Genomic DNA, 60,581 nt, shown 5'->3' on the forward strand with positions numbered 1-60,581 from the left:
ATGTTACCGATTCTACCAATGCCCACAGTCATGACACCGACTAATGCTTTCAACTTAAGCATGATATCTAAGACCTAATTGATGTCAAAAGGATAATTGACCCAAAAAATCAATTAAAAAAAAACCCACACTAGCCCAATGCATAACCAAAATTTCCACCTACACCAAGTCTCTACATGATCTGCATCACCCCAAATAACCCTAACATAATTATTGACTTTATCTAACCCATCCAAAAGCCCAATGAACCTATCCAACCCATCCAAAAGCCCAATGAACCTCAGTCTATAATGGTTGTTGGCATTTGTCATAATTCTAGCTATGATGAGGTTCCTTTAGATGTTTGGACCAATTTTGATGAAGAGGTAGTTGCATTACAACTAGATGGTTTAATTCCACTAGTTTCTGATTTTCAAGTTATTGGGATCTATAAAAACTAGATGGATTTAAAAGTGGCTACTATGAAGAAAGGGATGAAGTTTTTTCTTAGCACAGGCCTAGGAGAAAGTATAGAAGGTCTGGTAATTTTTCTTGAGATGAAGGGAAGGGGCAGATCATGAGTCATGGTTTGGGCTATGAGCCAACAGAAGAGGAAGAAGAGCCAAAGTCTCTTAAGTTCTTGAAAGAGGGGGCAATTACCTTGACATATGATTAGGGGTTATCACATATGAAAGAATTAGAGTAGAAAATCAACACCATTGATCTAAAGATTGCATAAAAGCCAAGAACCTAAAGTTACACTCCTAAGTTTGAGTTTGTCTTTTATAATGCTCACAGTAGTGATACTGATGTTTCCATTTCTGATGTACTTGATGAAGATTTCAAGGCAAAAATTACTAATATGACTAATCCTTTTGCTTACTTATTTAATGTTTATTCTAATAGGTCTATGCATGACATTCATAATCATTTAGAATCAATTTCTATTAATGCATCAAAATCGATCCCTATTAATTTGGGTACACCTATAATCCTAAAGACATTAAGTTAGCTGAAGATTTAACCCAAGAAGAAAGAGATAAATTTATAGCCTTGTTAACAAAGTACCAAGAAGCACATGCCTCGAGCTTAAAATCAGATGGCCGATTACCAAGCCACGCTGGTGTCCCCATAGGAAAATAGTGATCAAAAGTTTACTTAGCTAGTTATCCTAATGAGGAGTAAAATTTCATGCTATGAAGGATTAGTAGTAGCACTTGTGGACCTAGAGGGAGAAGGAAAATGGTATGAAGACATAAGGAGATCTCTGGAGGCAAGAGAATACTCACAATCAGCCAATAAAAGAGATAGAGTAACAATTCATAGATTAGCCACTCAACTTACTTTAGCTGGGGGGCAATTCTACAAACTCTTATGTGTGATAGAAAAATAGGCTGAGCAAATAATGAAAGAAGTACATGCAGGAATGTGTGGTCCCCATATGAATGGAAAGGTTCTAGTTGGGAAAAAAAATGTTCAAAATATATAAGGATTGGCCTGAAAAACTCCCTTATGTTCTTTAAGGTTACCGTAGTACTACAAGGACATCCACGAGGGCAACCCCATTCTCTTTAGTGTATGGGACTAAAAGCAATGCTATCCATTAAGTAAGAGGTCGGATCCTTAAGATTGATTCTAGAAGTTAAGATCCTAAAAAATTAGTGGGCTTAGAAGAGATATGAAGAACTAGCTTTGATTGATGAAAAAAGAATGTGAGCCTTGTATCATATACAGGCTTATTAGAGGGAGATAGCTAAGGCCTTTAATAAAGAGGTGAAGCCAAGAAAGATTAAAGAGGGAGACAAGGTTTTAAAACAAGCTCGGCCCATCTCTTTTGATCTAAGAGGAAAGTTTAAGCCAAACTGGGATGGTCCATACATAGTCAAAAAGATCTTGCCAGGAGGTGTTATAAGAATATCAGACCTGGATATGAATGAATTTCAAGAACCAATCAATTTAGACAGGCTCAAATAGTATTTTGTGTGAGATAGGCCTGCTAGGCTGAAAACCTATAAAAGGCGATCTAGGCAAAAGTAAGGGTCAAAGGAAAAAAAAAAAAAGAAAAGAAAAAAATGCTAGATTGAAAATATGCAAAAGGTGGCCTAGGCAAAAGAAGAGATGAGAGAAGGTCTGGATGGAAAACCTGAAAGGTCATTCAGCAGGTTATAAAGCTTATTTCTAGCTTTCGAAAGTTGAAAATTTGGTAAAACTAAATGTAAGAGGGAGTAATGGTATACCTGAATAAATAAAGAAGCTTTTATTGCATTAGCTAGGAATATGTTTTATTTAATTATGATTGTGAATGTTTATGTCTTAAGGGATACATCAAAAGATTAAGTAATTGAACTGCATTGTTTTGATTTAACCTATTGTCTTGTGAGCATGACAGAATAGGTGCTTGATATGAATGCCCTGGTGATTGTCTAATTAAAAAAAAAAAAGAGAAAAAGAAAAAGAAAAAGAAAAGAAAAAAAGAGAGCTCGCTAAGTGGAAAACCCGAAAGGGCTGCTTAGGCAAAAGTTAGAGCAAGCTCACTGAAATGAAAACTCAAAAGAGCATTTCAGGCAAAAGTTAGGGCACAAAGAATAGAGTTCATGGAAGAGAAATGAGTCAAGGCAGAAACCATAGGAGGAGAGAAGAAAAAGAAAAATCAGAAGGAAATTGTATTGTGACTTTAAGGAAGTCTTTTTTGGTGAACAATTCTTCTCAAAAATTTTGAGGTTATAAGAAAGTTTTTACAAAAAGAGGTCCCCCAGAGGACTAAGTTGTTTTTAGAATCTCTAGTAAAATCAGCATACCCATGATAGAAAGTAGCATACAAGAAGCACAAAAATCACAAAAAGAGTTTTGAAACCTAGTCATCTCAATTTTTTTAAATCATAAAATAGATATTTTTTTGATAAGTCCATAGACGTTGTTTAGGGCGCACGACATAGTTGTGTAAGGCATAGAATAACATGCATTAACATGTCACCTGTAAGTGTGTAAGGCATAGAAGAACATGCATCACCACAGTTTTAAGTGTCGAACTACGAGGGGGTCTGATTCTTCTTCAGGATAGCGAGGGGGATACGTATATAGTTTAGGACCGCTGTCTTAAATACGAACCTACAATATTTGATGACAGATTTTTTTGGTAAGTCCTTAGACGATGTTTAGGGCATATGGTATAATTGTGTAAGGCGTAGAAAAACACGCATCAACATGTCACCTGTAGGTATGTAAGGTGTAGAATAACATGCATCACCACAGTTTCAAGTGTCGAACTACAAGTGGGTCTAATTCTTCCTCAGGATAGCGAGGGGGATACGTAGGTAGTTTAGGTCAGCGGTCCTAAATACGAATCCACAACATTTCAAATCACGCAGTTGCCATTGTCATGAGACCCTAGCTAGTCTCATAACACAGGTGTATCGACAGAGCAAGATGCACTCGATTTTCACATGACACAGTTATCACGGTTATGAGACCGTAGCTAGTCTCATAATATAGAGTATGTTGACCAAGCAAGATGTACTCAATCCTTATAGCCAATGTTTCATAGTTATTAGAAGATTGAGTTTCACTTTGACAAAACTTGAGCAATACTTTCGCATTGATTTCAACTTTCGCCAAAGTGGAATGAAAACTGTAGACCATTATTTTTGTGATTTATTATGAGTATGTGCATTGAAGCCGTGAGAAATCCGATGATAACATTGAAGCCGTGAGAAATCCGATGATGAAAAAATTATGTGACTGTAAGATATAATTAGAGGCATAAAACAGAATTATTAATTCCGTGGCATGATCTTGAAAAAAAAATAATATATTTTTTTGGAAAATTAATTTAATTTAAATAAAATTTTGTTTTATTTAAATTTAATATGGGTAATTCTTAAATAGACCTAATTGAGTTTAATTGGGTCCCATGGGTCTAAGAAAGGCTAATTAGAAATTTTAAATAAGACCTATTTAATTTATTTTTTGAAAATTAAAATAAGAAAATATTTTTTTTTTCTATCCATCTCTTATCCAAACTCTTCTCCCCTTTTGGCTCCACCTCTTCCTCACTCCCTATTGGTGCCACCCCATTTTCCTCTCTTTCTATTGGTTAGAGCACCTCACCCATATCCCAGTCTCACTCAAATTCCTCAATCCTAGTTGTTTAAGTTATTTGAACTTTATCACTCTAGGACTCCAAACTCTATTACACCTCTCTCCCAAAACCCTATAAATACCCTACTGATGATAAAAAAAAAAAAAAGGAAAAAAGGAGGTGGAGGAGAAGACAAAAAAAAAATAAAAAAAGAAAAAAAATTAAAGAGAGGAATAGCCAAAATTCTTTTAGTTCTTCTTTCTTTCTAGCGATATTTCTTAAAGGTTAGTTCTTTTATTTTCTTTTCAAAATCTATGTCATGTAATATTTAATTCTATGTTCTTTGTTTTTAATTTATTTTATATGTTCATATAGATCATGTAATTATGTTTAATTTGAGGGGATACATAACTCTGCACATGTTCAGTTTTCTATCTCTCGTATTTTTATTAAACTCAACTCAACTCAACTAAGTCCTTATCCCAAAAATTTAGGGTCGGCTATATGGATTCGCTTTCTCCACTCTGAACGATTTTGGGTTAAATCCTCAGAAATGTGTAATGCTTCTAGGTCATGTTGTACTACTCTCCTCCAAGTCAATTTAGGTCTACCCCTTTTTTTCTTTCTATCCTCTAACCTAATGTGCTCTACTTGTCTAACTGGAGCCTTCTATGTCTACGCTTCACATGACCAAACCACTTCAATCTCCCTTCTCTCAACTTATCTTCAATTGGCACCACTCCTACCTTTTCTCTAATACTCTCATTACGGACTTTATCTAGTCTAGTATGGCCACTCATCCACCTTAACATTCTCATCTCTGCAACTCTTATCTTAGATGTATACGACTCTTTCAGTGCCCAACACTCACTACCATATAACATAGCCGGTCGTATGGCTATACGGTAAAATTTTCCTTTCAATTTATTGGGAATCTTACGATCACATAAAACTCCCGTAGCACGTCTCCACTTTCGTTATTTTTTGAATCTGTAAAAAAATTTGTAAAAATTATATTCATATTCTACACAAAATTCTATTAATTTTAGGCTCAAGAATCACTAAAAAAACTTTAATATTTTTCAAGTTATGGCTACTTGAAGTTAAGGTTCCTGTAAAATCTGATTTACAGGATACCTGAGTTGTGGAGCCCATATCTCTCTTGTTTCTTAATATTTTTGTGTAAATTTAGTGTCTAAAATTAAGTTTGAAATCTTGTGAATCTTTTCCAATTATTTTTGCATTCATATCTGTTATGGTTGGTGAGTTATGAATTTTACAAACAAGTAGTGCAATTCTTATGATTTGTGTAGACCATTCGGCTAGGGTTTTGTTTGATTTATAAATTTTATGATGTTATATGATGTTTTTGGCTATCTTTTGTAATTTTTTTATGATTTTTAGGCTTGTTTAACTATTTTTCAAAAATCAAATTTCTTGCTACTGTCAATCTGCCAGAATTTGGAAATTGTATGTTTTATGCATGTTCTTATATTTTCTTGGGTTCCAATTGATATTTGATCTATTTTTTTATACTTTTTTAATTCAAGAAGTGTTATGAATTATTTGGAATATGTTAGAAGATGTGGACCCTTAGGTAGTTATAACTAATTAGGAATCTTAACCCTTTAGGAGACTAGAGTTAGAATTAAATGTAAATTTTTATTAATATTTTCTTATTTTCTTTAGTTTCTTTATTTTTTTTATTACAAACAAAATTGGTAAGTAGCTCTAAGGTAAGTACCAAAGAGGGCATTTGCGTGGAGCTTACATGGAGCTAAACAGGAGTAAGCCAGGGATATCATTGCCATACTAAAAGAGAAGACTATTTTTTAAGGGTAGCTTACCTCAATGTCAACTGCAATTACTAATAAGTAAATAATCCTAAATTTCTAAAATAACTATTGACATAAAATTGTAGTAATAATAGGATTTTTATTTGGTAAATTAAAATTAATTTTGTTTTTAATTTAACTGATGTTTGTATGTAATTAATTTAAATAAAACCTTGTTTGTAAATTAAAATTAACCTTGTTTGTAAATTAAACTAACATTGGCATGTAAAATAAATTTAATTTAATAATTAGTAATTGTAAAATAAATTTGCATGTTAGAAATCTTTATTAGGTTGCGATTGTTTGGGCCTTATATGATATTAGAATAAATTACGCATGTACATAATTAACTTAGTTCAATTATCCTTAAGGTAACTTGGTGAAAATTAATTAATTAGGTTAAATAGAAACGTAGGGTTATTTGAAATTAAATTTGTTTGTAAATTAAATTCTCAATAATAAATTAATTTTAGTCATCTGGTAAATATCATTTAAATAATTAGCAACCCCACAGATAGGAATTACTTGTGCATGAAAATTATTTGTAAACAATAACCCTTTTGTGAATTACTTATGTGTATAGGATTAGAATTGCATTTTTTAGGATGAAGTTTAATAAAGGAATAATAAACAAGACTTTTAGAAACATTAGTAGAGGACTGGCACTCGAATTAACGAGGTTAGACCAGGCGTAAGGAGTACCTAGCACCTTCCCCTTACGTACCCACTATCTCAAACCTAGACATTGGGCTATGGTAATGACGGTTATGGAAACTCTGCAATGAGTAAATTGCCATCCATGACCCTTGGAAGAAACACTGAATACGTCCCGGGTATTACCCAGGTGGCGACTCCTGTCTATCTATGCCTTCGTGGCATAAATCCTTAGTACCGTGGTAGTGTTATGGGAAAACGGTACTTACCAGTGGTTTGATTCTATTAGGATTGTATGAAGTGCATGTCTAGAAAATATTGTCTAAGGATGTGGTACTTAAGTAAGACCATTGTGAGTCCATCATCTTTCCTGGACATTACCTAGTACATTTTATATAATTCTAATGGATGATATTTCACCTCATGCCCCCCTCCTACACCAGGCATGAAGCCAAATTGATTGGGTGAGATAGAAGTATCACGATGTAGTCGATGTTCCACAACTCTCTCCCACAACTTCATAGTATGGCTTATGAGTTTAATTCCTCTACAGTATGAGTAACTCTGTATGTCTTTCTTATTTTTAAAAATAGGTACTAAAATACTCATTCTTCATTCATCAAGCATTATCTTTGAATTTAGAATCTTATTAAATAATTTAGTTAACCATGCTACTCACATATCTCCCAAACACTTCCACACTTCAATTGGTATTCTATCAGGTCCAGAAACTTTACTCACTTTTATTCTCTTAAGTGCTTCATTTACTTCTAAAGGTCTAATCTTTCTAGTATAATTCACATTTTTTTCTATTGTTCTGTAGTCTATATTTATGCTATTATCATTTTGACTATTATTAAAGATATCATCAAAATAATTTCTCTATCTTTTTTTAATGTCCTCATCTTTCACTAACACTTTTCCTTCTTTATCCTTAATACACCTAATTTGATTGAGATCTTGATATTTCTTTTCTCTCCTCCTTTCTAATCTATAAATATCTTTCTCTCATTCTTTAGTTCCAAGTTTCTCATATAACTTTTCAAAGGGCTACGCTCTTGCATGACTAACTGCCTTTTTTGCTTCTTTCTTTGCTATCTTGTACTGTTTATATGCCTTATTATTATCACACTTAGGTAATTTCTTATACCATTATCTCTTTCTCTTCACTGCCTTTTGTACTTCCTCATTCCACCACCATCTCTTTTTTGAGGGTGGTCCATGTTCTTTAGACTCTCCAAGTACTTTTCTAGCTACTTTTCTAATCTTTGATGTCATCTGTATCCACATATCATTGGCCTCCATATCCAGCTTCCATGCTTCAGACTCGAAAAGCTCATTTTTAAACTTCACTTGCTTTACTCCTTTAAACTCTCACCACTTTGTTCGGGCTACACAATTTCTTTTAACCTTACTTGAATTGTTCCTAAACTTGACATCCAAGACCACTAATCGATGTTAACTTGTTAAAGCCTCTCCAAAAATGACCTTATAATCCTTGCATAAAGCTCTATTTGTCTTCCTAGTTAAAAGGAAGTCAATTTGGCTTCTATGTTGCTCACTTTTGAAAGTCACTAAATGTGACTATCTTTTTATGAAGTAGGTATTTGCTAGTATTAGGTTGTATGTCATAGCAAAGTCTAGAATGTTTTTTCCCTCCTCATTTCGGTTGCCAAATCCAAAACCTCCATGAACATTCTCATAGCCTTGCCTATCACTTCCTACATATCTATTCAAATCTCCACCGATGAAAATATTCTCTTCATTCGGTAAATTTTGCATTAGATCATCCATATCTTTCCAAAACCTTTATTTACTCTCACTATCTAGTCCTATTTGTGGGGCATAAACACTAACTACATTTATTGTTTTTCCTTCTAGTACTAGCTTTACTAGTATAATTCTATCTCTTACTCTTTTCACAGCTATTACAGCATCTTTCAACGTCCTGTCTATGATTATGCCACACCGTTCTTATTTCTCTCATTTCTGATAAATCACGGTTTGTACCCTGAATTACCCACTTTCTTACTTTTCTCTCCTACCCATTTAGTCTCCTTAATACAAGCAATATTCACCCTTCTCCTTTTTAAGGTATCCGCAAGCTCCATTAATTTTCTTGTAATTAATCCAATATTCCAAGTACCAACCCTGATTCTCCTCCTATCATGTTCCTTCCTAATTGATCTCCTTCTATGATATCTTTTATTGTTCTCTATGTCTATCTGGTGTTCTATTCTACTATCTGGTCTATTATCTATCTTATAGACTAACTTCTTTACCCACACCCATCCATGATGTGGGAACCCTTACTCATTTAACACCACACATAGGCATCGGCATTGCGCGTCGCTTTCGGTGAATGCCCTACACCCTTGCATATTTCTCTTTATACTCGGGCTCCGATGTAGAGCGTCGTAAGTAAAGGACACCCCAACGTTTATATCATTTGAATCCATTGCGACGAAATTTTTACGTTGATTGTTACGTATCGCAACCCTCCTCCTTTATCCAGACTTGGGGCTGGCTAAGCGCAAACTACTTAGGCGGAGTTGACATGTTATGACTCAATTTGTAAAAATTGTTTATTTAAGAAAATAACTGATTTATCATTATTATTATTATTATTATTATTATTATTATTATTATGGTTCTAAATTTCTATTTAATTACCAATTAGTCTATTTTGCAATGATGGGTCATTGACCAGAGGGTTCCGCTAAACAATTTGTAGTTAACTCTACAAATGTGCGTAAACCCTTGGTCTAGTAACATTTTAACTATAGTTGACTAAAATTGCTTCTCATTAACCACGGTTAAGCTTATCTGGTTAACGACTTTCCCTTGCTTTTAGAGCGGTCCACATTCATAGATACTCACATTAAAGTTCAGAAATTAAAAGAAAAAAGATTTTTTTTAATATTATTAAAAATAATTATTAAAATACTTTAAATTTAATTTTGATAATATTGAATTAATATATTTTAAAATATTTTTAATTAGTAAAATATATGGACAAGGAAACCAACAAAAACTTTATTATTATTATTATTATTATTATTATTACAACTTATCCATTTAAATATTCACAAAAGGAATTGATAAATCAATATTTTATAGGCGTGCGTGCATCATTCATCACATGAAAATAAATAATTACAATGGCTAATCTGGATTTGATGATCTACAGGGGAGAGTTTAATTTGTCTAATTAATTTATTTATTTATCAAAAAAGAGAAAAATAAAATGGAAAATTAGACAGCTGCCTTAAAGATCTTTGTTGTTATGCTGGCTTTCAAAGATACAGATAGCTTACTTCAGATCCGAAGAAAATGCTAAGAAATCAGGAAAAAAAAAAAAAAAAACGGATACACATGAATCAAAAAACTAGTACTATAGCCACTATAATTACTACTGCCACTACACCCCACCACCTATTTATCTTTTTCTTGGAGAGTTGGTTGTGTAGTGTTTATGTGAAAGCCTTTTCCTGTTGTTTCTGTGTGTGCTTTTTGGACTCTTGCATGATCCAAAAAGTTGCTCTCTTTCTTTATCTGTTGATAGTTTTTTATATCTGCTCCTTCTTTCTCAGCACTTTAACCATCTCGGACTCAGGGGCTCCTTTCTTTCATGTTGCTCTCTTTCTTTATTTGTTGATAGTCTTTTTATCTGCTCCTCTTTCTCAGCGCTTTAACCATCTCGGACGCAAAGGGTCCTTTCTTCCATCCTCTCTGATCTCTGTGATATTAAATATGGTTGTTATTTGGAGGAGAAAGTTAAATTTGGAATTGAAGTTAAAAGAAGAAACAAGATAAAAAGGAAAGAAGAATCAGAAAAAGATAGGAAAAGAAGAGCAGAAGAAGGAAGAGAGAAGAAGAGAGAGCAAGGAAGGATGGCTGAATTCTTTGGAGTTTCTCCAGCAAGAAAGCACACCAATAAGGGGAAAAAGAAGGATTTTAGTTTGGAATATAGGAAATTAGAGAAAGGAAGGGAAGAAGGAAATTAGGATCAAGAAAAGAAGATTTCTGCAGGGCAGCAGCTTTTTCATTTGTTCAGGTGGGTTTGGTAAGTTTTTCATTATTGATTTTTGGATGTGTTTAAGTTTTATATGTCTAAAATTTATGGCTAAAATTTGAGAATTTTTCAATTGCTGAATTTGGAGATATAAATATTGAATTTAGGCTGTCTGAATTGAAATTTTGAATTTTGGGCTGCTGAAATTTGAGGAAATTAAATAATTAGAATGCTTAAAAAATATATGAAATTTGGTAGAGATGATCATTACGATGTCCAGACTGTCGTATTAAAATTTGATGAATATTAGACTTATGTTTTATGAGATATAAATTGTTTTGTATGAGTTGTGTGTGAGTGAGAATTATTTCTGAAAAATTTAAAATTTGAAGGGGTGGATAGATATGTTGATATCTCATCATGTAGAGATAATTTGATGCTAAAATTTTTACCGATTTTGTATTTTGATGTTTTGAATATATGGATAAAATTTGGAATTTATTTGACAATTGAAATGTGATATATAAATTTAAATGGACAAATTGTTAGATTTGGTATTAAGGATTGAGTTAAGTTAAATAAGCTATTTTAATGGAATTAAAATTATTTTGGGATAGCATATGGTGTTTATTGAATTTTTAAGTGATTGTGGAATATTTTGAAAAATAAATATTAATGTTTAGTTTAATTTTTGGTGATATGGATATATTGTATAATATTTTAATTGAGATTTAAGTATGAAATGTTAGAATTAATATTTGTATGAATATATAAATTGAAAATTTGTGTAAATTAATATAATTGTTAAGTTGTGGATTGAGTTTTGTGGCAGAGAGTTTAGTCTAATTTTAAGAGGAGATGTTGTTAAATTTTTATTAGATATTAATATGGAATTGAAGTTTATGGCTGAACCTGATTATAATTATATCTTGATATTTTTAGGAGGAGCTTTTGTAGTATAGTTTGTATGGAAGAAAAAATGGTATTTGTGAGTTGGAATCTTACAATAACAGGTGAGTGGATAAACATATAACACTGATATTTTATTAATGTAAATTATTTACATTATTCCTAATTACGTAAATAGGAAGAGAGAATGGCAGTTTTATACTTTATTATTAAATAAAATGAGATTTATAATTATAGTTGAATAAATGGCCGAATACACTCAATACATACACCGAATAGATAGCACATCAATGATAGGTGATTTATTTTCAGCTCGGTTTATATTTATAATATCTTTGGGACAACGCTTAATATATACAATCTTTAAGGTGTATATCAGGTGATCAACCTTTAAGAATAACTTAGCACATGTATATAACCAGCATTTTTATTGCTTTTGAGCCGGTAGAATCATCATAGAGCCTAAGATGCCAGCATTGCTCTCAAGCTGCCAGAGTTTATTTTATGCGTATGAAATGAAAGCACTATCTATAGGAAATATATTGCAAATGTATGCAGATATTTTAGATTTTATGATATTTTAACATATATATATATATATATATATATATATATATATTTCAATAATATTTTTACAGCATGAATTTTATTGTAGTTCTGATTTGATTTAATGGTATGTATTCAGCATGAATTTTATTTTAGTTCTGATTTGATTTAATGATATGTATTCAGCCGACTTATTCTAGATAGCATATTGTTATTGTTAAATATCAAAATCTTGTCTGTTCTCTCTTCGTTATTTATTTATTCGCTCACTAAGTTTGTACTAACTCTTCTCAACTTACTAGTTTTGCAGGTGATATAAAGTGATTATTGATATCAGTTGATAGTTTTAGAGCTCAGATTGACTAAACTCCATGACCCTGGGAAGCAAAGGAAGGATGATTATAAGTAGGGATAAAGATGTTACACTCTGAATCTTTCTCACTGATAAACGACTGGATAGCAAGAAAAAGGAAAAATCACAGAAACAAGAGTAAAGGATTGAAGGTGTTTGTGGTAATTCTTCTTTCGAATTTGTTCCTTACCTCATAGTGGGAAAATTCCTTTCAGCCTTGAACTCATTGAGAAGCTCTTGATCCCCCATGGTAGCGTTTCCTGTTGAATTGTTTTTGGGTGCCCCTACCGCATAACCACAACAATAGAAAGTCAATCTTCAGACAATAAGGTAAACCCCCTGGACATTTCTATTTATTATGTTGAGAATAAACTCTCTCATCTATGAACTTGTGGCTTGAATAGCTTTGAGTGGATACCTGGGTATTCAATTCATTCACATGTGAGACATTGGATTTTCAAGGGATTAAAAGCTTAGTTGGGTAGGTGGAGAATGGTGTCTAAATTGGGGGAGTGTTTTCTGCTGTTGTGATTGGGATAAGTGGTCTTGGTGTTTATGAAGTGATTTGTGACCAAGGAAGATACAAAGATGATGTTATCTGTCTTAGTGGGATTGAACAGTCTCTTTTTTGTGTTGGAAATCGTGGTTTCAGTCATTAAATTTGACGATTTGTTTTTGTAGAAGAAAAAAGAAATTATCTTTCTTGTGTGCTGCTTGTCTTTAACTATTTGGCTTTTTGCAGTTGTTAGAATGATGATGGAGAGATGGAAATTAAGAGTAATCAAAGTTATGGGATTTGAAATGTTTCAAGTTTTGTGGATTTGAATTATAATTTGTTTGTATCATCCAATTCCCTCAATACGTGCGACACAACGATTCTTTAGTCGATATCTTCTGTCTTCAACATATATGTGCTATATAAGGTAACAATTCAATGGAACTCTGCTACTTTCATTTTTCTGAAATTGATTGGTTGGTGTATGTTTATGGAAACTATGCCTAATTGGTTTGATCTATCTGGTTTTTACAGGACAAATCATCAGAGACAATAAAGTAGATTTTTTTTTGCTAAAGTGAAATGATTACATTTATGGAAGCCAAAGAGAGGGTGAAGGAGGTGGAGAAGTGCTTAGACTCTCAGCTATGGCATGCCTGCGCTGGTGGAATGATCCAAATGCCTATGGTGAACTCCAAGGTCTTCTACTTCCCTCAAGGCCACTGTGAGCATGCCTCTGGTCCTATGGATTTCAGGAACTTCCCTCGCGTCCCTTCATATATCCTTTGTAGGGTTTTGGCTGTTAAATTCATGGCTGATCCTGAAACCGATGAGGTTTATGCCAACATGAAGTTGGCTCCAATTACTAGCAGCGAGCCTGGTTTGGAGGAAGAAGAGGAACGTGTAATTAATGGGGGAGAAGGGCAAGAGAATAAGCCAGCTTCCTTTGCTAAGACATTGACCCAATCGGATGCTAACAATGGTGGAGGTTTCTCCGTGCCAAGGTATTGTGCAGAGACCATTTTTCCACGGCTGGATTACTCAGCGGATCCGCCTGTGCAGACCATTCTTGCTAAGGATGTTCATGGAGATACATGGAAATTTAGGCATATTTATAGAGGGACACCAAGGAGACATCTTTTAACTACTGGCTGGAGCACATTTGTGAATCATAAAAAGCTGGTTGCAGGGGATTCCATAGTGTTTTTGAGGGCAGAGAATGGAGATCTTTGTGTTGGGATTCGAAGAGCTAAGAGGGGAATTGGAGGAGGTCCTGAGTCTTCTTGGAATCCTGCAGGTGGGAACTGTGTTATGCCTTATGGAGGATTCAGTGCTTTTTTTAGAGAGGAAGAAAATAAGCTATTAAGAAATGGAAATGGGAATAGTAATGGGAATGGAAATGGTTCCAGAGTGAATGGGGTTTTGATGGGGAAGGGGAAAGTGAGGCCTGAATCAGTTACTGAAGCAGCTACTCTCGCTGCAAATGGACAACCCTTTGAAGTCTTTTACTACCCTCGAGCTAGTACTCCTGAGTTCTGTGTGAAGGCTTCTTTGGTAAAAACAGCTTTGCAAATTCGGTGGTGTTCTGGGATGAGGTTCAAGATGGCCTTTGAAACTGAAGATTCTTCCAGGATTAGTTGGTTCATGGGGACTATTTCTTCTGCTCAAGTTGCTGATCCTCTTCGTTGGCCGGATTCACCATGGAGGCTCCTCCAGGTACTGCGATCTCACTTGATCTGAATGCTTCTCAACACAGTATATGCTTCTTGCATTTGTAATATATATAAAAAAAATAGCAGTGTTTTATTTGTCTGAGCATACGAGTTTCGAAAATCATTATACTTCAGAAGTTGCCTTTTTTGCACATTTTGGAAGCATTAGCATACCGTTTCCTATTCTGTTCATTGAGATAAACTGATTCTAATGCTTAATGGGATTGTTTGGCTCTTTAATTTTAGTATATGATCTGTTGTCATACAAAGAAGTTAGTATGCTTTCTTGCTGTTATGGATAGGTATACATGGATAGTTGAATTTTCATTCTAAGAACCTGGATTTTATGATGCTAATGTGTAAAAGGGTTAAAACAACAACATTTAATTAGTTAATTTCTATTCCAATGGTGCCTTTCTTATTTGCCATAGTCATATGTTTCAGGTTACATGGGATGAACCTGATTTGCTTCAAAATGTGAAACGTGTTAGCCCATGGCTAGTGGAATTGGTATCAAACATGCCCGCCATCCATCTATCCCCTTTCTCACCACCAAGGAAGAAGTTGAGATTCCCACAACACCCTGATTTTCCCCTTGATGGTCAATTTCCAATTCCGTCGTTTTCCGGCAACCTCCTTGGGCCCAGCAACCCCTTTAGTTGTCTACCGGACAACAGTCCTGCTGGCATGCAGGGAGCCAGGCATGCTCATTATGGTCTACCTTTATCAGATCTCCACCTCAGTAAACTGCAGACTGGTCTACTTCCGGCTGGTTTCCCGCCACTACTTGATCATGCTGCTACTCATACTAGAATCTCAAATAGTCCTATCATTCAAAAGCCTAGCATGAGTGAGAATGTATCTTGTGTGCTAACCATGGCGCATTCTACCCAGATTTCAAAGAAAACTGATGATGTGAAGACACCCCAACTTGTACTGTTTGGTCAACCTATACTCACTGAGCAGCAAATCTCTCTTAGTTGCTCTGGTGATACAGTGTCACCAGTTCATACTGGAAATAGTTCATCTAAAGGAAATTTAGATAAAATGACAAATTTTTCTGATGGCTCTGGATCTGCTCTTCATCAGCAAAGCCTGTCGGAGCGGTCATCATGTGAGGGTTTCCAATGGCACAAGAATAACCCCCAAGAAAATGAGCCCTCCTTGGAGATTGGTCACTGCAAAGTCTTCATGGAATTAGAGGATGTGGGTCGGACTCTCGACCTTTCATTGCTCAGCTCTTATGAAGAGCTAAACAAAAAACTAGCGGACATGTTTAAGATAGAGAATTCGGAGACACTAAACAATGTGCTTTACCGTGATGTTACAGGCGCCGTCAAACACATTGGGTGTGAACCATTCAGGTGTGAGTCTTTTGTTATTTAAGCCTGTGATGGTTATTTTTCTGAGTGTTCTATTTTTTGAGAGGATGTGTGTTGATTCATTTCTTGCAGTGACTTCATGAAAACAGCAAGGAGACTGACAATTCTAATGGATTCAAGCAGTGACAATGTAGGATTGTAGAGGAAGAAATAAACTTTGTTTGCTTTTAAACTGTACAGCTGGCTGATCAAATCCTTCTTCGTCGTTCCTGAGCTGACTTTTTATCCTTCTTCAACCTGTGGGAGGAGCTGCTCTGATCCAATTTTTAGACTTTTCAGCTAAAATTTGTAGATTCTCGTTTCTCCTTAGTTTTAAAAGAATGAATATTTTTATTTCAAGAATCATATATTTCATTCAGCATTTTGTTGTGCATTGTTTCTTTAAGTTTCTCTCTTTTTTTTTTTTTTTTTGCAAAATTCTACAAATACAAGTCTTTTTTAGGACATAGTCATTGTAACTAAGGGGCAGAGGATTTTGAGCAAGAGGTTGACGTTGTGCAGAAATGTTTATTTACAATGGAATTGATTTCAGGCATGGAAGATAAATTTAAATATATAAAATCAACTGATGTTGATTGCAACTTCAACAGGTGGATTATTGATTTGAGAGAGAGACATTTATTCATATTCAAAGGGGAAAAAAAAAAAAAAAAAGATCAAATTGAGTTTGGTTGTTTTTCTTGACTTAGGAAACAGATTTTGGTTGGAAAATTTGGAATCATTCATTCTTATTCTATGAAATGTCATCAGACCAATCATGGATTGATTTTATTAAGAAAGAAAAAACAAGTTGGTTGTTACGTGCATGACTAAATAAATAGAGGTGGTTAAAGGTCTAATCATAGACTAAGAAAACAAATAATTAAGGATGAGTAATCATCTTCCCTTTGTATATTCAAGCATCATATGTTGTTTCACACGACAACAGATTCTCAATTCATTATCAACATGGATTCTCTTCTCTTCTTTTTTGTCTAACGATGCACATATCACACGTGAACATACCAATTTCTACTCAAAAATCAATCTCAGCAAGTAGGTAATGAAATTTTTTTTTAAATAATTTAATAAGAAAAAATAAAAAAGAAAATTCGGATTTGGTAAAAAAAAAAAATGTCAAAGACAAAGTCGATAAGAAATTGGGTAATTAAAATAAGGGAAATCAATAGCTGGAAAGCAAGACGGAGGGAAGAAAACACATTCCCTAACCTCTGACTATATGCTCTCAAACCTAATCAGCTGCACGTGAGAGGTGGTCTAATATAGACTAGGGACGCGCATGGCTTCATAATACATATTAATTAAGGCAATAATAATAATAATTAATGGATTCACGTGTGGCTAACGTAAGCAAGACAAAGAGCGTCGCATGTGTTGCGGCGTTTCGATGACTGGGCTGTTTTTGCTTCACAGTTTTTTGACCAAACATTTTACCTTTATGACCTTCAACGCTTCCTTTTTCTTAATTTATTTTTTAATTAATTAAATTTTATATAATTAAAAATTATATTTTAAAAATATTTAAATAATACTGAATTATTTCATTATTTCGAATACTGAACCATCTTTTTATTTAAAAAGAAAATTATTATTTAATTTTATATTTTAATAAAATTAATTATTTAATTTTTATATTTTAAAAAATATATTTTTAATTTTTATATTTTATATTTTAATAAAATTAATTATTTAATTTTTATATTTTAAAAAATATACTATTTAATTTTTATATTTTATTTTTATTTAATTATTTCATTTTTCTATAAAATTTTTTATTATTTATATTATTTAAATTACTATTTAATTTTTTTATTTTTAAAAAATTAATTAATTAATCCTATATTTTTAAAAATACTACTATTTAATTTCTCTAATTTAATGAAATTAATTATTTAGATAATATATTTTGAAAAATATAACATTATCATGTGAAAACTAAATCGAAAATAAGAAAGAGATAATTAGAATAATTTATGTATAAAAATTAATTAAATGATTAAATAATTAATAGTATCAAATTATAGGGGTTAACGAATATATTTTTAAAAAAAAAATAAAAATTAACTAATTAATTTATTAAAATAGAGAGACTAAATAATAATTTAATTAATTTTAATTATTGAAAAAATTAATAGAGAATTAAATAGTTTAACAGAAATAAAATATAGAGATTAAATAGTATAATTTTTAAAATATAAAAATTAAATAATTAATCTTATTAAATTTTATAGACTAAATAATAATTTTATCTTTATTAAATTATAATAATATCATAAATAATTAAAAAAAATAAAAAGAAAAGGAAGGGTTAGTAGCTTGAACAGAAAATGGACGTCACCGACACATGACTCAAAGCACAAACTCCTCCTCGGTGACTACATCATTTTTCCTCATTGGATCCTGTGATTTTCCCAATTCGTTTCCTGAACGTTTCCTTTTTTGTGTCTTTGGAAATCCATGATAATTTTTTTACAAATATAAATCAACAATTAAATTCCATGTTAAAAATTAAGAATTAACAAAATTATCTCTTTGAAAATAAATAGGGGAGAAATTAACCACAGATGGTTTGAGTTGGAAAGCTTTGATCATTTAAAGGCTATGAGTAAAATTAATCGATAAATATATAATACTATAATGGAAAAAATTTAAAATTATCATGCAATACTGTAATTAAATTACGTTATCATATAAGTAATGAATAATAATTTTTTGAAATTAATAGTATTTTCTAAAAATTTGAGGCGATTGATAAGCGCAAATGGGTGTCAAATTGTCCAATATCGGGGAAAAAAAATGGTCAAAAGCGCGAAAGAAGAGAAAGGGGACAAAAACCAACCTTTCCAAAGCATGGTTTTAAATTTAGTTTTCAGTACCCACTCTCCAATGTATAACCCATGGTTTCCACCTACAATTGTATAAATACAAAATGGAGGCATTATTGGTGTCCTATGTCACAGAGAGATGAACAAGCAAAAGCCAAAAAGGGAGGAGAGGAGAGGAGAATGAGGAGGCTAACATACAAATGGTACCTCCCCTAGTCTAGTGTGTAAGGTGAGGCTCTTACTTGGATTTACCATTACGTCAAAGGAGTGTCAGTTTTTTTTTTAATTTAAAAAAGCTTGGTTTTGAAAGATCCAAGTAACGCCAAACAGGCCACACTACATGCGATTTTTTACGTCATCATCATCATTCAATCTTTTCTCTTCTCTGCTTCTTTTGTCTCCATTCTTGTTATTTACACCCTACCACGCTTTTTTATATCTGCACTCCACAACTTTTTTTTTTTTATTTATTTTGTTAAATTAAAAATTAAATCTGACTTGGATTACCACTTCTCCCGGCCTCGGATGCCCTTAATCAATGGTAATCCAATTTAATCTCCTCATTAATTCAAGGGATGGGTTTTCAATACCATATATTCATATACTGCACCTACACCTAGGAATAAAGTCTTGAATCAGATCGGGCTTGATACTAAAAAAACTTTTAATCAACTTTGATTAATGATTCATTGATCTAAATTGGCTCTGAATTCTATATTAGGAGACTAATTTCAGTTTCTCCTTCCTAAATCTTGAATTGAAATTAGTAGTTTGATGCGATAATTCAATTCTATTATTTAAAAAAAGCAATGTAATGAACATATGAATTTGATCCGTGAACTAATTAACTTATACTAAAATTGAAACTACATCAAATTAAAATTGAAATCATCATTGAACAAAATCAAATCCAATCTTAAACTCTCTTAAGTAGAAAGTAATTTGAACCACATAAAAGTGTAAGATTAATAATTTTAAGGTTAAATATTAATAATTAAAATGATCAATTTTAATATTTTAAATATATTAATTTAAACAATTATTTATTAAATTTCAGCTCATCATTTTCAACCACCTACCAACTTGTTTTTCCCCTGGCGAAGATGTGAAAGACGGAGCAAGTCAAATACTTGAAGATAAGAGAGCCGTAAATAAAATTGAGGTAAAATTAAATAAAAAAGATTTATTATTTTTTTTAAATTAAAAGAAAAGGCCAAGTGGGCAACTCGCAAAGATTTATTATTTATTAATTGTGGGGCTAAGTGGGCAACTCTGCGATTTACCTCAAAAAGTCATACTGAAAAAACGACAGAGATTCTGGCAATCTGCCACGACCCGTGCGGTGGACCCCTCTAATAAGATAAATCTGTTGTGTACCCCCTCAACCAACTCAATTCATGTGAGACCGACATCCATGCTTCTTCCGTGACTGCTTCTCCCCCTTACACGTCACATTTTCCATTTCAGCAGTTTCGTCTAACTGTCGGCTGGGCCTATCGGCCCAGGCCCTTTAGGCCCAATTCTACCCCCTCCCTTCTCTTTATTCCCCAGGAAGCTTTCAAGAAGATGCAATAAATTTAACTATATATGTATGGCACATCATTCTCAGCATAATCACAAAGTGTATGACCAAAATTTCCCCTGGCTCATACATGGACTACATCAAAATAGATGCATATATGGATACAAGCCATCATCTACAAACAATTAGTTGCTGATGGTACCATTTAAAAAAGCTACTAGTCTTTATATATATATATATATATATATATATTATGTTTTTACACCACGTTGGCAAGCCATTGTGTGAAAAGTAAATGGAAACAACAGCATCTCTTGCTAAAGATCCCATGTCATCCTGCCCCCATTACATGGGTACGCCACCTGAACACAAAGCATATTTGTTAGGGCACACAATTTGAAGAACTGAAACAATGCAGACCCAAAGCTTTGGGTGCATCCTATCATCATTGAATCACAATCTTGGCCAACCTACCTAAAGATACAGGGAAAGGCTGGCAGGCAAGCAATAAAGGTCAATATACCATGGGGACCACGATCACCAGCATATACAAAACTAAACGATAACTTCACACACCGACAAACTCACCGACACGTTGGTCAAACTTTTCCAGATCTGAAAATCAACAGGTTAATCCTTTTAAAATCAATTCTAATAGCTTTTACTGTAGAAAACTCTTATATATTTATTATTTATTATTATTTTATTTTAATTAATTAATAATAATTTAATATATTTATAAAAAAAATATTTTATTAGATGATCTGCTTATTTATTTTTATATGTATATATTATTTTTGAAATTAAATATATATTTACAATATGAACAACTCTGTTTAATAGTAACTCTGATCACATTCTAGACCTAATAGAACTCTTAAAATATATATACCATGATTATCTCTTCTATTAAATTTTGCTCTCAAAACCTATTTATCACCTCCTTTTTCTACCAAATACTCTCAACAGGTATTTTTATCATCTTTTATATATATATATATATGTTATTTTATTTTCTTATTATTTGATATTTTTCTCTTATATCTTGGATGTGTAGGAAATTAAAATATTCAATCTATCAGTTAAAATTGTCTTTTTTATTGAATCTAGTTATCGTTTTAAAGGTTTCAGATGAGTGGTAATTATAATACATGACACTATTTTAGTCCCTTTTAAAATTTCTCAACATTAAATTTGTTATTAAATGAAATTTTAAATTAGTATTTTAATAATTATTTTTCATGTGATTTTCTAGAGTTTTATTTTATTATTGAATTTTATTCCGATTTTGATTAAATAATTAATTTTATTAATTATCTCTGCATTAGAGCCATTAAGATTCCGAGAACAGGCCTTTAGTGTCTTTATATTGATTGATATCTGACTATAAAATTTATTGATGTATTATACCAAATTTATTTGAGATTGATTTGATCTTATTGACTCTCTGAAATTATTGAAATAAACTATTGAAATTGCACTATCAGTTATTATTTGTTATTTGAAATTTTTCGTGGATTTTGATTGATTTGTACAATTTAATTTTCTATTTTGAATTGGTACCTGTGCCTAGTATCTATATTTGCTATCTAACCTCGCCGTGTGAACTATCACGGTATTAGATTACATTATTGAGTCATGCATCATTACACTTTATGGTTTACATTAGTATCAAATGCATTGATATCTGTGAAGGAGGAGAAATATATCTAATATCTGGTAGCGCGCTTACCATCTGGCCTTTGATTATGTGGAGTATCATCACCCTGTTGTATTGTACTATAAAATTTTATTGAATGAATTTCTTATATATATATGTTTTATGAAATTATTTTTATTAATGATTTGATAGCATGAGCATGATTTTATTTAATAGAAAATTTATTGTGAAATTAATCAAGCATCTGTCTGTTTCTGTTCCATTGTGTGTTATAATTATCATTCACTGAGCATTAGCTCAAACCACGTTTTCTCTGTCTGTTATCTGTTTCAGATCAATAGAATTCTGTAGCTAATCCAAATATTCAATCCATTTTCTGGAGAAGGACAATCTTTGATTTATTCTCATGGTATGCCCGAATTCATGCTTTCCCAGGCTAATAATTAGTTTATTTTATTGAATAGTTTAAGTTTTCATTTGAAATCTGTAGAGATTCTGCAGTTTACTTATGGGATATTAATGATGTTTATTCAGTATTTTATTTATTTAAATTTTATCTATTTTTCTGGATTAGTAATTGACAATATATTTATTTAAGATACTCTGATAAGACTTACATGATTTAAGAATACTTAAATTCTGAACCGGTATGCTTGAATTCATGTTTCCTCATATTAATAATTAATTTAATTTATTGAACAGTTTAAGTTTTCATTTGAAATCTGTAAAAATTCCACAGTTTACTTATGAGATATTTATGATATTTATTCAGTATTTTATTTATTTAGATTTTATCTATTTTTTGAGATTAGTAAATAATAATATATTTATTCAAGATACTCTAATAAGACTTTCATGATTTAAAAATACTTAAATTATGCATCAATCACGACTCAAAATTTTGGATCGTGACAATTACTTTCCATATTTGGGAAAAAAGAGGGGAAAAACAAGTCGGAAAATGGCCTTTGATCATATGCTATAAAGATTTAAATTGCAAGAGTTTTAATTCCTTTTACTTCAGCCACTAATTTCCTACAAAAATGAGGAATCCTTCTTAAAGATAGCATTTTTGTCTCAGCAATTTATCCTGTAGCACGTTTAAAGTTTTTATTTCTCCCTGACAACAGATTTGCGGTATCACAATATCACAAAACTTTCTAGTGGAAGACAAAAAAAGGAAGTTATGCTGCATGAACTAAAGACAAGCTTAGCTCGTTGCCAGGGCCAGGAATTCCCAACTCTGGTGCATTAACACCAGAATGCGTTGTGCACAGTAATCAGAGCATGTGCCTGAACAAAATCAAGGAACAGACGAACAGTGGAACATGGACAATTCACTAATCAATTTTTTTTTTTTTTTTAAAATGGTTAGTTCTGTAATTAACTAATATGTTAACTGCAAATTGATGAATGGCTGAAACAACAAATTAAGTTGTAAAAATGCATATTCAGAGATCTTTTATCATCTAGAATGCATGATAGGGATGGTGCAGGGCAAGTGGACTAAACAAAGAATGGCCAGGAAAAGCTAAAAGTTATGCCAGAAAGAAATTCAGAATGGCAAAGGAAGGTGGAAGCACTAGCTGAAGTTTCTGGAATGTGGGAAAAAGGCTCTCGAAGAATTGCTGAGGTAATAACAGGTGGGAAAAGTGAACCAAGCTGGCAATAGTAACAGAATCAACAAAGAAGCATGTGAGAGGAAAAAAATATTTGAAGGCAGAAGATAGGAAGGGAAGGAAGAGAGTGATAACTAGAAATCCATTTCCAATTCAATTACTAAGAAATATCATTACAGATTCAATCCTTTTTCTCTCAATTACAAATTTCAGTTCCTAACTCTATCAATACATCACAGATCTGACTCTCCCACTTTTTTTTTTTTTTTGCTATCATAAATTCGCCAACTATCAGCACAAATGCATCATCATTTCTTCATTTACAAAGTTGAGGCTACTTGAAATCTAAAAGTAAAGTAAATACAGTGAACCTTCTTGTGACATCTAGTGGAAGAAACAAGCAATCAGACAGCCTTGATACTAGAAATAAACATAGGCATTAACACTTTGGAAGAGATCCAAACAACCTCAATAAAACTCACCTACATAAACATCATATTCATCCTAACAAAGAAAAAAAAAAGGCCCTTTTAAGTTTGTATCCAAAGAAACTTTATAATATCATTATTCTAAAGCTCAGTACCTAGTAAATACGATAATCTCTCTCTCTCTCTCTCTCTCTCTCTCTCTCCTTGCTATTAGAAATAAACATTGACATTGACACTTTGGAACAGATCCAAATAACCTCAATAAAACTCAACTACTCTCTCTCTCTCTCTCTCTCCCCCCTTGCTATTAAATAAACATTGACATTGACACTTTGGAAGAGATCCAAATAACCTCAATAAAACTCAACTACATAACATCATATTCATCGTAACAAAGAGAAAAAGAACTCTTTGAGTTTGTATCCAAAGAAACTTTATAGCATCACTACTCTAAAGCTACGTGCAAGTGCATACTAAATCTCTCTCTATAGCATCATTTTTCTCCCTCTCTCTCTAAACTTTACGGCATCATCTCTCTCTCTCTCTCTCTCCACCCCCCCCCCCCCCTTTCTCTCTCTCTCTCTCTCTCTCTCTCTCTCTCTCTCTCTCTTTCCGTCTCTCCCTCTCTCCTTCCTTTGCCATTAGAAATAAACATTGGCATTGACACTTTGGAAGAGATCCAAATAACCTCAATAAAACACAACTACATAAACATAATACTCATCCTAACAAACTAAAAAAGAACTATTTGAGTTTGTATCCAAAGAAACTTTATAGCATCATTACTCTCTCTCCCCTTGCTATTAGAAATAAACATTGGCATTGACACTTTGGAAGAGATCCAAATAACCTCAATAAAACTCAACTACATAAACATCATACTCATCCTAACAAAGAAAAAAAGAAAACCTCAATAAAACTCAACTAAATAAACATCATACTCATCCTAAAACTCAACTCAACTAAGCCTTTATCCTCAAAATTTGGGGTCGGCTATATTGATTCGCTTTATCCACTCTAAACGATTTTGGGTTAAATCCTAAGAAATGTGTAATGCTTCTAGGTCATGTTGTACTACTCTACTCCAAGTCAATTTAGATCTACCCCTTTTTTTCTTTCTATCCTCTAACCTAATGTGCTCTACTTGTCTAACTGGAGCCTCCGTATGTCTACGCTTCACATGACCAAACCACCTCAATCTCCCTTCTCTCAACTTATCTTCAATTGGATCATACTCATCCTAAGAAAGCAAAAAAGAACTCTTTGAGTTTGTATCCAAAGAAACTTTATAGCATCATTACTCTAAAGCTAAGTGCATAGTATCTCTCTCTCTCTCTCTCTCTTTCTCTCTCCTTGCTATTAGAAATAAACATTGGTATTGACACTTTGGAAGAGATCCAAATAACCTCAATAAAACTCAACTACATAAATATCATGCTCATCCTAACAAAGCAAAAAAGAACTCTATAAAACTCAACTACATAAACATCATACTCATCCTAACAAAGAAAAAAAGAACTCTTTGAGTTTGTATCCAAAGAAATTTTATAGCATCATTACTCTAAAGCTAAGTGCATAGTAAATCTCAATCTCTCCCTCTCTCTCTCTCCCTCTCCATAAACGTCATACTCATCCTAACAAAGAAAAAAGAACTCTCTCTCTCTCTCTCTCTCTCTCTCTCTCTCTCTCTCTCCATAAACGTAATACTCATCCTAACAAAGAAAAAAAGAACTCTTTGAGTTTGTATCCAAAGAATCTCTCTCTCTCTCTCTCTCTCTCTCTCTCTCCCCATAAACGTCATACTCATCCCAACAAATAAAAAAAGAACCCTTTTGAGTTTTATCCAAAGAAACTTTATAGCATCATTTCTCTCTCTCTCTCTCTCTCTCTCTCTCTCTCTCTCCATAAACATCTACTCATCCTAACAAAGAAAAAAAGAACTCTTTGAGTTTGTATCCAATCTCTCTCTCTCTCCATAAATGTCATACTCATCCTAACAAAGAAAAAAAGAACTCTTTGAGTTTCTATCCATAGTTATTAAAGGCTCAAGGCGCACTATGGCGCTGAGGAGTCCTGGAGCCTAGGTGCAAGGGGCAAAGTGTAAGCGCGCTCCTGAACGAGGTGAGGCACAAAGTAAAAGATTTAAAAAATCCATAAAAATCAAATAAATGTGATATTTTTCCTTTTTTTTCTTTGGCATATATCTTGAATTGGGTTTGCTAATTTGAGTTTAAATGGTAGTCCTTTTTGCCAATAAAAGTGATAGCTAAAGATGGAAATAAATAAGGCATGCTTTTCTAGAACCTTGTGCCTAGAACAAAGGCGCACACCTAGGCGCATAAGTCGCTAAGGTTCGAGGCTCAGGCACGCCTTTAATAACTATGTTTGTATCCAATCTCTCTCTCTCTCTCTCTCTCTCTCTCTCTCTCTCTCCATAAATGTCATACTCGTCCTAACAAAGAAAAAAAGAACTCTTTGAGTTTGTATCCAAAGAAACTTTAAGGTATCATATCTCTCTCTCTCTCTCTCTCTCTCTCTCTCTCTCTCTCCCCCAAAAAAAAAAAAAAAAAAAAAAAAAAACCCCCAATTAGAAATAAACATTGGCATTGACACTTTCGAAGATATCCAAATAACCTCAATAAAACTCAATTACATAAACAGCATACTCATCCTAACAAAGAAAAAAATAACTCTTTGAGTTTGTATCCAAAGAAACTTTATAGCATCATTACTCTAAAGCTAAGTGCATAGTGTATCTCAATCTCTCCCTTTCTCTCTCCCTCTCCATAAACGTCATACTCATCCTAACAAAGAAAAAAGAACTCTCTCTCTCTCTCTCTCTCTCTCTCTCTCTCTCTCCATAAACGTCATACTCATCCTAACAAAGGAAAAAAGAACTCTTTGAGTTTGTATCCAAAGAAACTCTCTCTATCTCTCTCTCTCTCTCTCTCCATAAACGTCATACTCATCCAAACAAAGAATCTCTCTCTCTCCCTCTCTCTCTCTCTCTCTCTCTCTCTCTCTCTCCATAAACGTCATACTCATCCTAACAAATAAAAAAAGAACTCTTTTGAGTTTTATCCAAAGAAACTTTATAGCATCATCTCTCTCTCTCTCTCTCTCTCTCTCTCTCTCTCTCTCTCTCTCCATAAACATCTACTCATCCTAACAAAGAAAAAAAGAACTCCTTAAGTTTGTATCCAATCTCTCTCTCTCTCTCTCCATAAATGTCATAATCATCCTAACAAAGAAAAAAAGAACTCTTTGAGTTTGTATGAGTATCCAATCTCTCTCTCTCTCTCTCCATAAATGTCATGCTCGTCCTAACAAAGAAAAAAAGAACTCTGAGTTTGTATCCAAAGAAACTTCAAAGTATCATATCTCTCTCTCTCTCTCTCTCTCTCTCTCTCTCTCTCTCATTGACACTTTGGAAGAGATCCTCTCTCTCCCTCTCTCTCCCTCTCTCTCTCTCTCTCCTCACCCCCCACCCCCAATTAGTAATAAACATTGGCATTGACACTTTGGAAGATATCCAAATAACCTCAATAAAACTCAATTACATAAACATCATACTCATCCTAACAAAGAAAAAAATAACTCTTTGAGTTTGTATCCAAAGAAACTTTATAGCATCATTACTCTAAAGCTAAGTGCATAGTAAATAAGAAAATAGTTTCTCTCTCTCTCTCTGGATTGGAAATATGCAGTATAAAAACTGATATGTTCATTCAGACGTTACTTCAAACCACCAACTCTTCCAACATCAATTAAAGGACAATTTTCAACCTGCCCAAAAGAAATCCAAAGGAATTCTTTCAGGAGATTACTCCATTGGAACCGAGAATGGAACCAAAATGGAATTTCATCTGATTAAAGATAAGAGCCGGTAGAATAAACAGCAACCAATTCTGCCAATTTCCCAAGCTAGTACTTGCAAAGAATAATGCAATCAAATTCATCACAATTCACATAGCTGATTCGTTTACAGACTCAATAATATGGAACTAATTACAGAAAGAACAATCAATTAAGTTAATATTTAATGGCCAGATTGATTATATAGAAAGAGAAAGCTAGTAAGGGAGAACCTTTCAGTTGTAGTAGAGCTCGAGACCCATTCCATCGTGGATCTCATAGTCCCTAAGAGTGATATGATCCTTGTATACGGTATACCACTTCTGTATCCTAATCTTCTCGGCTCTGGTGCCGGTCTGCGCCGCCACCAGTTTCTTCAGGTCGCCGATAGTATCGTCCTCATTACACTTGATTCTCACCTTCTTCCCCAGCCGATCGTTCAACACCACCTCCAACATCTCGCGATCAGCAAGCAGCACAAACCCTATCCCTAATCCCAAATGCACCAATCTGTCTTTTTTCAATTTCGGAAGGCCATATGAAAGGCGCCGCCGTCCTTGACCGACCAAAAAGTCACCGCATATAAAAAGTAGCTTGATGCGTAAACGACACCGTAAATATAAAACGAGACCGTTTTGAGGTGTAGAAATGAACGGTGGATATGAGAGTGGGACCGCGCGAGGAATTGATTAACAGCGACGCGGCAAAGGTGTGGAAGAGAGGAGACAAAGTCAGTCCACTATATTCATTTACTCACTGAAAAGAAATCGTCTCGTCTATCCATTTGATTGATCGTCATTTCTTCAAAAACTCATAACCAAAATTCAATCCAATTCGCTTTCTCTTCTCAAGAAACCCAATTCGACAGTCACTTCTTGTTGTGTTTTTTCTTGTTGTTGTGTTTCTATGATCGATGTATAAATACTGGTAACAAATGATGAATGGGAGCAGGCCAACGGTGCATCCTGTGGAGGCTCCGCCGTTGACCGATGGACCTCTGAATGGGCCCAGGATGAGGATGAAGAACGTCCAAGGCATGCCTGGAACACACGGTGGCCTCACTCTTCGTCTGCTTCAGTTTGTGTTTGGTCTCGTCTCTCTCTGCGTCATGGCCACCACCAGCCACTTCCGCACCTTCACAGCGTTTTGGTATGTTGGAACTAACAATTGAGATGTTAGATTAAAGTTTGTTGCTTCGTTCTTTGTTGAAAAATGAAAAGTATTGTGTTTATATATTTCTCCTGCATCTTCAGCTACCTAGTCATTGCTGTTAGCCTCCAAATATCATGGAGTTTGTCCTTGGCAATTGTGGATGCTTATGCCCTTTTGGTGAGAAGAAGTCTCAGAAAACGTGCAATTGTCCGTCTTTTTGCCATTGGTGATGGGGTAAAATTTTCTTCTTTTAATTCCTTTCCTAATGCATGATCAAGAGTTGATAATCTGCAACATTCAATTAATATTTTCCAGCTCTAAAATCTTTACTTGCTTGATATTTCTGTCAATCTTTCGGTTCAGATCAGTTATATAATTTTCTCCAATTATGTGTTGGTAGGACCTACTGTTTGATTAATTTGATATTAGATTATGTTTTCCAACAAAATACCAATTTTTAATGCAAAAGAAACAAAGACATATCCGGAGGATTATTTTGGTTATTCCATTGTTTGCTGGGCAGGCTGTCCGTGTCAAATTTTAATTATTGCTCTTGCTTCAATTGCTTGCAATGATTTTTAGTTTGTTTGCAATGAAGTCAAGTCACCGTTCATCATTAAAGGAAGAGGGAGTGGGGCTGGGGAGTGTATTGCAGATTTTTATATACATGAATATTTCATAGTAAGTTATAATTTTCACTGTTGATGCTTTTTCTTGATTGCTTGAACTAAAGTTGAGAGAGTTTTCATCTAAAGAGGAAGAAGTACATTTGTCATTATATTTGTTGCAGTTCATAGCCAATCTTCCATGCTTTTTTCTGACTGGACTGGATATAATCTGTTTAGGAGGAAATGGCATCTTACTTTTTGAATTTTTAAAAAAATAAGACCCTTTTTAGATTCCTTTGAGAAAGAAAGATCGATGCTCAAAGGTATTGGCACAAGTGTACATTGACAAATTTCTATCTAATAACAAAATGTGTCTATATATCTTGAAATATTCTTTATGTTTTGAATATTTTTGTTTCTCCAGTCTGGTTTTTCAATACTTTTCTTTTCTGCTGCTGTCAAAATTTTTATGTTGTTGTGCTGAGTGACTGAAAATTTCCCGCTCTGAACTGACATGGACTACAAGCTCTTTATAATAGGAAATAAGCTGCCTTGACGTTGATTTTGTTAGTGGATTTGTGCCCATCTAGTATAATCTTTGCTCTGGTTTTGACAATGCGACTCTGCACGAATTTTGGATTACATCATCCCCAACTTATTGAAATGTTTTTGCTCTTGCGCAGATTACATCCACCCTTATATTTGCAGCTGCCAGTGCATCTGCTGGCATCACAGTCCTAGTTGGCAATGATCTTAATAGGTGTTCTGTGAACCCCTGCGCTAGGTTTGAAACTGCCACAGCCATGGCTTTTATCAGCTGGTTTGCCATGACACCATCCTTTCTCATGAATTTCTGGGCATTGGCTTCCCAGTAAGAATTGGTTAGATAGAATCTTCAGTCACGTAGGACTATACTATATTGCACTCTTTTTCTGAATGGTGTGCGATGGAGATGTGATTGCAACTACTGGGTAGATGGATAAATTTTGTTACAGTTAGGTTAGGGGAGTTTTAATTTTGAGATCATCAATTGCAGTATGATGCTTTAATTTCAAGAAATATGTAGAATTTGGTCGGTTAGAAATTAACATGACTTTTTTTGGTCCATTTCTCCATTCTGTGATAGTGGTTTATGTTTCGTAACTTGATCATTTTGACGCTTCACTGCAGTGTTGCTCAAATGTTTTTGCATGCATGAAAATTTGCAGCACAAGTACCATGTCACGTTTTTTGAATGGCAGGGTTATGGTTAAGGCTTCTTAAAGTTCCCTATTTGTTTATTGGAGAACTGAAATGAGTAAGCTTGGAGCATTAGGAAAATATACAAATCGTAATGCTTTTCGCATAAGCCTTACCAATCCATTTAGGCTTTGAGAAGCTCATGCTGTCTGAGCACACTTCACATGCAAATGGATATAAAGTAGGAATTCCAGGGACAGTGGGTGGGAGGTTGCAAAATACCTTCCAGGGTCACTGAATTGTATATAATTGTACGTTTTATAATCTTTCATAGTCAGTTGTATTTAATCGTTTGAATACTTCATCAATATTTTGATTTTTAAGGGAATGCCGAGATGTAAATAATATTCCAAATAACCAATGATCCTGTTGATTGTATATGTTCCAGAAATCTATTTTTGGAGCATTCTTGACAGCAATTGATATCTGAGACTACATCTTAATTTTCAGGATTTGTTTGTCTTCTAAACATTGATGACTTGACGTGGATCTACTAGTGAACATGATGTGTTCTCATAGTGTACTTGGCAGAAATAAATGATCCCATGAAATTTTCTGAGAGACTAATGATTACCTCGAGGCAGAGCAACCTTCCTTGCAAAAATAGCAATTAATAAAGCAACGTTTGGTCTTTAGCTTCGGTTAGAACTTGTTCTTTTCTTATTTGCTATCCATCACAACTCTGACCAGCCCCTATCCTGATATCTCTATAGCCAGGAATTCCCAGTAAGAGATTCAGCTTTGGCCTTCCATGATCAAGTACCAGATGAAGTTCCACATGTCCTTTTGTTACTTGTTTAATAGCAAGAAACCCCACACAAAATCATCTAATTTGATAAATGAACAGAAGTGAATTTCTTCCAAATTGTAAATGCATATTATTGAGCATAGTGCAGCAAAAAACAATAAATCCTCCCTCCCCCATTGTAAAATACTAAAAATGGGATGAGGGAAGAAACATGAACACATTCTAGCTAATACTATAGCAGCACCAGTCCCTGAACATCTGGTAAAGGAAAAACTGATACATTATATGTAATGTGCAATATATTTTGAGGGGGTGTGGGTGGGGTGTGTGGATGTTGTGTGTGGGGTGGGTTGTGTGGGTGAGTAAAAAAAGAAGATATCTCGTTCAGAATGGCCTTTCCCTCGGTTGAACTCAACACAGATTTTCCTCATGAGAATTTTCTAAGGACGTGTTTTCCTCAGGAAACAAGCTATTAGGGTCAGAATTACACATGAAGATGAAAGTAGAACCTGTTCAACCCACTTATATCATGAGCGACATTTTAACTTTGCAGCCTCCAGCTTCTTTTTTAATGCCTCCATCCGTTCAACCAAGGCCATGTTTTCCTGTAAATGATGGAATTTGTAAGAAAATGACAATTCAAACTAAAGATGCTACCTTAATTGTATGGATCAGAATAGATTTCTTCAGTCTTCCTCAATCATCAAAAGCCAGAAAACAGAAACAAAAGTATAATTAAGGCAGTTTTTATCACACTGCAGATCCTAGCTAAGAAGTATCTTATAAGTGCACATTAATTAAATTTCATAAGTAGATAAGAAAACATGGCATTACATTGACTTGAGAAGCAACCTATGTTAAGTGATCTTGACCAAGTCATTTTACTTGGAGTTCATATATTGCAAAAGAGAATCCAAAAAATGATTTAAGGGGATCTCAAAAAAAAGAATATATATCAAGGGGAAGAACACAAAAGTATACAAGAAATTAAGCTCAGAGATTTAGTTTTAAAGGCTCACCTTTTGCAGCATTTCCAGTTGCTGGTTAATACTAGCAGCATCCTCCACCTTCTGCTTAATCTGTCATGACACAGTAGAGATGCATATTCAATCTTCAGTCTTCAAATGAAACTGAATCATATTTCATCTCCTATACTCTAGTAAAAAAAAAGAAAGAAGAGCTGTGCATAAAATAATCTCTATGGTTGCAAACATGTTTATAATTACTTAACCAATACCAGCGTATAAGATGAAAAAAAGAAATGGAAGTATCTTGACCATTCCAGCTGAAAACCTGGCAGATGCAAATATGCAATCCACACTATACTCAACTCAACTCAACTAAACCTTTATCCCAAAAATTTGGGGTCGGCTATATGGATTCGCTTTCTCCACTCTAATCGATTTTGGGTTAAATCCTCATAAATGTGTAATACTTCTAGGTCATGTTGTACTACTCTCCTCCAAGTCAATTTAGATCTACCCCTTTTTTTCTTTCTATCCTCTAACCTAATGTGCTCTACTTGTCTAACTGGAGCCTCCGTATGTCTACGCTTCACATGACCAAACCACCTCAATCTCCCTTCTCTCAACTTATCTTCAATTGGCACCACTCTTACCTTTTCTCTAATACTCTCATTACGGCCTATAACTAAAAAAAAAAAAAAAAAAATTTCTCCGAGCAATGCAACCACCCATTTGCAAGCAGACGTTTTTTAATATTGTAAGGTGCTCAAATTTTCAGGACAAGTTATTCAAGACTCAGATTTTTTTATTATTCTCCCAATTATCAGTACTAGAGAAATAATGAAATAAATTTGATCTGCCTACTGTGCCTGCAAGCATGTACATTCAAATCTGCATTAAAAGCTCTTATCAAAAATATCCTCCAAGAGAGGACAAGGCAATGTGTATGGACAAATACATTGTTCCTAACATATTGGATCATAGAGAAATTTCATTTTATTTTAAACTCTGCAATGCAAAGACTTGATTTTAATTTACCACACATAAAAGTTTGAAGGACAATGCACATATTAGCCTCTCCATGATTCACGCTCTCATTTTAATGGCACTGATCTGTCTTCTTGTACAACCTCATCAAACTTGAACATCCCAGATACTATGAGGTAAACAATCAAAAGACACGAAAATGCACTGCTCCTCTTTGAGATGATACCTATACAAAAGAATTCCATAAATACCTCTCTCTCACAAATTAGCCTCATTGATTGGACCATTATATTCATAAGTAATCCAACTATCAAAGAATTAGCAAACTCTAGATTAGGTAAAGATATTATTAATTCTTACTAGAAATGCATATTGAAAAAACAAAGACACTTGCAGGTTAGTTGAGATAGTAGTAGCTTTGGCTTTGTTTTTCCTTTGCCCCCTACATACATGGAAACCACATGAGGAGTCTGCATGCAATTTGACTCATTGACTTATTTAGTTTGATTTCGAACATAAAGATGACAACACGGATCTGTCATAGGCATGAACGAAGCATACCTAAATTTGGACCCAAGTGCAACAATGAAAGGTAAAATCCCAATAAAAATAGTGAAAAGATTAGGTGAAGCAGCAGCCCCAAAAAATAAAATCCCAATTATTATATAGCTAAATGATTCAGATAATAGAAACAGCTGATTGGCATCACACATGCCTCTATCAGTTCCTTATCACACTTTGCAGCCCTCTCTGCTTCTTCATCATATTTCATTCTCCACTCAGCAGATTCATCCATTGCTTCCCTGTTGGCAAGATCGAATTGTCTTCTACAAAATTTCAATATAAAAACAACATATGTTAAAAGGTAGGGAAAGGAGAAAACAATAGCAGCTTAATCATTAAAAATTAATTAACAAAAAAGTATAAATGCTACAACAATTAATGTCAAAAAAAACAAATTTAATCCAGTATATAGACATAGAAACAAAAGGCATTTCATTCTTTAAGGGGAAATTCATTAAAAATCAAAACGGCTTTTCATCAAAAACTCTGAATTTTAGCAATGCAGATATAATTGGAGCAAATCAGGTTCACTAAAGATTTTAAAAAAACAAAAAAAAAAAAAGTAGACTTGTGAACGAATAAATAAGCTAAACCTATAGACCAAATCTTAAATGCATCTCCATTCAACTGGATCAAAATATCCTCATGTTATTATAACCGAGGAACCATCCTATTTGAGTCATAAAGACACTTGTAAATGTAAAGTAAACTAACAGCTACATAGATTAATAGCCAACAACCTAAGCATAAATTTATGATACTATTTCATCGAATCTCTAGTTAAAAAGGGCTGCATTCAAAAATTACGAATACTTTTCTTCAGGATAGTATCTGTTTCAGTCCGCACTAATCATATCAACCAAAAGCAAACACCATTTCAAAAAGAAGCATAGAAGGGGGGAATTCGCATAAACCTGATGATATTATGAACTTTTATCACTTGGATTTCACATTTAATGACATGGAAGAAAACCCACCAATAAAATTACCTCAATTAACATACCCAACAACTTAGAAGTCCCGAATTAATAAAAAAACAGCTTCTGGTGATCGAAGGCATGAACTTTTAAGAGAAGTTGCAAGTACTGTAATGGGAATATGAAGGCATAAGATTAGAAATAAAGAAAGCTAAAGCGAAAGAGCGAAAAAAAACCTCAACAACTCAGTGTCATCAGAAGAAATAGCATAATCAATGGACCACAGCCTCAAGTAAACAGCAATTCCAAGAAACATAGCTACTACCAAACCCACCAATATCTTCTTCCTCTCTCCTCCCATACTCTCTCAAATTCACAGACAGAGATGGGTTTTGGGTTTGGCTTCTCTTTGGATTTCGATTTCAAGGGCCTCTCTCTCTCTTTCTCGTTGCTTGCTTGCTAGGAGTGACAAAGATGTCAGAGGCGCTGTTAGTCAGGTTGCTTTGGATTGGGTGCCCTTGCGTTAAGTTGCTGTTCTTGCAACCACCAATCACATCAGACCAATTGGTAGATTGTCAACTAAGATCTATGCTCATCAGTTCATGCACAATGAATACAATTAGGCTGCTAACCACCAGATCATTACCACCACCGTTACAAAATGCGGATGAGTTTCAGTAAGGATCATTCAATTTTATGAAGCCCACAAAAAAAAAAAAAAAAAAAAAAAAATCATTCAATTATCATGTGATTGATGGATGAATCGTCTGATATACCAGAGAAGAGCTGGCCTAATTGAGCTTTAGTGGGCTTGAAATCTAGCCTATCAATCAGATTGTTTTGGGCTTTACTTTAGGAGCCCAAAATGCTTTTTTTTAAGGGAAAGTTCAAAATATGCATAAATTCATCTTCACCTTGGTTGGATTCTATATACTAATATAATTATTAAATATTATTTTTATTATTTAAGAGTGCAATGAGAGAAACAGTCTAATAATTTATTTTACTAAATATCACTTCAGGTTCAGTAGTAAGTCTTTCTTATGGGGTTAGGTTAAATTAATGACATCAACCAATCTCAAACTTTAGGTATTACAAAGCTATGAATGTTATAGTTGAAAGCCTCATTTTTTACAATTAAAAAAAAAAACAAAAAACTACCCACTATTATGAATAAAAACTGAAGTTAGTTAGCAATTAATTTTAATTTTGTACTATTCAAATCATTTCTAAAATTACAAGATTTTAAATTTTAATTTTAATTAAATTCAAATAAATAAAAACTAATATAAAATTGAACTTGATTGATAAATATATTTCTTTTATTTTGGCAATCATAAATATATAGTAGATAATTGAGAAAATAAGAATTCGAATTTAATTTTGTCAAGTCAATAATATATTTTCAATTACTGAATCAAGTTAGGTTAGACAACTCATGAAATAATTACTTAAAAAGTAACACATGAATACATAAATTGAGTATGAGAATACATTCATAGACTTGCTTGAACAATAAATTTAATTTCAGTGAATTGTTTAGAAGATTACCCTAATTGTAATAATAATAATAATAATAATTAAGTAATATCCAATAAGGGGATCATGTTTGATCAAGTAGATGACTTCATTAATATACAAGTTAATTGTCAATGTTCATTCTTTGTAAAATGGACTGTAGAGTGGAGGCTTTCAATCATCTGGTGTGATGAAGTTTTGGTGTAAATGTATCTTCATTGTTCATACAAAACAAATTCATAAATGTTATAATTCAAATATATTTAAATAATAGATATCAAACAAATAAAATTTATTTTTAAATTTATACTCACTTTAAATTTAATTATATATTATCAAAACTCATCTTATTAAAATTTAATCAATTAAGTAATGGTAAAAACTCGACTCATCCCTACACAAAAAAGAGAGAGGTTATGAGGCTTCGAAAGCCATAGGTGTCGAAAACCAAATGCTTCAAGAGTTAGAGGCAAATAATCAAAAGGGATAAAGCACGACTGTAGCTGTGTGAGGCTTCAAGCAGCAAAGGCGAATAACAAGTAAAAATATGATGAATGGATGAGAACACCAGGCAAAAATGCTTTTAGGTGCTTGTTTGACATTCAGATTGAAAAAAATTAAAATTATTTTTTAAAATAAAAATATTATTTTAAATATTAAAAAATATTTTAAAAAGTAGAAGTATGAGAAAAAAAGTGAAAAGATGTCTAACTTTGAAGGGGGAGAGTCAAAAAGCAAAAACAAAAAAAGAAGAATTGAAAAAAATTAAAAATTAAAAAAAAATTACAGAGGAAAACATAAAACTGCACAATTTAAATAAAAAATTAGTTAATTTAATTTTTTAACGATTTAATTAAACTTAAAAATTAAAATTTTTCAGATTATAATCGAATTTAAACCAATCAACTAAAAAACAAAATTCATGAATTAAATTAAATCAAATTAATTCTATTATTATAGATGTATCTACCCTAGCCTAGCCTATCCTAGCGTAGGGTTTATATGCTCCTTAGACCAGCACAATAATGCCTAGTGAAGCAGGGTTTAGTCAATGTTTAACCCATGTGTATTTAATTTTTCTCCAGTTACGACTTGCTTGGCATTGCGTGAAAATTATTTTTTTAAATATATTAATTAAAAATTAATTTTAATTAATTTTAATTATAAAAATATTAAAATAATAAAATAATTTTTTAATTATTTTTTTAATAATATTTAAAATTATATTTTTATTTAAAAAAATAATTTCAATTTTTAAAATTTAATGTCAAATAAGCTGTTAATGTGTGGAAGTCTAGATTAGATGTGGACTTACCAGGTGGAAAATGCAGACTTGAAGAACTTGTTGATTTCGCATTTCATTTTCAACTACTAAGGTGCTTATTATTAATTGGTTAATAATTAAATATTTGACTCTTTTTTCACATAAATTTCTAATACGATAACGTTTTTATTTCCATAACTTTCATGAATTTAAACTATCCTCTTAAATTGGATCAAAATTCTTAATATTGAATTAACTCATACCAAATAAAATTAAGATGTCATTTATTTTATAAAAAATAATTTATATACAAAAAATATTTTTTTTTTATTTTAATAAAATTATTAAAAAAATTCGATTAAAACCTAAAATCGAAGCTATTCTACAATATAATCTTAAATTTTCAATTTAAAAAAAGGTAAAATCGGTGATTTTAATTTAAAATTAGATTTGGATGAGGTGGTCCAAAAGATTAATAATAATAATAATAATGTTCCTTACGCAACCTAATTATGTAAGAGGACAACTATGTGTGTGGAATTGAAGAGACAGAGACACATATAAATCAACCAGCGCCCCTCGTTTTTTTTTATCTACTTTTTTTTTTTTTTACTATTAATTAATCCTCTTTTTTCAATACAATTAACCTGGCTTTTTCCGCAGTAAATACATTGAATTTTACTAATTTTTGTCTGTAAATTTTCATTTTTATTTAAATAAATACAAATTTCTTTTGATTTATATTAATTTTGATTTAAATTCATATAAATTTTAATTTTGATTTAATTATATAAAAATTTTAATACATTATGATTTATTTTTTGAGATTGACAAACATCATAACTATATATTTTTTAATTCAAAATAATAATTTTTTTAATTAAAGTGAAAAAAGAATAAAAAAATTAATATAAATAACAAATTGCCCTAAAAAATTTATCAAATATCACATTTTAATTAATTTATTTTTAATTAAATATTTAAACTATTTAAAAATTATATAATTTTATTAAATACTAGATTAATTATTTTTAAATTAATTTATTAAAAGTTAAAATAAACAGCCTAATAATATAAAAAATGTTTAGACAAACAAACAAACAAAATGCTAATCATATTGTTTCAACAATATGTATGTGTGATTTTTCATGTCACCATCATTTTCATGTCACCATAATCGCTTTGGATATCACCAACTCATTATTAAATTCAAAATAAGGTTAGTTTCTTAAAAAAAAATTATTAATTAATTTCTATAGCAAGAAAAATAAAAATATGTTTAAAAAAATTGTGGACTATTCCTCATTAAAGATGACCAATAGATTTTACTTGAAGGATTGTTCTAGCCGCTAGCTGGTCTGTAGCTTTCTTGCCAACCACACCCACCAAGAAGTCCATTTCTCTTCTCATTCTCTCCATTTCTTTCCTCATTCTCTTCTTCTCCAGTTTCTTGCTTTTCTCTAATTCCCATACATGATTTCAAAGGAAACAAAGAACAAGGAACACAAGTAAAGAGTACCATCTTTATTTTCTTTAATATTAAAAACTTGAAAAACTAAGAATTACAGGGCAAAAGATCATCATCATCATCATCATGTCTTCCTCTGATTACACTTTACCAGAGAGGATTTTTAGCTCCCCTAAAACAAAACAAATAAATACTTGACAAGAAACTAACACATTAAAAAAAAAAAAAAAAAAAGTAAAGTACCCTATCAAAGAAAATTAATGCATGATCATCCTCTCATCCTCATCTCTATAATTATATAATATAATTAATAATCCTTTTCTAGTTTTACTCTCTCGTTAATTGATTCTTTCTTCTGCTAATCTTCAAACCCAACTATCTTCCAAATTGCATTTCTCACCTGCCTCAAGTCTCTTCCTTTCAATGTTCTCCCTATCCCTTCATGAACAGAAAAAGAAGCCCCTCTCCTCCTTGCTAAATATTCATGGGGAGGAATCCTTGCATCTTCGTCATCACCACCATGATCATCACCATAATAGTCACTATCTTGATCTTGATCATCATCTTTATGATGCCTTCTGTAGTGATCTTCCCTATAAATCTTGGACCAATCTGGTATGTTCACTGGAAGAGATGCAGCGCAGGTCACCGGCCGGCTAGTCCTTTCCACCACCATATTTCTGCCACCTTTTCTTGATGGACGCGAACTGGGTGCGATTTTCTTGGCCTCCAATTGTGACACAGCACTAGAATTATTACTATTGTTCCAAACATCAGCCTCATCAAATTCGAAAAGATTCTCAGGAGCATTCAGAGGATGAAAATCACCATCTGGGGTTAAAAAAATGAAGTTACTCTCTCTTTTCGCATGGAATGCCATTAATGATGACCAGGAAATAAAGAAAAGAAAGATTTGGAATTTGGGTTTTGAGGTGGAAAAAGAGATCAGAGAAGTAGAGGATGAGCTTCCTGTTTGTCAACACTGGCTTGAGCTCTAATGGTTGAATTGCTTTCCAATTTTATAGTAGTGTAATGGATAAGCTCTCTTTGCACAAGATAACAAGTTTGCTATACACTTACAATAATACTCTCTTCAAGTAATGCTTAGATGCAAGCAACCCCACGTGACATATCATGGGGTACTCCTTGTTAATCCACTACTGCTTATTATTATTTAATTTTATTATTATTATTTGTGGTTGTCTGGGAATGCCCTTAATTTAGAATATCCAAAAACTAATTAAATTCCCTTAATTACTTTGAAATGACACGTTGAGAATTATTAAAAAATTAAATGCCCATAAAAATGACACGCAAGGATTTATATTTTTTTAATGGATTTTATTACATAATTGCCTGCAGAGAGTAGATAGAATCGAATGTATCCAATCATAATGTAGAAGAGTGAAACGTGGACCAATCAGGATGCACGGTCAGCTCCTCAATATTCATTGGTTGTAATGGGCAAGGCTTCTCTGATCTCTAATACAAATACTAAGTCAAGTTGTGGGCTCCACACCATCAATGAAAACATCTAATCGTCCATATCTTGACACGTCAGGTACCGTATAATTTCTTCTTCGTATTTTTAGGTTTTTGTCTCGACGCGATTATTACGTGGCATTTTTAACTTTATTTTGACATTAAAAAAAAATCAAATTATATATATATAAATAAATATATATATGTATATTACTGTTGAATTTTATACTCAATAAATTAATCAATCACGTGAGAATGAAATTAAAAAAAAAAAATCATTTATGATGAGCGCCATCATCAATTAGAATTCTTATAATATATATACATTTTCACTTATAAAATTATAAATTCTCACACTCTTAAATTTAAAAAATAATTAATTTTTTTTTATAAATAATAAATATTTTATTTTCTAATATATTAAATATATTTTATAATTTACTAAATTATGATACTAATAAAAAAAAGAGTTTTTTTTTTAAATAAAATGTTATACTAATTTTTGAACAGATTTACTCGGTTGCAGAATAGAGGGAAGCTTTCTTGATATTGTTCTTATGAAATAGAGAGAACATCATAAGAGGAAACACTGAAGAAGGAGTGCAAGAAGTCGGCTGTAGAAACGATGGATGTGAATACAATACACTGAAGAGTTCTTTATTTTTTATTTTATTTTATTTTATTTTTTAATAAGACCAACTCATAAATTGATAATAAATTTCTTGTGAATGCCGATCTAACGATCAGTGTCTGAAAAAGAGTCTCTCCGGGATAAGTAGCTTTTACATGGAAAGAAGTGACTGATTAATTCCTTCAAAGTAACTTGCTTTTTAATTTCATAATTAAGGAGGAATCAAAAGATTATATTAACATGTTATAATAATGATTAATGATGCACAACTTCAGCAGCATAGCTATTAAGAGACTTAGAGGGCCAGGTCTTGGATTTATCTTGGTTAAATAATTTTGAATGTGTATATATAAGTGTGAGAGGTGCACTATTTAGTTAGTAAATACCTGAATATATATATATATATATATATATATATATATATATATATATATATATATATATATTTATATAATATATAATAAGCTTTATACGTATATATATCAAAAGAAAATTAATTCAATTAAATAGCTTTGGGTATGTATTTATATAGACATGATAAGTATACTATTCCATCAATAATTACCTAGACATATGTGCTTATACAATAAATTCTATATGTATATATATCAAAAAAAAAAAAAAAAGACTTAGAGGGTCATGGTCTGACTAATTTTTCTTATTCAAAATTTATAATTGTCGAAATATTTTTATATAAGAGATAATTTTTATATGATTGGTTCTTTCAAATATTTTTAATAATAATCAAATTGATTTTATAATTTTCATTGCTAACTTTAACAATTGTTTTCTTTTTGTGAGCTAATAATAATAATAATAATTAATAGATAAATCTCTAATGAATTTATATTCAATTTTATTATTTTAAAATTAAAATTTGTATTTAATTTTACACTTTCACTCTGATTATGTAATTTTATTAAATTATATTTATCTAATTTCATGTGATATAGATAATATAATTTTATTTTGTAATCTATTAATTAAATTAATATTTAAATTAAATTACTAATATTATTATTTGCTTTGAGGCCCGTAACCTCGTGAAACACGAAAGTTAAACATCCAATAAAACATGTTTTTTCTTCTTTGTCTAAAACATGAGTATCATGTGATACTCTTAACAAATTATATACATAACCATTTACTAGTTCAATGTATAATTAAGTATTTTAATTTAGATATTTTTTTAAAAAATTTTATACAAGCCCTTTTTTATTTATTGGATTTATTTTATTAAAAACAGTCTAAAATAATATATATATATATATATATATATATATATATATATATAATTTAAAAGGATATAAAAGTGAGTAAAATAATAAATTTATAGGGAGTGGATGATTAAGCAAACATAGTTGATTTTTTTAATATATGTTTTGGCTGTTGATCCATGCAAAAAGGTTGGGTTTTAAAGGAGCTTCCACAAACAATCAAATGATTAAAATAAATTAATGATGTAGCTTAATAATGGTGGTCTTGTTAACCCTTTTTTAATTACTTTACCCACCATTGTCATGCTACAAATATTGAAAAGCTATCCTTATCACTTCCAATTCCTTTCCTTATAGACAAAAAGGTTTATCTTTTTTCAACTTAATAGTTAGGCAGCCAGCTTATATCATTACTAAATAGAATCTTTCACCCCTAAACTTATTTTTTACGTGATTTAATTCGATAAATAAAGGTATATAAATATGTATATTTTATGAAATTTAATTATATATTTTATGCCTAAAAATTTATAATAAATTAAATTTAGAAAAAAATTTTCTTTATAATAATTAAAAATAAGACATCTTTTACACGTGCAAAGTTACAAATCTAATAGGTAGATTTGAATTTCAAAATTCTTTCATTATTACCTTTCAATTAACTAAATTTATTCAATTATTAAGAATTTTATAATTAGAGTTTTCTATAACAACAAATGAAGGTCTTGCAATTGCTTAAAAAAAAAAAAAAGAAACGATATCTATAGGTCTCAATTTTTTCCTAAAAACAACAAAAGCGGTGGAATTTTTTTTTTAATTCATCCACTCTTGCTATTGCTTTGGCTGAGTGAAAAATGACTATTTCCATGATCTTTTTAGCATGCTTGAGCAAATACTTTGCTAGCTTCAAGTCATTTCTCCCATTGAAGATCTCCATCTCAACCTTCTCCAATTCATGAACAGATATTTGGCACGCTCTGATGTATTGGGAATTTTTCTGGGGTGCAGATTTTTGTTTATCCCTTGCTGGTTCTAAAAAGCGAATGATATTCTCTCATTATTTGAGTATTTAAGACAACGGGAACTTGCATACCCCATTTCTCTAGTGAAAATGTCCTTTTTTTTCAAGAAAATCCTGAATGTAATAAAAACGAATAAGTCTCGTCTAATAATCTAATCTTTCACTTCATTAACCTTTCGCCAAAAATCCACAAGCAACAACCAAACCTTAATCTTAATTCTTATTCTAGTTAGAATCAGCTATATGAATCATTTTTTAACCCAAAAACCAAAAAAAAATTGCCATCCATGCATAAAACTGCTACATGCCATGAGCTCATGCGTTATGGGCGTAGCTCCAAATATTTTCTTTAGTACCACGCCACTACAAATGGCAGAACAGCCATTCAACAATTCTCCCTTGATTCATCTTTCATTTCTTTGTTACAGCAAAATACACATATCTTAAGGATAGCAGACCATCAACACATGCATAATGTATATAAAGTTTTAATAGTTGATCAGGTGATGTCCAAAAGGGTTCCTGTAACGGCAGAAACAATCGCAAATCTGCAGCAACACTATTGTCCTCCATGCATATTCACACGTGAATCACGCAATAATTACTTTTGACTGCCAACGTTAGCTAGTTAGTTGCACCATCCCTCAAATAATTCAATATCAGAAGCATGGACTGCATTTCTTAGGAAGAGAAAAACATCAAAATAGATTCAGCTTTATGTCATTAGTTCTCCCATGCAAGAAAATAGAACATCTAAACAACCACAAGTAGAGTAGAGCAGCGCCAAAAGCTTAAATGAAGCCATAATTCTACCCTAAACAAGTCTGGTATTATTGGGAAGTGATCCCTTCTGAATGTATTTGCACAAAACAAAAAATATTCCTCCGAAGTCAAATATGAAGATTTGAATTTTAAGAAACAATACCTCTTGAAAAACCTCATTTTGCCCTGGGTGCTTTATCTGGTAGGACATTATCTGGAAGTATAAGCTCAGGAGGAGTTTCCCGAACCACACCCAGCATTGAGTCATACTCTTCATCGCGACGGGCAAATTTCTTGCGAAGTACCTTCTCAAACTCAATTTCATCAAAAGGCTTAGCATTCTCAGCAGCATGAACCTGTGCAAGATTGGAATAATTGGTGGCTGACTGTGAAATAAAGGCAATCTCTTCATCAGTTAGCTTTCTCAGAAACTTTGCTGGATTGCCTCCCCACACCTGCATATATCACTAACAAATTTATCTTAGATTTTACAGATTAAGGCTTTAAGGTTTTGATCAATTGAAGAAAAATCCAAGAAGCAGTGTTACTAAGTTAGTCAAGGGAACAGTCTATTTAACATATGCTCAACTAGGAAAACTTATAGAGGAATATTTGATTAGAGGGACAAAATAAAGGAGCGTTTCCACATTTTTTTTATTGGAAATCAATAATTAATAACTCATAATTATTGCTTTAATCTATAACCCTAAATCTAATCATTTCAATTACAGAAGAGACGATCTCTTTAGAACTTTATGGGCCCATCAGAAATTTGACAAATTTTATGACTCATACACAATTCCAACTCCAAGAATGGGCAATTTGAGTGAAAGGTGGGTCAGAATCATGTGCAGGCAATGACAGCAATTCTATTACCATATTTTTTGCACAACTATCGCAAAACTTCTTAGGCAACCATTATTGAACATACCATTGCCAATCCATTTATCGTTATTCATTGACAAATTCAAAGCACTAATCCATGTACCTACTACATTTTGTTCATAAATCATAACAACACACATTAAATAGTCATGTAAGCAGTACATGATAGGGCATTGCCAACCTACTTATTTGTTTGCCATCACAATATATCAGTCTTCAATACCTTTTCACCTAAAATTTCTCCAAAATTCTACAATTTCTAATTTACATTCTGGGTACTTAAATGTTTAATTCATGATGCAGCCTAAAAGCATCCTCAACAATATGTTCATGCATCCTGTTGGAGATTAGTTTGAACCGTATGCTGACCAACTGCCACAAACATAACCATAGAAAAAAAAAGTGGAAATCGTCCTGCACAGACACAGAGTGAGAGACTTAAAGTCATACCTCTCCTGCAGGAATCCTAGCGTTTTGTCTCACAAGGGCTCCAGCAGCAACCATGCCATGTTTCTCGACAACAACACCATCAAGAAGCATTGCTCCCATGCCAACAAAAGCTTCATCCTCAACAATACAGCCATGTAAAACGGCACTATGTCCTGGCCATTGCAAATTTTAAATCACAAATAGTTCAAGCACACATCAGGTTGATTAGCATTAACTATATGACCTCCACCACATGACTTACCTATAGTAACATTGTCTCCAATTATAGTTGGTAGCACTTTCCCATTTAGATTAGATTTTGCCACATGCACAAGGGAATTGTCTTGTATATTAGTTCCAGCTCCAACGCTAATGCTGTTCACATCACCTATCCACAAGATTATTAAAAAAAAATGATAATCAGAAAAAATTTTCTGGAATTCACATCCAGTTGAACATATAGAACTTAAAGAGTAACTTATAAGTTGTAACTCCCAACGTGCAGGCAATTAGAGGGTTGCAACCTTTACCTTCAGCTGGGGAGCTCTAAAATAATATTCATGAGTTAATCATATGAACTTATGCAGTGATAATTTAGACTCTTCTATAAGCTATTCAGATGTTCATCATCTTCAGTTCTTCATAAACCACTGATTGGTCAAATCATGGAGCAAAATACAATATATTTGAACATATGCAGCTGGCAGAAGTAGGAAAAGGAAAAATGAATAGAGGAAAAAACCCTGCTTGAACTAAGAAGTCAGTTTCTAACAATATAGGCGCAGCAATTTTATTTTTCATTGTCTAATAATTATAACAGCGACACAATAGATTATTAGTAATATAAGGCATGAAAAATAATTCAAAGGATGGCCACCCATTTAGATCACCCAGATTAATGCACTTCTTAGAGACTTTCTACTTTTAATAAAGCAATGACAGTTGGGTAGGACTGTATTGTAAACAAAAGGAAATATTGCCAGTCACTATTCTTAAAAAAGATAATGAAAGCAAGAGATCAGGCTTTATATATTATTTATGTACAATAAGCCAAGTTCAGATTTGGATGGTGTAATTAAATTTAAGTGAACTGGAAGCCAGGCTAAAATAAAAGAGAGCTTGGACAGCATCTCCAAACATTATGTTTTAATTCATTAATTTGTCAACATAGAAAAGATCATAAAAAATAATTAAAACATTGGTAAGTACAGAAATGCAGTACTGATAACTAATATCTTTGTAATGAATTTGGTACTGATAAATTCTTCCATGTCAAGCTTAAAAAATTAAAGAGAGTAAATCTATCCAAATATGGCTGTAGTGTGGCATAGTACTAATTTCAACCAACAGATCTACTTGCATATGCTTGTCAAAAACATGCAAGAATGATGAACCCAATCAATTCACTAAAGGTATATTAAAAAAAGACACTGAAACTAATCAGATAAATTCCAAGAAGAAAGGTATGATGCAAGCATTGCATATTCAAACACAAAAGCTTCACATTATATTAGACATCACTTTTCTCCCCTCATAGAATGGACTTAGATCTTCCATACGCTGAAATTTTATTAAAGAAAATGATAAACTTTTCATTTTGGATTTTTTTTTTTGTTTTATTTTGGGGCACGGAACATCTTCAACCGCATCCAATTAATAAACAAAAAATTATATGCATCACACATAGTACAAGAATTCTTAATAAATCATATAGTACCTCTCAAAACACAACCGTACCAAATAGATGACCCCCTTCCAACTTGAACATCCCCAATGATAGAGGCACTGGGGGCTACAAATGCATCCTTATCAACCGCAGGGGCTTTGTCAAATATGTTCATGAGAGTTCGATGTCTTGACACTAAAACAGAAACATAATTAGTAAATAGAATACATCATACATGCAAACTAGAAGAATATAACTGAAGTTATATTCCTCAATGTCAATTAGAAGCAAGTTATGATAACACATATTATTTAGGACCATAGAAAGCATTCTCATTGCGTGCTACCATTGCCAATGGCTTAGATAATGCAAATTAAGAAACTTGGATAGACTTTTAAGGCAGATGACAAGTAGCAATAGTTTGGACTCAGGAACATGCAACTAGCAAACATAAATAACTCAACTGCGTCCGCAGAACTACTTCAAACAATACCAAAGGTTTACAATATTCTTTTATCAATTTTACACCAAGATGAAATCTTCTAGCATGTCTTTTAAGTAATTGTGTACAAGATACATCTGTCCGCCAAACTTGAACAATCCTCCACCATCTTCCTTATGGAATTTCACAAAAGAAATCAAACTTCATAATAACAGCCACTCAATAATTTCCTCTGATTTCAACTTTCACAACAAAACCCTAGCATGATTAACATACATTTTAAGAATCAGTGTCATTAAGAATGAATAGATTTTCAAAATTTTTGACCGCACCACCAATTCAAATTTCATTGTCATTTTCCATAAAATGTCAGCCGAACTTTCACATTAGAAAACATTGAAACAAACGCTGTCTAGTCAACAGGTACAATCTCCACTAAATTCTCAGTTATCCATCGTAAGAACAAACACGTATGTAACATGAACTACACATTTCAGAAAACTGATCTAATTTTGTGGTAAATTAAAACATAAGAGACGAATTGACATCATGACACCTTATAAGCAGGCATATCGACAGAGGGGAAAGAGATGAGATCTAGGGTTTAGAGAAACGAAGAACTTACGCTGCTCCTGGAAGTAGTAGTTGCCTTGGAGGCGGCAACCAAGGCGATCAAGGGCCTGACCGGTCTCGCGAATCCAGAATCCGACGGTGTATATGGCTCTGCCAAGGGTCCCCATCTTCTTCCTATGGTTTGATCGGCGGTTATCTCCGGCGTCTGTGACTGTGAGGTTTCAGTGAGTAAAATAAATGAGCTTTAGTTAGGGGATTACGGACCTCTTCAAGTTTCGGCTGTGTGCGTGTCAAGGGTGAGACAGGCCGTGGAGAAACAGTGCAAATAGTATGTCCCGTACACGTGGGAGGGCAAAATGGGGTTTCCATGCACATTTATTTATTTTAATTAATTTTTTTATTTTAATATTGATTCTAATTTAGTAATTAGTGAAAATGCCTCAAAAAATTAAAAATTTGAATATTTATTATTACAAAACACCTAAGAAAAATATTTCATTTTATGCTACCCAAAATTAAATTCATATCACTTTCATAATAAATTAGAATCGAATCGGTATTATATATTTTTAATATAATTATATAAAATTTAATATAAATATATATATATAATATTTCTAACAGTTTTCTACATTATATATAAACGTGAGAAGAGGGATATTAATTTTACAAAAAATGTTCTTCATTTTTTAAATTAATTATAATTATATTTTTATTGTTTAAATTAATTTAGAGTTCATATAAATTTAAAATTTTTTTCTATTATTTACACCAAAAATAATTAGGTCTAAGAATTAATTAAATTAATTTTTTGTGAACTTAATTTAATTAATTTTGTTTTAATTAATTTAATTAAGTTATGGTATGAGATAATTAATCATTAAATATCTGGTAATTATTAGATGGTTATCTGAAAGAAGAGAGTTAGTAGCAGTTCCGAGCGATTCCAATAGGAGTGGGCAGCTAATTATTGGTAACTGCAAAATGTAATAAAGTATATTTCAGAGTATTTCAAGTACCTTCAAGGAAAGCTACAAGAGTCAGATACGCTGCAATGTGAAGAGCCCTGAACACATCAAACAAATAATAATAACTCAATTAGACTCTAATAGTATTTTATCTTTATTTTATTAGTTTTTTATTTTTTCAAAACTTTTATATTTAATTTCAAATATTGTACTTTCTTTTTAAGCAATTAAAGCATTCAATTCTAGTTCATTTACCTTTAATTACTTATTATTCGTGAGATTGATGAAGCTGCGTACAATAGAGTCAGTTTCCATACAAAGTTGCGAATTGTAAGCTGTGAGATAGCCAAATTGCTTCTCGAAAAGTAAATAATTTTTTGCACGCCCAGTGGAACTAAAGTCTCATTTCGTTTCATTCGACATTACTGTTATCATTTTCGTTTTTGTAGTCAAATATCAACTATTCGGAAATCTTAACCAACTATTGGGAAAAATTAATGTAAGCATAGAGAAGGTAGTTCATAAAATTAATTCACTAGTTCCATTACTTTTTGATGGCCAAACTTCTAGGCCAGAGGAATTGGATTCGGTATCCAAGAGCCCTAGGGAACTCAAGGGGGGCAGGCTTTGCCACAGACTCCCCTAGGTAATTTTGATGGAAGCCGAGTTCAAAGTGATAGAAAGTACCAACCACCTCACAAGAGAGATGAACACGTGGCTAACCACTCCAGAACATCAATGCAAATCAATTATCCTAGTTGTAGGACTAATACTACTGCCTAAATTCTCAATAATTCTAATCTTGCGTCTCGCTCGGTAATTTATGATGCAGAGGCAATTGCAGGTTCTCAATATGCACTCGGAAGGCAATAGTCATAGAGAATTTTGGTACCAGCAGGTTCCTAATATCATAATTGATAAGACTATGGACAAGAGGAAAAATTTGGTCTTCAAGTTCTTGCAGCTTCTAATGACCAATTCCTTAAACTGGAGGAGCCAAACTTGACTTTCAGGAGTAAGTAAAACTAACCCGAAATTCCCCTGAGGAGCAGTATAAGAGGAATCAATGTTCCCACAATTCAGATTCATTTTATGATAATTACAATTGCTTCGGTTTTTAAGGTAGCGGTTCAAATGATGCAATTATGCAAAGTCTAAAGCCATCACACCTTGCAGAAAACCAATGGGATAACACTAAGCATGGAATTAAGAACCTTGCATAAAATGGAATAAAAAAAAGCTGACATAACGGCTAAAGTACAATTGAATAGGCAACATGCAAAAAAATTATTAGAGAAAGTTTGGAGTCAATAAGTAGCTATAGAACAAGGCTGGATAGACAACTTCCTAGTATCGGTACTTGACGAGAAAGTGCTAAGAACACCACTGAGAACACCACTGCTGATAGGAGAAATTGGTGGTACTGTCAATGGTACTTACAGAGTTATAGGTACCTACGAGGTGGCAAGCACCTAGGCACTAGCTGATACATGTGAACCAGAAGGAGGGTATAATGCTATCTCTACAAATAGCATGGATATAAGTAAGCGTTCCCAAGCAACAAATAGTAAAGCATTCAATATTTAGCAATCACATGGCAAGATCAACATCAAATTGGGATGAGCAAGAACGTAAAAATGACAGAGAACATGCGATGGAGGCCTTCAGGCCTTAGATTGAATTGGCAATGGTAATGGCTATTAATTGCTATCGACGAAACGAGAGATGGTGGGAGATGGAATGATGATCGTGTAACACCCTCCCTGTAGCAATTCCGTACATTCTACTGTTCCGGTGACCGGTGTCAGTACGGACAGCTAGAACGTCCGGAAAAATATTTAAACTAAAGTGAGGAACCATAATTAACTCAAATATTGATAAGAAAAATTTAGTAAAAATTTTAGAAATAAAATACAAACAAGTTAAACGAGCCGGTGCCCTAGCGATGGGTAACCAGAGGGAAGTTGCGGTTCTCGCAACGAGGAGCCCTAGACCCGGGGAAAAATTCATAAAATAATTTTTGGGACTCCAAAGAAGGGTTATTGAGGTTCCCATGGCATTAGAATGCCAAGAAAATACCTAGAAAATTTTTTCAATCGGTACAGACAATTTTGACCCGTTCAGCCAAACGGAGGGCATTTTGGTCATTTCGCCTTCAGAGGTGATTTTTGGCCGACTTGTCCAGTTGAGTAAATAATTATTATGACATAAAATATGAAGAAGTATTGCTAGAAATTAAATTGAAAATGAGTAGTGAAAGAAAAGAAAAGAAAATGCAAAATAATGCAAATAATGACATAGTATGATGTCATTCAAAGTTTCCAACCAATCACCATTAAGCTACCATTTGACTAAACTATTAAAAAACATAAAAGAAGACCAAAATAAGAAAGAAATTGCAGCAGCCATTCTCCCCAAAAGACCAGCCGAAACTCATCTCCATAGCCACCTTCCATTCAAGCTTTTTCAAGCTTTAGATTTCCACCATTTTCACTATATTTCTCTAACCTCTCTTCATTAAAACTTTACCCCACATCTTAAACAAGCTTTGGCAGCCAACAAGAGGAAAGAAAGTGAAGTTTAGGGCTTTGGAAATTCTGCCCAATCAAGGTTAGTGCTACACTTTTATTCTCACTCTTGTAATCTTAGTTAGAACATCATTTTGAGCTAAGAGATTTTAAGAAATTGAAGTAAATTACATGTGTTAAGGGTACCTTCAATTTTCGGCAGCCCTATGGAAGATTGAGTTTGATTGTTTAATAAACTTAGAGTGGCTGGAAATGAGGGTTAAGGTATTAATATGCATGGATATTGAACTAAGTATGTTAATTAAGGTTTATGAGTAAATTGATTTGGACATTAGGGTTTGGAAAGGTGAAAATGTGACTTGGCTTAGGAAATTGTTAGAGAACTTGTTAATGGTCAATTAGTGACTATTTAAGGTATGTTGAGCACAATTTGGACTGAAAAATGGGATTGCAAAGAGAAGGAGTAAGCTGCCCTAGGACAGCAGAAATGGACTGAAATTTCAGTCCAATTACACAGCCATAACTTTGGCTGTGTTAGTCCAATTGATGTTTGGCTAATTGGACATGAAACTAGGTTTATAATGGCACATTTTTGCTGAAGAAACCATGCCCAAAAGACCAAAGCAAGAGGACCAAAACTTGGCCCCAATCTGAACACCCTGCACTGATTCTGCAGAATTGACCAAATGAACAGTAACTGTTCATTTGGCCATAACTCACTGTAGATTTGGTCAATTGACCTGAAATTTTTACAGCAACAAGTTAAGACATAGACAAACAACTTTCATGAAGGAACCTACCCCAAATTATGGCCAGAACCTAACCCAAATGGCTATGGCAGTCACTATTCATGCTACTGTAGATATGGTATTTTCTGCAGAATGCAAATCCGGCCAGCTTGGGTTTTTGGACCATATCTAAAGCTACAAAACTCCAAATGGAGTGATTCAAAAAAGGAAATTCAACTACACAAAATAAGGAAAAACTTTCATGTTTTACATTTCTTCAAATTCCCACAGCAACAGTGTCCAATGGAACAGTGAAGTTGACTAACAAAAACTGAAAAATCTGCTCCTTTGGTTTAATGCTTAGAAATGGTATTAACACTTAATGCCAACAAGTTTTGAATGCCAAATGTGGTATATTGGGAGTGCCAAAGTCAATGTACATATTTTCTATCCAAAAGTCAACATTTTAGTTGACCATAGAGATAAATAGTAACACCGAAACTTGAAATTTAAAGATTGAAGAATTTAAAAGTTTCAAATGCCCTAGTATACCTAACATGATTGGTTTGGATAGTTTGGCATGCCAATAGGGTTCAGTTAGCAGTACTGCACATGGCAAAAATGCCATTCTGTGATTTCATGGCTTTTAGCCATTCTGACTTTGCATTGAGACTTGGCCTTGTGCTTGAGATTATTTATAGCTTGATAGCTGTTCTGTTGCACACCGGGTGATGCATATGCGACTGATGGTGTGACGGCCCGAGGTTACAGCTTGGTAGCTGTTCTGTTGCACACCGGGTGATGCATATGCGACCGATGGTGTGACGGCCCGAGGTATTAGATACCCAGTGCCAGTTTACCCGTTATCCAGTCCAGTCGTCTAGTGTAGGTTACTTGGGGCAACCAAATGAATAAAAGTGGACAAAGTAAATAATATACAAATACCAAGCAAATGAAACATATACATTCACTACACATTTAAATTCTTGCTATTTTCTTTTATTATATTATTGCACCACTAAGCATTATTGCTTAGCGCGTTGCTTTTGCCACGCGTAGGTACTGGAGATACCGATCGTGAGCCCAGTAGACCACAGACTGGGTGAGTCCATCCGGCAGTTCTGCTCAGTGTCCGTGTCACCTCAACTTCTGCTGTGCATTGGTAGGACACTAGGTGTCATTTTGACATTTTGTAACTTAATTTTGTTTTCTCATATGTAATTAAACTTGTGTAATGTATATTGATGTTTATGTAAATTATGAAAATTGTGCTTGTGAATGGAAATGTAAATGTTTACTTGTGATTTATATGTGATCATCACATGTGATGGATGATTGAGAACTGGAATTGAAATGTTGTTGAGATCTTAATGTTGAGAATTTGTTGATAAATTGAGGTTGGGATTGTTGGAAATTATTTGGAAGTGTTTTTAAACAGGTTCCGAAGAACTGTTTTCTCCATTTTTAGCAGATTCACTGATTTCCTTTAAAATTTTCGGAACCCCAAATAAATAATAATTTCGATAAATGGCTTAAATAAATCATATTTCATAAATTAGCTTCAAAAGCATGACACAAATTAAGTAAGGTATATTAGAGTGTGCCAGTACACCGTGTGGCATTACTTACTCGGGTATACTATACACGGGTAAAGGGTGTCACATTTAGTGGTATCAGAGCACGATTTAGGCATTTCTGGGCCTAGATTGAGTCCATACCATGCATTGCAATTGTAAGAGTCGAGGTGACACTAACGCAGATCTGTTTATCTTTCTTATTTTGAATAGGATATGGATCCTTCATCTCAGAGAGCCGTTGAGGAGGAAGTGGAGAGTCATGCTCCACCTGCAGCAGCTGAGACTGGGGGCATGAGAGAATCTGCTCCGCCAGCTCAAACAGAGCCTGCTCAGCCTCCACAGGCCATGTTCCAACAAATGGCCGACTTCTTTAGACAAATGGCCGGAGTAATGCCAGCACCACCATCACCACCAGCTCCACAGCAGAAATCACACCTGGAAAGGCTAAGGAAGTTTGGAGCTGTGGACTTCTATGGCAAGAGAGAAGATGACTCATTGCGGTAGAATTGGTTGAGCAGGCAGAGTACTAAAACAACTTCACTGCACTACAGAGCAAAACCTGGAAGTTGCCATCTCTTTACTGTAAGATGATGCATATGAGTGGTGGGACACCGTGTCCAGTGAAGTGCAGATAGAAGCTGTCACGACCCAACCTATGGGCCGGACCGGCACTAGGACCTGGGCCAGCTTAAAGCCCCCGAGGCCCGTAGTAAGCCTAACTATTCCTCAAATCCATAACCAGGCCCACAATTTAGACCCAATATGCATATAAGATAATTTAAATTAAACTGTTATAATTTCATTTTGGACCAACTTAGCCCAGAACTTTTCAGAAAACTAAAATCAGGGGAGCCCAGCTCAACCCTATTACCTCATTTATAACTATTTAAAACTCATAAAAATTTTTTTCTTTTCATTTATTAATATGAAAACTTGAATTCATATAGTCTCTGATAGGCTTAATGCTACTACTAGCACATGCGGAGTCCTAAATTACAAATTTAGAGAATAATAATACAATTAAGTAATCTTTTCATAACCTGAGAGGAAAGGGACAGGTTATTCTGAAAAATGTCTCCTCCTCAGCTTTGGAAAAATATGGCGAACAGGAGTGAGCGTTCGACTCAGAGAGTAAAATATCAATTTTAACCATAATCTCTATAACTATCTAAAACTAATGCACCCTGTAGAGTGAAATGCAACATCAACATCATTTTCACATCATAACATAAAAAAGGTAATTTGGAGCACTCACGCACCCTGTAGCATCAATCAGAACATATGGGAGCTGATCCTATCTGACTCTCTTAAATCCAACCCGGTGCCAATAATTACTCAAGCTCGGACTTCCACTTAATAACCAAATCGAGGGTCCCAGAATTACTCAAGCCGTGACTACCCTCGAAGGATCGGTCCCAATTACTCTGCCGTGACTACCCCGTCCTATCCATAGTCTACACCACATCACACGCACGCCAACGCACGCACACTGCTCCAAATTACCACAACAACATCCATGGCACATCAACAGTTATGAATGCAACATAAATCGTGCCTAGAGTTTAACTACATAAATATATGCATATAAGTGATGCATGGGCATGCTTGAACATATAATAATATCGAAATTACAATTAAAATTAATATTCTACTCACAGTACACCGTCGACTATTGTGACTGCTGGATGCAGGAAAATAGTTGATCTCGATTACCTAATAATTAAATTATAAATTTATTAGTACTAACTCAAAATAAAACTCTAAAGAGGCAATAGACAGCCTAATTCATGCCGGAAATCCGGCAGAGTTTTCCCTATACCTGGGACCTACCCAACTTGCAAAGAGGCTCAAATAATACTTCTAAATTCTCAATTTCCACAATCACATCTCATTAATATCACATGGCCCCTCCTGGGCCCTCCAAATCAGACTATACTCAAAATCTTAAAAATTACGTTTTAGTCTCTATAATTGATATTTTTCAAAAACCCACTCAAACAAGCTCTAAAAATTTTAAAATTTTGCTCCGCGGTCTTTAATAATATTATAAGGCTATTGCAAAAGGAATTATAATTTTCTAATCACCCATGATTATTTTATTCAAGAATTTTACTCGATTCCATAAGTTTCCAACATCTAACGTATTCTTAATCCAACCCAATTAAATATTTATATATTTAAACTTCCATCCTCAAGCTTCAACCAATTATATAAAATTTAATTATTTTAATTTCAAATAATCTTATATGCCCATATGCTAAAATCTAACTAAAATCTATCTATATTTTTCAAAAATATTCTACAATCACTCAAAAATTCAACAAATACCATAGAATATCTCCAAATAATTTTACTTTCATCATATATTTTTATTAGAATTTTTCTCCAATTTTTCCTGTTTAAGAAACACTGTATTTATGCTCCACAGACAGAGAAATAATGAAAATTGTCTTACCCGAAGTTTATCTGTGTCTCAAAAATTCCAAAAATTTATGAGGAAGCCTCTGGAAGTTGAACCATCTCCATAGCTCACCGGAGCCATCGCACCACCGCCAGCGCAGTGGCGGCCGGTCGCTGGCGACATTTGCCGGGTCTGATCATACCACCATGTTCCTCTCCTCTTCCTCAGTCCATATGTGGTCTCGGATCGTCGATCCAACGGTTGGATCGTCGTAGATCTGACGAAAAAGCTTGAAAAATCCGAAACTTCTCTCCTTCATATCTCACTCATCCGACCTCCATTTGCTTCAAAATTGGTATCAAAAGAAAGCTCTCGGAACAAGCTTTCCAACGCCACCGGAATCGCCTCGATCGGACGTCGGATGAAGCCGGAATCGCGCCGGAAAGCCGCTGCCCACTGTGCGCGCGTTTTCTCTCTCCTCTCCCTCTCTTGCCGCTTCGTGGTCCCGGTGGTCGCCGGAGGGTCGCCGGCCGGTGGGAGCTGCGTGGGACGTCGCCGGCCGGTCCCCGGAGAAAGGAAGAAGAAGAAGAGAGGGACGGAAAGGGAGAGAAGAAAATTGGGGGGGGGGGGGGGGTTCCTCCTCCCGTTTTTGATTTTGATTTTTTTTTTTTTTAAAAGCTGCTGTGACAGTGGAAAACCCACTGTTACACGCCAATCCCATTTTTCAATTTTTTTTTTTTTTAATTTTCTGGGTTGTTACATTCTTCCCCCCTTAAGAAAAATTCGTCCTTGAATTTACGAATAAACAAGAGATATGGAAAAGAAGATTATCGAAATAAGTGCAATCATTACTCCTCCAGCTATGCAGATATTGGTAAAACATTTATTCTTCGAACTCTTCGTATATTATATATGACATTCTACTGTTCTCTGATTCTACTATAGTGTCCTATTTGTCATCATCTCTTTCTAGAGGGCTTTTATCTTGTAACTATTCATTGACCATTTTTCTGACATTTCAAGTATTCGCTATACCTCACTGTTCTTGACTTGATGTCTCATAACTTCAATCAACTTTGGTGCTTACCTCACTTTTATTACGCCCCAACATGTCTCTTGGTGACTTCAGTCATCATTCCTTTGTTTTAATAATCTCTGTTTCCCCAATGACATAACTTATGTTCCTTATTCCATGGTATCCTATGAGTAGCTTTCCTGTAGCTCCTAATCTAGGCATCTTGTTCGAGATCTTCACTCTACTTATGACCTCAGTGGTTAATACCTATAAATCTTCTCCTCCCATGATACTTCAAATTTTTAATCTCTTTTGTGTCATTACTAAGGTACTTAGACCAACCTCTATCGATCTTATGTAACTAGTCAGGTAGAGTCTCCTCCAAGGGCCAAGTGTATCATTTATCAATATTGGAAAGTAAACTGGGTCTCTCCTTCTAGGTAACAAAAGTGTTTGTATTCTCTGACAACTCATCCCATGCGACTTATCAATTCTCACTCCTTCTCTGGAATATAAATATCTAGACTTCTTCCTATAGCTTCTTAGTATATGGCCTACTTCTGACACATTGGCACTCAGATCGAGGCTCTACTACCCCTTTAATCTATCATCTCATAATAACTTATTTTAAACAGCTCTTGGTGTGTTCCTAGCATACCTATTCCTCCTTATCCTCATCATTATAACTAGCTCTATCGAGCTTTCTTCCTATCGATTGAATCTTATCCACTTCCTTTTCCTATTTTTGCTATTGTTGATATCTTTTCGACCTGCTCCACTTATTCCTTAATCTTAATCCTATTTCACCCTTACACCTTTTTCCTTCAAGGATGTTCATCCCATCATCAACTTTAACTTTCATTTTATTTCTTAGTCTTATCTTGATTACTAGTTCTATTACTTCGAGAATTATAACCTTACGATTTACTCCTACCAGCACATTCTTCACCTTATGTAACACTTGTGATTAACCATAGAAATTTTTTTTTTTAATTTATTTATTATTTTTTTTTTGTATTCCCTTTTTCCAACTTAACTATCAGAACATTATCATTCCCCACCAGCCTCAGTAGGAAATTGCTCATCCTGGATGGATAGGAGCCCTTGAAACTATAAGTTCCATCTGAACTAACACAGCTGTGGAAAATGTATACCATGCCTTAATTCTAAACAAAATACTTCATGTGTTCATTTTCCTTAATATAATCACATATACTGCATATAGCTTTCTAAACTTCAACCTCAAATTATCCACCAGCAACAATTTCATCTATTGAAACTCATCCATAAATAGTACTTCCTCTAGCTCATAGTTTAAAACGGTGGCAAGCCTTGGTAGCTAACTCCTTTTGACTCCTGTCATTATTTTGATCGTCATTTCATATTTAACACTAGGTACGTACTTACTGTCATTCTCATATCACGAAATTGTATATGAATTGGTGCCTACTAAACTCTCAAATAACTAGGTCTCCTTGACTCAGTCTCTGTTCCTTATATAACCTTTTAGAATCAAAAGCACAAGCTAAACTTGAAAAGAAAGAAAAATATCCTCTTATATTCAACTACGCCCAATTATCCATATAATAACGTTTAACCTATGTTTCTTAGTCTTTCTCTTCAAATTTCATCATCTCCTAGCACAATTGTGCTCTACCTATAAGGTATCATCTGCATGAACCCTTTACCGTACCATTGTCCTTCCTGACATAATATTTTATAATTTATTAACTTTACTTATACTCGACCTATGATTCATATCTATTATAGTTTATATTGTGCCTTTAACTTTTGTTGATTCCTGAAAGATTTCTCTCACTAATAAATTCTTCCAACACTAATTCCACCCTTATCTATGGTCATTAATTTGATCCTTGAACTTTCTAGTGATTTATAACCACCCAGACTTGTCATTTTTCGTTCTACCCCTACTATTGTCCTGTCGTTATTGCTTCACTACAAAGTGATTCTGTTGATCATACTAAAGACGTTTGCCTGACATTCATAACGAACCTCTAACTACCTTCTCACTATCTCAAAAGTCTAACCTAAAGCCTCTGTGTCATTATCTATCATTCTTTTCCTCTCATCATACCTATTTGATCCCTTAGATTGACTTTTATTCAACTTACTGCTTACTAACTTCTCTTTCTCTGCCTAATTAGATAGTCCGTAATATCATCGCACACCTTCTATTTTTTACTCATTATTATTGTATTCCATACCTCCATCACTATTCTTGCTAATATGGTCCCATTTTGGGTTCTCCATCCTTGTCATTCACCTTGCCAAAAATAACACTTAGCCTACCCTATATCTTAACTTTGTTCCTTTTATTATGCGCCCTTCGAATTGTCCTTTCATTTATTTTCTTTGTCTTACCCAAAATAGAACTTGACTATTCTATCCCTGGTTCCATTCTTCTTCCTAACATGACAGCTGTACCTGCTAACTATATCTTCCAGAGTCTCTACCACGTTATCACATATCTGTGCTACTCAGATTTGGTCCTTTGATCACTCTAGCTAGTACTCCCACTGGCATTTAAATTATATTGCATCTGCAATCAATTGTCCAAACTTTCATTCTGCACTTTCTTTATCCATTGGCCTTCTATGATTTATCTTCGCTAATTTATTACTCTTAATACTATTATAATTAGATTATATTATTGTTTTGAAAAATATGAAGTTAGAAAGGAACTCAGGAAATTGCAGTCATACTTTTATCGTATGATTTCTATTCTTATCCTTTAGCTTACATAATACCCTTACTACCTCGAGAACTGATTCTGCCGTAATTTTATTTATTTATTTATTTATTTATTTATTTATTTATTTTTTTTTTTTTTTTTATTATTATTATTATTATTATTATTATTATTATTATTATTATTATTATTATTATTATTATTATTATTATTTTCCATGTTTACTCAATTTGCCAAAACTTAAGATTC

General features: G+C 33.2%; 6 protein-coding genes across 15 annotated transcripts; 2 read left to right on the forward strand and 4 right to left on the reverse strand.

Moving 5' to 3' along the window:
• Nucleotides 1–9,909: 9,909 nt before the first annotated feature.
• LOC110665880 (auxin response factor 18) lies at nt 9,910–16,319 on the forward strand. 4 transcript variants are annotated; one of them, XM_021826174.2, is made up of 6 exons: nt 9,910–10,603; nt 12,327–12,698; nt 13,111–13,291; nt 13,399–14,580; nt 15,021–15,940; nt 16,031–16,319. In XM_021826174.2, exons 4-6 carry the CDS (start codon nt 13,447–13,449, stop codon nt 16,098–16,100), a joined length of 2,124 nt encoding a protein of 707 aa, XP_021681866.2. In that variant the 5' UTR covers nt 9,910–10,603; nt 12,327–12,698; nt 13,111–13,291; nt 13,399–13,446; the 3' UTR covers nt 16,101–16,319. The 4 variants fall into 4 exon arrangements, with proteins under 4 accessions (XP_021681866.2, XP_021681867.2, XP_021681868.2 ...); XM_021826175.2 differs by having other exon boundaries at nt 9,958–10,612; nt 12,319–12,698; XM_021826176.2 differs by having other exon boundaries at nt 9,958–10,612.
• A 4,090-nt stretch (nt 16,320–20,409) lies between these two features.
• LOC110665884 (ubiquitin-like protein 5) lies at nt 20,410–28,426 on the reverse strand. 5 transcript variants are annotated; one of them, XM_058147511.1, is made up of 2 exons: nt 28,101–28,425; nt 20,410–20,667 (listed from the first exon to the last, which is right to left on the reverse strand). In XM_058147511.1, exon 1 carries the CDS (start codon nt 28,323–28,325, stop codon nt 28,104–28,106), a length of 222 nt encoding a protein of 73 aa, XP_058003494.1. In that variant the 5' UTR covers nt 28,326–28,425; the 3' UTR covers nt 20,410–20,667; nt 28,101–28,103. The 5 variants fall into 5 exon arrangements, with proteins under 5 accessions (XP_058003494.1, XP_058003496.1, XP_058003495.1 ...); XM_058147513.1 differs by lacking the exon at nt 20,410–20,667 and adding an exon at nt 20,903–20,920 and having other exon boundaries at nt 28,101–28,426; XM_058147512.1 differs by lacking the exon at nt 20,410–20,667 and adding an exon at nt 23,057–23,258 and having other exon boundaries at nt 28,101–28,426.
• A 164-nt stretch (nt 28,427–28,590) lies between these two features.
• Nucleotides 28,591–30,734, forward strand: LOC110665882 (CASP-like protein 5A1). The gene is made up of 3 exons (XM_021826178.2): nt 28,591–29,016; nt 29,121–29,253; nt 30,311–30,734. The coding sequence occupies exons 1-3, from the start codon at nt 28,802–28,804 to the stop codon at nt 30,500–30,502; spliced, it is 540 nt and encodes a 179-aa protein (XP_021681870.2). The 5' UTR covers nt 28,591–28,801; the 3' UTR covers nt 30,503–30,734.
• Nucleotides 30,735–31,720: 986 nt separating this feature from the next.
• On the reverse strand, nt 31,721–35,747 carry LOC110665883 (uncharacterized). Its single transcript, XM_021826180.2, has 4 exons — nt 35,284–35,747; nt 34,282–34,393; nt 32,634–32,693; nt 31,721–32,219 (listed from the first exon to the last, which is right to left on the reverse strand). Exons 1-4 carry the CDS (start codon nt 35,406–35,408, stop codon nt 32,142–32,144), a joined length of 375 nt encoding a protein of 124 aa, XP_021681872.2. The 5' UTR covers nt 35,409–35,747; the 3' UTR covers nt 31,721–32,141.
• A 3,250-nt stretch (nt 35,748–38,997) lies between these two features.
• Nucleotides 38,998–40,406, reverse strand: LOC110665885 (protein S40-4). Its single transcript, XM_021826183.2, has one exon. The coding sequence runs from the start codon at nt 40,175–40,177 to the stop codon at nt 39,656–39,658; it is 522 nt and encodes a 173-aa protein (XP_021681875.2). The 5' UTR covers nt 40,178–40,406; the 3' UTR covers nt 38,998–39,655.
• Nucleotides 40,407–44,032: 3,626 nt separating this feature from the next.
• On the reverse strand, nt 44,033–48,710 carry LOC110665886 (gamma carbonic anhydrase 1, mitochondrial). 3 transcript variants are annotated; one of them, XM_021826186.2, is made up of 6 exons: nt 48,458–48,710; nt 47,442–47,585; nt 45,987–46,112; nt 45,746–45,897; nt 44,574–44,865; nt 44,033–44,320 (listed from the first exon to the last, which is right to left on the reverse strand). In XM_021826186.2, exons 1-5 carry the CDS (start codon nt 48,570–48,572, stop codon nt 44,587–44,589), a joined length of 816 nt encoding a protein of 271 aa, XP_021681878.1. In that variant the 5' UTR covers nt 48,573–48,710; the 3' UTR covers nt 44,033–44,320; nt 44,574–44,586. The 3 variants fall into 3 exon arrangements, with proteins under 3 accessions (XP_021681878.1, XP_021681877.1, XP_021681876.1); XM_021826185.2 differs by having other exon boundaries at nt 44,033–44,328; XM_021826184.2 differs by lacking the exon at nt 44,033–44,320 and having other exon boundaries at nt 44,343–44,865.
• Between the last annotated feature and the right edge of the window lie 11,871 nt (nt 48,711–60,581).

The sequence above is a fragment of the Hevea brasiliensis genome, chromosome 5, assembly GCF_030052815.1.
Source record: "Hevea brasiliensis isolate MT/VB/25A 57/8 chromosome 5, ASM3005281v1, whole genome shotgun sequence".
In the NCBI taxonomy this organism is placed as follows: Eukaryota; Viridiplantae; Streptophyta; class Magnoliopsida; order Malpighiales; family Euphorbiaceae; genus Hevea; species Hevea brasiliensis.

Excerpts from the sequence above, each read along its gene's own strand:
- LOC110665880 (XM_021826174.2), top strand. The coding sequence starts at position 13,447 with ATGATTACATTTATGGAAGCCAAAGAGAGGGTGAAGGAGGTGGAGAAG. Across the intron at positions 14,581-15,020 it reads CACCATGGAGGCTCCTCCAG|GTTACATGGGATGAACCTGA; the intron begins GTACTGCGATCT and ends CATATGTTTCAG. Across the intron at positions 15,941-16,030 it reads ATTGGGTGTGAACCATTCAG|TGACTTCATGAAAACAGCAA; the intron begins GTGTGAGTCTTT and ends CATTTCTTGCAG.
- LOC110665884 (XM_058147511.1), bottom strand. The coding sequence starts at position 28,325 with ATGTTGGAGGTGGTGTTGAACGATCGGCTGGGGAAGAAGGTGAGAATC.
- LOC110665882 (XM_021826178.2), top strand. The coding sequence starts at position 28,802 with ATGATGAATGGGAGCAGGCCAACGGTGCATCCTGTGGAGGCTCCGCCG. Across the intron at positions 29,017-29,120 it reads CGCACCTTCACAGCGTTTTG|CTACCTAGTCATTGCTGTTA; the intron begins GTATGTTGGAAC and ends CTGCATCTTCAG. Across the intron at positions 29,254-30,310 it reads TTTTTGCCATTGGTGATGGG|ATTACATCCACCCTTATATT; the intron begins GTAAAATTTTCT and ends GCTCTTGCGCAG.
- LOC110665883 (XM_021826180.2), bottom strand. The coding sequence starts at position 35,408 with ATGGGAGGAGAGAGGAAGAAGATATTGGTGGGTTTGGTAGTAGCTATG. Across the intron at positions 34,394-35,283 it reads GATGACACTGAGTTGTTGAG|AAGACAATTCGATCTTGCCA; the intron begins GTTTTTTTTCGC and ends GAAATTTTGTAG. Across the intron at positions 32,694-34,281 it reads GTGATAAGGAACTGATAGAG|ATTAAGCAGAAGGTGGAGGA; the intron begins GCATGTGTGATG and ends GTGTCATGACAG.
- LOC110665885 (XM_021826183.2), bottom strand. The coding sequence starts at position 40,177 with ATGGCATTCCATGCGAAAAGAGAGAGTAACTTCATTTTTTTAACCCCA.
- LOC110665886 (XM_021826186.2), bottom strand. The coding sequence starts at position 48,572 with ATGGGGACCCTTGGCAGAGCCATATACACCGTCGGATTCTGGATTCGC. Across the intron at positions 47,586-48,457 it reads CTACTACTTCCAGGAGCAGC|TGTCAAGACATCGAACTCTC; the intron begins GTAAGTTCTTCG and ends TTTCTGTTTTAG. Across the intron at positions 44,866-45,745 it reads CTAGGATTCCTGCAGGAGAG|GTGTGGGGAGGCAATCCAGC; the intron begins GTATGACTTTAA and ends TGATATATGCAG.